This window comes from Kogia breviceps, chromosome 17, assembly GCF_026419965.1.
Source record: "Kogia breviceps isolate mKogBre1 chromosome 17, mKogBre1 haplotype 1, whole genome shotgun sequence".
Taxonomy (NCBI): Eukaryota; Metazoa; Chordata; class Mammalia; order Artiodactyla; family Physeteridae; genus Kogia; species Kogia breviceps.
In genome coordinates this window covers 2,274,762-2,346,850 of record NC_081326.1, presented here as the reverse complement: position 1 = coordinate 2,346,850, position 72,089 = coordinate 2,274,762, and the positions used below count along the sequence as shown (strand labels likewise).

The 72,089-nt window shown below is 44.7% G+C and overlaps 1 protein-coding gene across 4 annotated transcripts; it reads left to right on the top strand.

The window, feature by feature from the left end:
• The first annotated feature begins 17,431 nt into the window (after positions 1–17,431).
• On the top strand, positions 17,432–46,259 carry ALKAL1 (ALK and LTK ligand 1). Of its 4 annotated transcripts, XR_010837580.1 has the most exons (7): positions 17,432–17,597; positions 25,604–25,657; positions 27,108–27,188; positions 28,289–28,368; positions 30,647–30,781; positions 32,187–32,318; positions 44,595–44,623. XR_010837580.1 is itself a non-coding variant. In XM_059043558.2 (5 exons), exons 1-4 carry the CDS (start codon positions 17,432–17,434, stop codon positions 28,351–28,353), a joined length of 366 nt encoding a protein of 121 aa, XP_058899541.1. In that variant the 3' UTR covers positions 28,354–28,368; positions 44,600–44,655. The 4 variants fall into 4 exon arrangements, 1 of the variants encoding a protein (XP_058899541.1); XR_010837578.1 differs by lacking the exons at positions 30,647–30,781; positions 32,187–32,318 and adding an exon at positions 46,177–46,259 and having other exon boundaries at positions 44,595–44,700; XR_010837579.1 differs by lacking the exon at positions 32,187–32,318 and having other exon boundaries at positions 44,595–44,674.
• Positions 46,260–72,089: the final 25,830 nt, after the last annotated feature.

Below are 72,089 nucleotides of genomic sequence, written 5' to 3'. Positions count from 1 at the left end.
CATCGAGGGGCCTCCTTGGTCGCCGGTGGGTGCCTGGTAGCGCCGGGTGGAACCTCACAAAGTGACCCTCGCCAACATCTTGCATCTCAGTCCTTGAACAAGACGTCTAGCAGCTCTCTTTGCCCTCGGCTTTGCCAAGGCTGAAACACACCACGAGGGAAGAGCTGAGTCCCAAACCCCTTTATAAAGCAGCAGAGGAAAAAGGCCCATTTAGCCAAACCAACACACTTTATAAATGTAGGCAGCTGGCTCGCTTGCAAAAAAATATCAACCTAGTTTCTTGCCCAAAATAACATCCAGATGAACTGAAGATAGAAAATGTAGATGCCATTTAAAAACCAGCCCAGTGATGGAGTTAAATACTTGTTACCACCCTGGAAGGGAGACTTTCTAATCTTACAAAGAGAAGAAATTACGAAGGAAAGAAAAAATGGTAAACTTGTCTCTGCTAATGGAAAAGTATCTTTGGTGAATGGAATAACCAAAATAAAATGGCCAGCAGCTCACAAAGAAATATTATTTCTACAGTTATGATAAAGGCTTACTATTTTATGTAACGAAAAATAAATACAAATTAATAAGAAAGTTACAGTACATGAATGGGTTCAGTTACTACAAAAGATGCCAAGAAATTTTCTAAACAAATTGGAACCTGTTTTACTTTTTACCTTTTAAAAAGAGTGTATCAAAAGAGAAAGTTGAAACTAAAAACGCTGAGTCTCCATGGCCTAAATCACAGACTATTTACCGGCAGCCTTAATAATTTAAGCCCACCTACTTCTTGGTGGGCTTTAGTTTCTCTTTCAGGAGAACTTCAACTTTTCAGACATATCAAAATTGTTCTATCAAAACGTTTAGTTTTATTTCTGTTTGTGACTGAAAAGCCTTGGATAATCATGAGTTGTTATATACGGATTCAAGCCTGCCCTTCACCTGCCATTTTCTTTCTTCCTTTTTTCCCCCTTTCTGATCAGTGTGTTTCCGCTTCGTGCTTAGCGTGCTTTTGAGCTCCCTTGTTAGCACTCTAGATGCATCGGGTATGGATGCTTGTGGGAAATCTCAGAGCTCCGAGCCGGAATTTGGAGAGCAAAAAGTATAAGTCGGTGTCAGTAAATTCAGCAGTACTGTGGCAATCTCGTCCAACTTGGGTTAATCTGTCCAGTACTAGTTGTTAGGCCACAGCCCTTGAAGACGTGCGGGAAACTGCCTTTTTGCAAGAGCGTCGAATTCCCCAAACTTAAAGCGCCGGCAATTACAGGTCTCTCTACTGAACTCCAGTGACGGAGCTTCCTGGGTGTCCGGGGCTGCATTAAGTGCACTGGGGGACGATGCCCAGGCTGTCTCCTTTGCTTTCTGTCTTTGGAAATTTAGTCCGAGGCCTCTTCTTCCACACTCGGCTCGTTTCACTGAATTCGCCGGCTGCCACCTTGCTGACGAAAGAGGCCTGGAGAGCAGAGGCAGCTTGCAGCCCAGCTCACGACGGCCACCGGCAGCGTCCCCAGAAAGGGTCTGGGAGAGTCCGTGTCACCCTCACGTTAAGCATCAGAGGCGCTGTGCTTCTTCTTCTGTGGCTGAAGCGGGCTGCGTGTGCAAGGCTGACACCGGGAGCGTCCAAGGACCGTCTGTTTTCTGCACGTCCCGTGTTGTTCATGAACAATTTTTAGATTAGCGTATACTTAAGACTAAAATTCTTAAAAATTGCCTGAAACAGCCGGCTTGGGGAAAATAAGGGATGCTAATGCATCTCACCTGGGTCTGATTAATAAACTAGAATGTTCTCAAGAGCAGGGACTATATCTGACTCACTTATGTGTCTCAGAGCTTAGAGATGGCCTAAGTGATCACAGAAGCTCAGTAACTATTGGCTGAACACATGCTAGAACAGAGTTTCTCAAACATAGACAAGGAATTGAATAAATATAAATAAGTATGGAAATAAATGGGAGAGAAAAAGAATCTTTAAAAAAGAGTGGATATATGTATATGTATAACTGATTCATTTTGCTGTGTCACAGAAACTAACACAATATTGTAAATCAACTATACTCCAATAAGAATTTTCAAACAAAAACAAAAAAGAAAACCAAAAATAAATAAATAAATGCGGGAGAAAGATTGGTTCTACCTTAAATAGACTGCCAACTAATAAATGCAGACTATTGATAAAAGTGGAAAATTACCGTTAAGCAAACACACAGGAATAATTGTTGCAATCAAGAATCAGCAATGGATGCTAAAATTAGATGTTTAAAGTATGATGAGGAACAAGATATTTGGTCAAGAAGTACCTCTCCACAAGATACCTATTCATTACAAAGGGAAAACCAGTAAATTTACAGTGAGGATGTCAGGCAAATGACCAAAGATGACAGCAGTAATGAGACATAGTCCCCAAAATAGAATTTATTCATTGTGAAGTCCCCTGCTTTCGTTTTCCTTGTTATACTTGAAAGTTGCTAAGACAGTAGTATTAAATGTTCTCCCCCCCACACACAAAAATGATAATTAGGTGATGGCAGTGTTAACTCACCCTACGGTCGTAATCATTTTATAATCTGTGTGCCTCACATCGTCACGTTTAAACTTACACAATGTTATACGCCAACTTAATAACGCTGGAAAAAATTATACACAATCTAGGCTTTTGTTTAAATAAACTGTTTAATTTAGAACAATTTTAGATTTACAGAAAAGCTGTGAACATAGTACAGAGAGTTCCCGTATACCCCACACCCAGTTGCCCATATTATAACACCTTGCATTAATATGGTACACTTGTGACAATGAATGAACCTGTATTAAACATTGTTATTCCTAAAAGTCCATCCTTCATTCAGATTTCCTTAGCTTTTAGCTGCTGTCTCTTTCCTGCCCAAGATCTCATCCAGGAAAAAACATTATGTCTGGTACTTATGTCTCCTTTGCCTCCTCTTGGCTGTGACAGTTTCTCAGACTTCCCGTGTTTCTGATGACCTTGATGGTTTTGTTCAGGAATTTTGTTGAATGTCCCTCAGTTGGGGTTTGTCCGAGTTTTCTCGCATGACTGGGTGATGGGTTTATAGGATGAGGACAGCAGAGGTAAGGTGTTAATACCGTTTGACTGCATCCCATTGGAGATGGGATATGTACTCTCCTCGTGACATGTCTCTATGTTGACCTCAGTCACCTGTCTGAGGTGGTTTAGTCAGGTTTTAGTAATTATAAATAAAGCCACTATAAGCATTTGCATGCGAATGTGTGGCCGTAATTACCAGATCAGTTGGGTAAATACTGAGGAGTGTGATTGCTAGATTGTATCTTAAGACAGTGTTCAGCTTTGTAGAAACTATCAAATTGTCTTCCAAAGTGGCTGCACCATGTTGTATTTCCATCAACAATGGATGAAAGTTCCTGTTGCTCCAGGAGTTGATACTGTCGGGCTTTTGTTTGTTTGTTTCTTGATACTCTAATAGATGTGTACCGGTATCGCATTATTGTTGCAGTTTTGCGATTCCCTAATTACAAATGATGTTCAGCACCTTTTCATGTGCTCATTCGACATCTGATTATTTTCTTTTGTGAGGGATCTGTTCAGATCTCTTGTTCATTTTAAAATTAGGTTGTTTGTTTTCTCATTGTTGGGGTTCAGTTCTTTTCATATTTTGGAAACCAGTTTTCTATCAGATACACGTTTTAAAAATGTTTTCGCCTGGTCTGTGTCTTCTCTTTTCATTCTCTTACAGTGTCCTCTGCAGAAGTTTTAAATTTTAATAAAGTCCAACTTATCCATTTTTTCTTTCATGAATCACATTTAGTGTTGTATCTAAAACTCATCAGCAAACCCATGTTCATCTGGATTTTTCTCCTGTGCATTCTTCTACGAGGCTATAGCTTTGCATTTTACATTTTAGGTCTATAATTCATTTTGAGTTAATATTTGGGAAAGGGGTAAGATCTGTGTCTGCTTTCATTTTTTTTGCATACAGATGTCCAGTTTCTTCAGCACTAGCTTTTGAAAAGACTACCTTTCTTCACTGAATGGCCTTTGCTCCTTGGTTATGGTATTGGCAAGAATTTCATAATCAAGAACAATGATCATTTGTTCAACCTTTCAGCTGACCTTTTGCTCTCTCCCAAGAGCACATACATTTCCCTCCTTCTGTCTGGAAGCTCACAGTATTTTGAAGGAGAGCACATGTCTCTCATCTGATCTTGAAAACCACCTAGCAGGGTAGGAAAGCCTTAAAGAAACCAAGTGCTGAGGGAATAAGGAACTGGGAGATCAATCCCAACTGAACAGGCAGCAGGGAGTGAGTGGGAATGTAAGGATACATACAGGACACCTGTGCTTGAAGAACAATTGAGAAGACTAGTTTAGCCAGGTAATAAAATAAGAGTAAAAATTACAAAGGCCCCAGACAGTGACCCTTTGAGAACCAGGACGATTGTTTGGACTTGGCACTGTCAGCCATGGGGAGCCCCTCCACGTTGAACAGGGGCTGATGCGATCAGACTGGCTTTTATGACCATGATTTAGTACAAATCCCAGAGGTGGCTTAAAGAGTTGAGACAGAGAAGTCTAGCTGAGGGAATTCCTACAACTCCAACTGTTCTGACCGCCATAGCTTAGGGCAGCGGCAGACAGAGCTGAGAGAGATGGGGAGGGCTTTGGAGCCGGTAGAAGGCACACTGCAGGGATGGAAAATGAAATCGGGCGCTTTGGGCAATTTACTGCCTTTCTGGTATAATCATCTGTCCAGAAATTATGTCACCACTGCCATCTATTGGTGAATAAGCTGCCTGTTCTAACACTGTCCTGCACACAGATATACCGACAAGAATCTTGTTGATGTCCCTCACCCACTCCAATCAACCCACCCCAAAACATCTATTGAGCTCTGTTCACAGTACCGAGGGGAGTGAAAGATAAATGCACTGTGTTCAGGCTGGGAGAGTTTAAGGTATGGTTTAAGAGATAATATATGCAAAACAGCTACCTGCTCTTCTGTTTAAGTGCAAGGTGAGGCCCCAGGGGGAGAATCGGACGGGACTAATTTAGCTTGCCGCTGGCTGAAACGGCGGTGGGAGGTGGCCCATCCATAAAGGACCCATGCAGACGGAAGCTTTACATGTGGTCTGAAAGGGGAGTCACCAGGGAGTCACCCCTGCACCCTAGAGCAGGGGTCCTCAACCCTGGGGCCGCAGACCGGTAGCGGTCCGAGGCCTGTTGGGAACCGGTCCACACAGCAGGAGGTGAGCGGCGGGCGGGCGAGCAAAGGTTCATCTGCCTCTCCCTGCCGCCCCCCACTGCCCCCCACCGCCCCCCATCTCTCCCCACCTCCCCCCACCGCCCCCCACCGTTCCCCCATCTCTCCCCACCTCCCCCCATCTCTCCCCGCCGCCCCCCACCGCTCGCATTACTGTCTGAACCATTGCCCCCATCCCCCCCCACCCCCAGAGAAAAACCATCTTCCACGAAACGTCCCTGGTGCCGAGAACGTTGGGGAACACTGCCCTAGAGAACCGTCAGCCTCAGGCTCCAGCGGCTTTTCTAACAAGCAGGTTTGAGAGTTAATTGTCCCAAGCTTGGAGCCAGGTGTCCTTTTCCAGGATGTATGAGATGTTACGAGGAGAAGAACATCTCCTTTCTTTAAAGAAGACACCATTTCCAGGCAAGAGCCTGCTGTGGCCACCTCCTCGAAAGGAAAAGACCCAGATGCATCCAAAGAAATGAAAACATTGTTCATATCACTTAGCAAAGGACTGAAGATTGTTCGTGCTAAACTAGAGATAAAATGGCAGCTGGTCTCTGGCTGTCCCGAGATTTGTATTTATTTTAAAGGAGACAAAAATTAAGTCTAGCCTAGATGTGGCCATCACCAAAAGTGAGTGGGAGACAGAGGCTCGGAGAGAGTTAGGTACCCCTAAGGTCACACAGCTATGAAGTGCAGAGCTGGGATTTGCATCCAAGTAGGCTGATTTGGGACCCCTTTTTCTGGAAATATCACGTTAGACTGTTTCCTCGGCTTTTACTTGAGTTAACTGCAGCTACTTGATACAGCATTAGTAAATTGCTGGTACCATGAACTATGACTAATTTTTATTATTTTAAGCACAGTCTAACTAACATACACTATCTTGTTTTTCCATTAAGATCAGAGTAGTGTCTTATCATTTTTCTCCATATAATATTTTACATGTAAAACTTTATTACTTTCAAATTCCAGTCTTACTTTTTTGAATTATTCCCAATCACTTGGATGGTTTATGTCTACTTAGCTATGACATAAATGTTTTAAAAGTTTGTAATGATTCAGATATTTACCTAAGAACATTTCAATTTGTTTCTTTATCTTTCTGAGTATCTCAACTCAAAAATATGAATGGAATGCACTATGGTGCCCTTGCTAGAGAATTATGTCTACTATCTTTTTCCTCCTACTGCATTTAAGTATGGTAGTTAGTTGATTCAGAATCATAAAAATGACATAAAGTTAGCTCAGACTAAACATGTATGAGAGAAAGTACACAAATTAAGCTTTTTATAATTCTTGACATAATTTAGTACTATCTTTAAAGACCCCCATGTGTTCAGAGTGACCACGTTGACAGCACTGTCACCTGTGTTTGCATGGACCCAGAGCCTCTTTCCTGTGTTGCCTTTGGAAGAGACCATCAGTGTGGAATCAGGAAGCATACGTCACCAAAGAAATGTGTAGTACAAATATACTGTATAATTCTCTTCTGGGCTCGCCTTGATTAAAAGGGACATATGGGCAAGGAATCTTGCACAGAGAGAAAGCAATTTTCCAATCTCCCCAGACCTAAATGCCGTTTCTGTATTTAGATGCTGCGCTATACTGTGAATCGTTCTCTTTTTCCTAAGATGATAAGAAATACGGAATACTCGCCACTCAGCACACTGACCAAAAAGCCTCGCGTTACCTGTCTGCTCAGTCTAACTCCATGGTTGTAAATGAGATCGGCTGTCACATTTATCATAGGCTATGGATTCTCTGTTTTATTTTCCTGATAGTTAGCATAGAGATAAGAACTTTGTGTTGTCCATGGCTTTACTATAGAATCTTTAACTGTCTGTAATGTAACTCATTAACTCCAAAGCTTGTTAATTGTAAACATTGCTGAAACACGTTTGTGAAAATTGCATGTTATCATAAAACCAGTTTGTTATTGGAAATGTTAGTCATAAATATGCCTATTATTTATTGATTTGTTATAAGTGACAGTATCAATTTTCTCCCTTCTTTTTCTTTCCATTGTCATACTATAGAATTGTACGAATCACATATATACACACAGTGAAAACTCTGAAGAGCTGGTAGATAAAAAAGCCAAAATTAAACACACATTTGAAATATAAGTTTAAGGTAGGCCTTTATTAAAGTTAGAGTGGAAACAACAACTTGAACTTGTGGCCTTTGAAATTTAGGTCTTTGATACCCAGCTGATGTGTCATCCCACTCACAAACCTCACCACATTTTGTCATGTGGAGCAATATGATTCATCTCCACCAAAGCCTCCTGGAAAGTAAGTGATTCCAGCTCTCTCCCTGACAGAGAGGTATCAGGGAACTCGAGAAGTGTCGGGCACCTTTGTTGGTGCTGGAGAGCAAGGATGCTTGGTGCTGTCACAGATGTTGGTGGAGTGTCAAGGGGAAAGGAGACAGCTTACAGACTTCCAGCTGACCAAGCTGTGTTGTTCAAGCATCAGAATAAATAAGTAATTTTGTCAAAATTATCATGAGTTCTTAATGTTGCTAAAAGATGTGGGCAAAACATACACGATTTTTCCATCGTATTTACAGAACATGTTGTCTGTTACTCAATTCAAACTACATGTGTATTGAATGAAGTTTAGGTCAAATCAGACAGTAAAATATTATGTAACAATCTTGCAGCCTGGAGTGAGTGTGTGTGTGTGTGTGTGTGCAAAATTCCATTAATATAGGCAGAAAAAAAGCTGTGAGAGAAATTATTTTAAGAGTTGTGTGAGAGATTATAGTTAAAAAGAGAAAAAGGTAAGATGATAAGATGTATTACATTTCACCAAGTAATCATCTTGGTGAAATGTAATACACCAAGTTCTAGAGAGAAATGAGCTTGAAAGATTTTATTACTATCAGGAAGGGCTTGATTCCATGAACTCCATGACACACTTTGTCTTGGAAGTTCCCCCAGGTTTTTGTGTTACAGTCCTAACCTGTTCCCTGAATTCAAAACTGAATTGGAGTCCTGAATTTCTAACAGACAACCTTGAATCGATAATCGCAGCTGACATGAAATAGGACTTGTATTCACTTTGCTCAGGAAAAATAATCTTGTTATGCAAGAAGGTACAAAATACATATGGAGGGCACCTTCAAGATGCCCAGAAATACATCTACATGTGGAACAACTCCTACAGAACACCGACTGAACGCTGGCAGAAGACCTCAGACCTCCCAAAAGGCAAGAAACTCCTTGCATACCTGGGAAGGGCAAAAAGAGAAAAGAAAAACCAGAGACAAAAGAATAGGGATGGGACCCGCCCCTCTGGGAGGAAGCTGTGAAGGAGGAAAAGTTTCCACACACTAGGAAGCCCCTTCACTGGCAGAGATCGTGGGTAGCTGGGGGGAAGCTTTGGAGCTGCGGAGGAGAGCGCAGCAACAGGGGTGCGGAGGGCAAAGCGGAAAGATTTCCACACAGAGGATCGGTGCCGACCAGCACTCACCAGCCTGAGAGGCTTGTCTGCTCACCCGCTGGGGCGGGCAGGGGCTGGGAGCTGAGGCTCGGGCTTCGGAGATCAGATCCCAGGGAGAGGACTGGGGTTGGTGGCGTGAACACAGCCTGAAAGGGGCTAGTGCGCCACAGCTAGCCAGGAGGGAGTCTGGTAAAAAGTCTGGAACTGCCGAAGAGGCAAGAGACCATTGTTTTGGGGTGCGCAAGGAGAGGGGATTCAGAGCACCGTGTAAATGAGCTCCAGAGATGGGCGTGAGCCGTGGCTATCAGCGTGGACCCCAGAGACTGGCATGAAATGCTAAGGCTTCTGCTGCAGCCACCAAGAAGCCTATGTGCGAGCACAGGTCATTCTCCACACCTCCCCTCCTGGGAGCCTGTGCAGCCCACCACGGCCAGGGTCCCACGATCCAGGGACAACTTGCCCAGGAGAACACACAGTGCGCCTCAGGCTGTTGCAATGTCATGCTGAACTCTGCATCCGTACCCCTCCCTCCCCTCAGCCTGAGTGAGCCAGAGCCCCCAGATCAGCTCCTCCTTTAACCCCCTTCTGTCTGGGTGAAGAACAGATGCCCTCAGGTGACCTGCATGTAGAGGAGGGGCCAAATCCAAAGCTGAACCCCAAGAGCTGTGTGAGCAAAGAAAAAGAAGGGAAATCTCTCCCAGCAGCCTCAGGAGCAGTGGATTAAATCTCCACAGTCAACTTGATGTACCCTGCATTTCTGGAATATCTGAATAGACAATGAATCGTCCCAAAATTGAGGCGGTGGACTTTGGTAGCAACTGTAGACTTAGGGTTTACTTTCTTCATCTAATTTGTTTCCGGTTTTATGTTTGTCTTAGTTTAGTATTTAGAGCTTATTATCATTGGTAGACTTGTTTATTGATTTGGTTGCTCTCTTCCTTTTTTTTAAAAAAAATATATATATGTTTCTTTTTTCCTTTTTCTCTTTTTGTTACTGTGTATGTGTATGCTTCTTTGTGTGATTTTGTCTGTATAGCTTTGCTTTTGCCATTTGTCCTAGTGTTCTGACTGTCTGGGGTTTTTTTGGTTTTGGTTTGGTTTTTTTTAGTATAGTTTTTAGTGCTTGTTATAATTGGTGGATTTGTGTTTTGGTTTGGTTGCTCTTTCTTTCTCTTTTTTTTAAATTAATTTTTTATTTTTTTATTTTTCAATTTTTTTTTCTATTTTATAACTTTATTTTATTTATTTATTTATTCTTTCTTTTTATTCTCCCTTTCTTCTGAGCCATGTGGCTGACAGGGTCTTGGTGCTCTGGCTAGATGTCAGGCCTGAGCCTCTGAGGTGGGAGAGCTGAGTTCAGGACATTGGACCACCAGAGACCTCCCAGCTCCATGTAATATCAAATGGCGAAAGCTCTCCCAGAGATCTCCATCTCAATGCTAAGACCCAGCTCCACTCACTGACCAGCAAGCTACAGTGCTGGAAACCCCATGGCAAACAACTAGCAAGACAGGAACACAACCCCACCCATTAGCAGAGAGGGTGCCTAAAATCCTAATAAGGTCACAGAAACCCCCAAACAAACCACCGGACATGGTCCTGCCCACCCCAAAGACAAGATCCAGCCTCATCCGGCAGAACACAGTCACCAGTCCCCTCCCCCAGGAAGCCTACATAACCCACTGAACCAACCTTACCCACTGGGAGCAGACACCAAAAACAACGGGAACTACGAACCTGCAGCCTGTGAAAAGGAGACCCCAAACACAGTAAGTTAAATAAAATGAGAAAACAGAGAAATACGCAGCAGATGAAGGAACAAGGTAAAACCCCACCAGGCCAAACAAATGAAAAGGAAATAGGCAGTCTACCTGAAAAATAGTTGAGAGGAATGATAGTAAAGATGATCCAAAATCTTGGAAATAGAATGTAGAAAATACAACAAGGACCTAGAAAAACTAAGGAGCAAACAAACAATGACGAACAATACAATAGATGAAATTTAAAATTCTCTAGAAGGAATCAATAGCAGAATAACTGAGGCAGAGGAACGGATAAGTGACCTGGAAGATAAACTACTGGGAATAACTACTGCAGAGCAGAATAAAGAAAAAAGAATGAAAAGGATTGAGGACAATCTCAGAGACCTCTGGGACAACATTAAATGCACCAACATTCGAATTATATGGGTCCCAGAAGAAGAGGAGAAAGAAAAAGGGACTGGGAAAATATTTGAACAGTTTATAATTGAAAAATTCCCTAATATGGGTAAGGAAATAGTCAATGAAGTCCAGGAAGCACAGAGAGTCCCATACAGGATAAATCCAAGGAGAAACATGCCAAGACACATATTAATCAAACTATCAAAGATTAAATACAAAGCAAAAATATTAAAAGCAGCAAGGGAAAAGCAACAATTAACATACAAGGGAATCCCCATAAAGTTAAGAGCTGATCTTTTCAGCAGAAACGCTGCAAGCCAGAAGGGAGTGGCAGGACATATTTAAAGTGGTGAAAGGGAAAAACCTACAACCAAGATTACTCTACCCAGGAAGGATCCAATTCAGATTCGATGGAGAAATTAAAACCTTTACAGACAATCAAAAGCTAAGAGAATTCAGCACCACCAAACCAGCTCTACAACAAATGCTAAAGGAACTTCACTAGGCAGGAAACACAAAAGAAGGAAAAGACTTACAATAAAAAAACTCAAAACAATTAAGAAAATGGTAATAGGAACATACATATTGATAACTGCCTTAAATGTAAATGGATTAAATGCTCCAACCAAAAGACACAGACTAGACACACACAAGACCCGTATGTATGCTGTCTACAAGAGACCCACTTCAGACCTAGGGACATATACAGACTGAAAGTGAGGGAATGGAAAAAGATATTCCGTGCAAATGGAAGTCAAAAGAAAGCTGGAGTAGTAATTCTAATATCAGACAAAACAGACTTTAAAATAAAGACTATCACAAGAGACAAAGAAGGGCACTACATAATGATCAAGGGGTCAATCCAGAAAGAAGATATAACAATTGTATATATTTATGCACCCAACAGAGGAGCACCTCAATACATAAGACAAATGCTAACAACCATAAAAGGGGAAACTGACAGTAACACAATCATAGTAGGGGACTTTAACACCCCACTTTCACCAATGGACAGATCATCCAAAATGAAAATAAATAAGGAAACACAAGCTTTAAATGACACATTAAACAAGATGAACTTAATTGATATTTATAAGACATTCCATCCAAAAACAGCAGATTACACTTTCTTCTCAAGTGCTCATGGAACATTCTCCAGGATAGATCATATCTTGGGTCACAAACCAAGCCTTGGTAAATTTAAGAAAATTGAAATCGTATCAAGTATCTTTTTGACCACAATGCTATGAGACTAGATATAAATTACAGGAAAAAAATATGTTAAAAATACAAACACATGGAGGCTAAACAATACACTACTAAATAACCAAGAGATCACTGAAGAAATCAAAGAGGAAATAAAAAAATACCTAGAAACAAATGACAATGAAAACACAACGACCCAAAACCTATGGGATGCAGCAAAAGCAGTTCTAAGAGGGAAGCTTCTAGCAATACAATCCTACCTCAAGAAACAAGAAACATCTCAAATAAACAACTTAACCTTACACCTAAAGCAATTAGAGAAAGTAGAATAAAAAACCCCCAAAGTTAGCAGAAGGAAAGAAATCATAAAGATCAGATCAGAAATAAATGAAAAAGAAATGAAGGAAACAGTACCAAAGATCAATAAAACTAAAATCTGGTTCTCTGAGAAGATAAACAAAAGTGATAAACCATTAGCCAGACTCATCAAGAAAAAAAGGGAGAAGACTCAAATCAATAGAATTAGAAATGAAAAAGGAGACATAACTGACACTGCAGAAATACAAATAATCATGAGAGATTACTACAAGCAACTATATGCCAATAAAATGGACAACCTGGAAAAATGGACAAATTCTTAGAAAAGCACAACCTCCCGAGACTGAACCAGGAAGAAATAGAAAATATAAGCAGACCAATCACAAGTAATGGAATTGAAACTTTGATTAAAAATCTTCCAACAAACAAAAGCCCAGGACCAGATGGCTTCACAGGCAAATTCTATCAAACATTTAGAGAAGAGCTAACACCTATCCTTCTCAAACTCTTCCAAAATATAGCAGAGGGAGGAACACTCCCCAACTCATTCTACGAGGCCACCATCGCCCTGATACCAAAACCAGACAAAGATGCCACGAAAAAAGAAACCTACAGGCCAATATCACTGATGAACATAGATGCAAAAATCCTCAAAAAATACTAGCAAACAGAATCCAACAGCACATTAAAAGGATCATACACCATGATCAAGTGGCGTTTCTTCCAGGAATGCAAGGATTCTTCAATATACGCAAATCAATCAACGTGATACACCATATTAACAAATTGAAGGAGAAAAACCATATGATCATCTCAATAGATACAGAGAAAGCTTTCAACAAAATTCAACACCGATTTATGATAAAAACCCTCCAGAAAGTAGGCATAGAGGGAACTTTGGGAACTTTCCTCAACATAATAAAGGCCATATATGACAAACCCACAGCCAACATCGTGCTCAATGGTGAAAAACTGAAACCATTTCCACTAAGATCAGGAACAAGACAAGGTTGCCCACTCTCACCGCAATTATTCAACATAGATTTGGAAATTTTAGCCACAGCAATCAGAGAAGAAAAAGAAATAAAAGGAATACAAATCAGAAAAGAAGTAAAGCTGTCACTATTTGCAGATGACGTGATACTATATATAGATGCTACCAGAAAACTACTAGAGCTAATCAATGAATTTGGTAAAGTAGCAGGATACAAAATTAATGCACAGAAATCTCTTGCATTCCTATACACTAATGATGAAAAATCTGAAAGAGAAATTAAAGAAACACTCCCATTTACCATTGCAACAAAAAGAATAAAATACCTAGGAATAATCCTACCTAAGGAGACAAAGGACCTGTATGAAGAAAACTGTAAGACACCGATGAAATAATTAAAGATGATACAATCAGATGGAGAGATATACCATGTTCTTGGTTGGAAGAATCAACATTGTGAAAATGACTATACTACCCAAAGCAGTCTACAGATTCAATGCAATGCCTACCAACCTACCAATGGCATTTTTCACAGAACTAGAGCAAAAAAATTTCACAATTTGTATGGAAACACAAAAGACCATGAATAGCCGAAGCAATCTTGAGAAAGAAAAACGGAGCTGGAGGAATCAGGCTCCTTGACTTCAGACTCTACTACAAAGCTACAGTAATCAAGACAGTATGGTACTGGCACAAAAACAGAAATATAGATCAATGGAAGAGGATAGAAAGCCCAGAGATAAACCCACGCACATATGGTCACCTTATACAATGAATATACAATGGAGGAGGCAAGAATATACAATGGAGAAAAGACAGTCTCTTCAATAAGTGGTGCTGGGAAAACTGGACAGCTACATGTAAAAGAATGAAATTAGAACACTCCCTAACACCATACACAAAAAGTAAACTCAAAATGGATTAAAGACCTAAATATAAGGCCAGACACTATAAAACTCTTAGAGGAAAACATAGGCAGACCACTCTGTGACATAAATCACAGCAAGATCCTTTTTGACCCACCTCCTAGAGAAATAGAAATAAAAACAAACATAAACAAATGGGACCTAATGAAACTTAAAAGCCTTTGCTCAGCAAAAGAAACCATAAACAAGACGAAAAGACAACCCTCAGAATGGGAGAAAATATTTGCAAGTGAAGCAACTGACAAAGGATTAATCTCCAAAATTTATAAGCATCTCATGCAGCTCAATATCAAAAAAACAAATGACCCAATCCAAAAATGGGCAGAAGACCTAAATAGACATTTCTCCAAAGAACATATACAGATTGCCAACAAACACATGAAAGGATGCTCAACATCGCTAATCATTAGAGAAATGCAAATCACAATTACAATGAAGTATCACCTCACACGAGTCAGAATGGCCATCCTCAAAAAATCTACAAACAATAAATGCTGGAGAGGGTGTGGAGAAAAGGGAACCCTCTTGCACTGCTGGTGGGAATGTAAATTGATACAGCCACCATGGAGAACAGTATGGAGGTTCCTTAAAAAACTAAAAATAGAACTACCATACGACCCAGCAATCCCACTACTGGGCATACACCCTGAGGAAACCATAATTCAAAAAGAGTCATGCACCACAATGTTCATTGCAGCACTATTTACAATAGCCAGGACATGGAAACAACCTAAGTGTCCATCAACAGATGAATGGATAAAGAAGATGTGGCACATATACACAATGGAATATTACTGAGCCATAAAAAGAAATGGAGTTATTTGTAGTGAGGTGGATGGACCTAGAATCTGTCATACAGAGTGAGGTAAGTCAGAAAGAGAAAAACAGGGGCTTCCCTGGTGGCGCAGTGGTTGAGAGCCTGCCTGCTGATGCGGGGGACACGGGTTCGTGCCCCGGTCCGGGAAGATCCCACGTGCGGCGGAGCGGCTGGGCTCGTGAGCCATGGCTGCTGGGCCTGCGTGTCCAGAGACTGTGCTCCGCAGAGGGAGAGGCCACAGCAGTGAGAGGCCCATGTACCGCAAAAGTAAAAAAAAAAAAAGGAAAGAGAAAAACAAATACCGTATGCTAACACATATATATGGAATGTAAAAAAAAAAAAAAAAAAAAAAAGATTCTGATGAACCTAGAGGCAAGACAGGAATAAAGACGCAGATGTAGAGAATGGACTTGAGGACACGGGGAGGGGGAAGGGTAAGCTGGGACGAAGTGAGAGAGTGGCAGGGACATATATACGCTACCAAACGTAAAATAGATAGCTAGTGAGAAGCAGCCGCGTAGCACAGGGAGATCAGCTCGGTGCTTTGTGACCACCTAGAGGGGTGGAATAGGGAGGGGGGAAGGGATGCTGAAGAGGGAGGGGATATGGGGACATGTGTATGCATATGGCTGATTCACTTTGTTATACAGCAGAAACTAACAATATTGTAAAGCAATTATGCTCCAATAAAGATGTAAAAATGAAAAAAAGAAAGGAAAGAAAGAAAGAAAAAGAAAAAAAGAAAAAAGCTCTGCACAGCAAAGGAAACCATCCAAAAAACTGAAAAGGCAAGACACTAAATGGGAGAAAATATTTGCAAACTATATATCTGGTAAGGGATTAATATCCAAAATATATTAAAAACACACACAATTCAAAACCAAAAAACCCCCTAAACAACCTGATTTAAAAATGGGCAGGGGAGGGCTTCCCTGGTGGCGCAGTAGTTGAGAGTCCGCCTGCCGATGCAGAGGACACGGGTTTGTGCCCCAGTCCGGGAAGATCCCACATGCCGCGGAGCGGCTGGGCCCGTGAGCCATGGCCACTGAGGCTATGCGTCCGGAGCCTGTGCTCCGCAACGGGAGAGGCCACAGCAGTGAGAGGCCCGCATACCACAAAAAAAAAAAAAGAAAAGAAAAAAAGGGCAGGGGAACTGAATAGACATTTTCCCAAAGGAGGCACACAAATGGCCAACAGATACATGAAAAGATGCTCAATGTCACTAACCATCTGGGAAATGCAAATCAAAACGGCAGTGAGATATCATCTCACACCTGTTCGTACGGCTGTGACCCAAAAGACAAGGAATAGTTAAGCGTTGGTGAGCATGCAGAGAAAGAGGAATCCTTGTGCACTGTCAGTTCCCAGTTGGTTCAAAATTAGTGCAGCCACCGTGGAAAACAGAACTACCTTATGATCCCGCAGCCTCGCTTCTGGGTTTATGGCCAAAGGAACTGAAGCCGCGTCTCAAAGAGATTTGTGCACTCCCGTATTCGTGACAGCATTATTTACAATAGCCAAGGTCCGGAACCTCCTGTCGGTCCACAACCGATGAATGGATAAAGAAGACGTCTCATACACACACTGGAATATACTACTCAGCCATGAGAAAGGAGGAGACGCTGCGGCCTCTGCGACAGCTTGGATGAACGCGGAGGCAGGTTGGGCTAAACGCGAAATAGCCGCGGGCAGGACAGCTACCGCCTGCGGTATCGCTTGCATATGGAATATGCTTTGAAAGTCAAACTGATAGAAACAGTAGAAAAGCGGTCGACTGGGCTGGGGAGACAGAGCGCGGCTGGTAGAAGGACAGACTTTCAGCCTTAAGACGATGTGGTCTGAGGGAGTTCTTCCCTGACGGGTCGTTGGCGGGGAGTCCCTGCCGCGCGGGCCTTTCCGTATCCTCCTTCCGCCGGCAGCTCCGAGCTGGGGGCGGGGCGCGGGGCGGGGCGCGGGGCTCGAGCTCGGGGGACCCGCACCTTCCCTCCCAGCAGCTGCGTCTCCGCCGCCGCGCGCCGCTCCCGCGCTGCTCGCCTCGGTCCCGGCCGCCAAGTTGCTTCTCTCGATCCCCGTGGGCTGGACGGGGCGGCGGGCAGAGCCGGCCGTGCGCGGGGAGCCCGGACACCCGCAGAGCCGGGGCGGGCCCGTCGGGGAGGCCGCGCGGACCTCGCCCAGGTCCCCGGGGCCGCCGCGCGTCCCCGCCCGTGTCCTCGCCCTGCGTCCCTCCCCGAGGCGCGCGGGTGTCGCCCGCCGTCCGTCTTCGGGGCGCGGACCCGCCGCCTCCGCCCGGGACCCGCCTGAGCTCCCTCCGGCCGCTCCCGCGCGCCCATGCGACCGGCGAGGCCAAGCGCCCGGCTGCCCGCGCTGCTCTTGCTGGCGCTGGTCCTGTCGCCGCGCGGGGCCCAGGGGAGGCCCGGGGGCCGCAGGGGCGCGCGCGTCGCGGGCGACGAGCCGAAGCCCTGGCTGTCCCTCCCCGCGGCCTCCCGCAGCTCAGGTAAGCGGCCCCGTGCGCCGAGCCCGGGGCGGGAGGACGCGTGCGGCCCGGAGAGGCGCGCGCTCGGGGCGGCCTGGCTCGCGCACCGCGGGAACAGGCCGGCAGCCCTCGCCGCCGACGGCGGGCCCCGGGGAAAGAGGCAACGAGCTGCTGAGGCGTAAGTATCCAGAAGCCCATGTCGCGGAGGAACCGGCTCGATGCGCCCCTTCCCCGCGCGAGAGGCCGGGCCTCGGAAGCCCGGAGCCCGAGGACACGCGGTTCAGTCCCAGCGGCCGAGGCGGGGCCGACAGGTTAGCACCTGGCGGCGCCTCTTTCCGGGCCAGTCCGGGCTTGGGGATTGGGCCAGGGCCGTGGCGTCGCGCCGGGCCGCCCCTCTGCGCCCCCCGGGAGCTGGCGCAGGGCCTGGGAAGCTGAGCAGGCTCCACCCGCCGCCGCGGCTCCCGGGTCAGCTCTGCGCGCCCAGGTTCCTGGCTGCTTGGCTGCTCCGCGAGTGGTGGGGATGAGAAGAGGGAGGAAGAGTAGCCGAACGAGGGGTCCTGAGGCACCCCAAGGCGGCGAGGACGGCGGCCGAACGAGGAGTAAACGTGGGAAGCCTGGGCGAAGCGGCCGGCCCGACGGGGCGCTTAGGGCAGGAAGGCCGGGGCGGCGCAGGAGGAGGGAGGCCGCGCACCTGCGGAGCGAGGACGCGCTGGCCGCCCAGCCCGGCGGCAGTAGGCGCCCCTCCCCGGGGGCCACCCCCGCCCCGGCACCCCGCTGGCTGAGAGGTCGCAGCCCACGGCAGCCTCGCTGCCATCTCCCCGCCTCTTACTTCACTTTGAACAAAGCAGAGAGGGGTTTCTTAGGACCGTTTTCCGTTCATGATAGTTATGATATAAATATATACATAGTCACTGCACCAATTTTCACCCAGTACTTGCCGCGTGCCGGTCACCATGCAGAGGCCAAGGCCACCCAGGGGAGCAGGCAGTGAGGTGTCTGCGCTCTGAGGGCACGGTCTGGGTGGGGAGGCGGGGAGGCTGGCGCACAGGTGGACCCAAAGAGGAGGCCGGAGACGGGCTGAAGGGGAGGCAGGGGATGGAGAAGGTCCAGGAAGCTGAGACGGGGCTCTGAGCTCCAGGACCTCGTCCAGGGCTGGGCAGGGCTTTCCAGGGTGGCGGGGACGCGCAGGGCTTTCCCGGAGGGGAGCTGGGCAGGGACGGTGCCCGCCGAAGAGATGCAGTGATGCAGTGATGGCACCACACCCTTCGCATCCTCGGACTTGCAGCTGTTCTTGGCCCCAATGTTTAGCTCAGAATGGAATGTCACTTTGGAAAGTAAAAGAGTGGGAGAAAGTTCAACTACAGGAACATTTGCGGTAGCGTTAATTCAGACCTGTGTCATTGAAGTTTAACAGATCTTTTCTCTGTAAAAGGCTGAAGCCTTACCGAAGTGAGTTTCTAGGGAGAAAGAATATTTTATTAAAAGTTAAAACGTAAGTGGCAACAATCCAAAGTCTAAAAAAACAACACAGCCCGGCAGGGAGTGATCTGTGCTCCACATCGGTTGTTTCTCCAGCTGTTTGTGCTGTAGTCTTTGGATGACACGAGGAGGAAGGGTGACTCTTTACATCTGTATCTGAGTCCGTGAACGTGAAGGGGACCCTCGGACATGGGTCAGGGACCAACGAGGACGTGAGTTGGCCCTATCCAGGTGGTCCTCACAGGCACACTCGGGTGTGGCGGGGGTCCCAGCTCCTGCAGGAGGAATCATCTCCCAGGCTCTGGAGGCTAAGGACTGTCGTCCGTGCCAGGTACCTCTGGAATTCTGACCCCGTGCTTCTGCGACATAGTAAACAGCATCACCCGGGCGTCCGCATGCACTCTGGGCTCTGAGACCCTTGCTGCACCCGCGGCTGTGGTGCCTCCCTTTTCTGTAGGTCAGCGGCTTCCCGAAACACTCCCGTGAGGCTCGAGGCGCAGGGATCGGTCCACGTAGGGGAAGCAGTAAGTGGGGAAGCCTCAGGTGAGAGGGTGACCGGGGAGGATGCCGTCAGAATTGGAGGGGGGCACACTGGGAAGGAGGAGATGTAAGAGGTAGGTACCCATCACCCTCAGGGCTCACCATCCCCGGCCCCCCTTCCTACTCGCCCCATGCCTTGTTCACGCATCACCCATCCATCAGTTCATGTAGCCGCTCAGCACACACGTGACGTGCCCTGATGGGCGGGGAATACGAAGTTAACCAACATTATTGACTCGCGCTGAGGGAGCCCAGGTTAATGACCAAACCCCACTCCCGATGTCTGTACAAAATCTGCTCCTTCCTCTTCATTGTCCTGCCCCTCGCCCTGGTTCAAGCCTCAGGACGATGTCACACTGTCTCCCCACCTCGGGGTGGTGCCCCTGCCGGGCTGCCTCACGGGGCTAAGCGCGGGAAGTGTGTGTGCGCTCATCACCTGTATCCCTTCCCCCCACTGTGGTCTGACCATCAGACCAGCAGAATGGAGCAAAGACTCGTCCCCAGAACGCTGCAAAAAAAAAAGGTGCCCTGGGGTGCTCGTCACTGGAATGAAGACAGAGGCAGATGTCTGAGAAATGGCCGTGGTGGGGCTAGAGAGGGGGGTTGGAGGAGTTTGGGACAGAGACGGAATTGGTGTGAAATTCGGGAGATGGAAGTATAAGGGAGACTTTTAGAAAGTTTTGATGAGAAAAAGCTTTGCCTTTTCAAGAGATGTCACTGAACATTTACAGTCGGCTGCAGGCTCCATGGAATCAGATTTGTGTTGCTGGGTTTTTTTAGGTTTGTTTGTTTGTTTTTCATGTCAAACCTTGCTCGCATGAGGCTTAAGGCAGGAATGGGAAGACCATTTTGGAGAGGTTTTTACAAACAATTGCAAATGAATATTCTTTTTTTTGAGATTAATACATCATTTTAATTGTAATTAAAAAAATAAAATACATAGTACTTAGGTTGATTTTATCCTAAGTGCTGAAAATTAGGTGCTTTAAGTGTCTTTTAAGAATTTTTTTAAAATTTTATATTGGACTATAGTTGATTTACAATGTTGTGTTAATTTCAGTACAGATGAGTATTCTTAGTAGTGCCGGGCTGTTTCCTCCCCAGTCACGGATCTGCAGTGGCTTCTCTGGATTTCCCAAGAAAGCCCTAACTTCTCTTGAAGGCAGGACATTTAAGTGCCCTGTGACCGGCCCCATCTTCCCTTCCGTGCTTCTCACAGGGTGCGGGTCGCACGGGCGGGGCCTGCTCCTCACAGATGCCGTAGCAGGAGCCGCTGTCTGCCACAGCTCCTGGAACGTACTTCTGTCATCGCTGCCTGTCAGAATTCACCTCTCCTTCCAGGCTCTCTTCCTTCATGATGTCTTTGCAGCTATTTCCGTGTGAAAAAAGAAATCTAAATCCAAAATTCTTTGTAATATTATCAGTGAAGTATTACAGATACTGCACATTCCAAAAATATATTTTAGCAAGTATTGTGGTACAATTTTTTTTTTTTTTTTTTTTTTTTTTTGCAGTGCGCGGGCCTCTCACTGCTGTGGCCTCTCCCGTTGCGGAGCACAGGCTCCGGACGCGCAGGCTCAGCGGCCACGGCTCACGGGCCCAGCCGCTCTGCGGCACGTGGGATCTTCCCGGACCGGGGCACGATCCCGCGTCCCCTGCATCGGCAGGCGGACTCTCAACCACTGCGCCACCAGGGAAGCCCGTGGTACAATTTTAAATAATTCAAACACTAGGTATATTAAAAAGCAGGGTGCCCATACATACCACACATATGTTTCTTTGCTCCGTCAACTGCATGGGCCTGGAAACAACCACACCCCAGTAGCAACAAGCACACGTGATACCCAAACTTTGGTTTCCTTTTTTTGCCCTTGACGCAGCTTGTGGGATCTTAGTTCCCCGACCAGGGATTGAACCCAGGCCCTCGGCAGTAAAAGGGCCGAGTCCTAACCACTGGACTGCCAGGGAATTCCCAGACTTTGGTTTCTAATACCATCTATAAGAGGAACCAGGGCTCCTTGGAGAGATGACTGATGCTAACACCGAGACAGGACATTATTCAGGATGAGCCTGGAGCATCCTGTAGTGCCCGAAAGTAAAGAAGTGATAAAAATTCCAAACACCACCAACAAAACCCCCCATGGTGACATAATTTTACTGGAAAGAATTCTGTGTCTTGTCTTCTAATAATCACAGACTACAAATACATTAGTAATAATGTTATAACTTACTGAGTATGAAGTAATTCACTGTTGAATGTTCAAGAAGTTTTGTATCTTGTTTGGAACATTTAGATTACTGCTTTCAAACATGAATGTGCAAATAAATCTCCTAGGAGTTCTTGTGAAAGTGACTCTTTAGGTCTGGGCCTGAAATTCTATATTTCTTACAAGCTCCCAGAAGACCGATGGAACAGAGTTATTAATAAACATGAATTTTTTTCAAATACTTATATTTTCCCTCAGTGATTCTCTCAGCACTGATGCAATAAATCTAGTTCTTATTTTTGAAAGTAGAATTGTTTTTATATATTTAGAAAGAGAATAATCATGCCAGCTCCTTAACTAAAGGAAATGATAACTCAGGGAACTATATAACAAATATTTCAATTCAAGTTCATGAAAAGGGCTTCCCTGGTGGCGCAGTGGTTGAGAGTCCGCCTGCCGATGCGGGGGACGCGGGTTCGTGCCCCGGTCTGGGAAGATCCCACGTGCCGCGGAGCGGCTGGGCCCGTGAGCCATGGCCGCTGGGCCTGTGCATTCAGAGCCTGTGTTCTGCAACGGGAGAGGCCACAGCAGTGAGAGGCCCGTGTACCGAAAAAATAAAATAAAGAAAAAAAAAAAAAGAGAAAAAAAAAAAAAAAGTACATGAAAAATGCTAGATTAAAGCATAAAGTAATGCCCTTCAGTACTTCCAGAGGTACTAAGGATCCACTAACATGGCTTTGTAAAGAATCGATCATGGCAGAGCAAACTAACTTTATGGTAAGGTATTAAGTTATATGCAAGCAAAAGCAAACACTAAACATTTTGTTATTTTCTAGTTGTTCTGTATTATGATTTTTTATTATTTCACATGATCTCTGCTCATTTTTAACAAGAAGTAGGTACAAGAGATAAGCTTGCCAACATTATATACATAATATGCAAGTCTGTTCCTTTAAAAATATATTATTGTAAACTTAAAATTGTTGAAGGTGGCAGATGGTAACTGTTTTGGTTAAATGAAAACTAGAAATTTTCATAAATTGGATGAATGAGATGATAGGTTATTCAAGTTGTTCCAGGATAATCATCAAGCATTACCTAGGGATCCTTTTATTTATTTATTTTAACTATTTATTTATTTATTTATGGCTGAGTTGGGTCTTCGTTGCTGCGCGCGGGCTTTCTCTAGTTGCCTCGAGCGGGGGGCTACTCTTCGTTACGGTGTGTGGGCTTCTCACTGCGGTGGCTTCTCTTGTTGCGGAGCACGGGCTCTAGACGTGCAGGCTTCAGTAGTTGCAGCACGCGGTCTCAGTAGTTGTGGCTCACGGGCTCTAGAGCGCAGGCTCAGTAGTTGTGGTGCACGGACTTATTTGCTCCGCGGCACGTGGGATCTTCCCGGACCAGGGCTCGAACCCATGTCCCTGCATAGGCAGGCGGATTCTTAACCATTGCACCACCAGGGATGTCCTGGGATCCTTTTATTTTTAATCCATCTGTACATGTAATCTCCTATACCGTTGTCCTTAGATACCAGAGGGGTGAACCCTGCATTCTATTCTTGTGCCATCCAGCATGGTAGCCACTGGGTACCTATGAGTACTGAACACTTGCAGTGCGGCTGGTCCAAACTGAGGTGTGCTGTGAGTGTAAAATACACCTTGGATTTTGAAAACTTAGTATAAGAAATGCACACTATCTTACTAGTAATTTAAAAACATTGATTACATATTGGAAGGATAATATTTTGGATATAATGGGTTAATTAAAATATTAATTTAATTTAAATTTAATTTAAATTAATTTTAATTTTTCAACTTTTTTTTACTTTTTAAAATGTGGCTACTAAAAATTTTAAATTACATATGTGGCTCCCATTTCTATAATGGAAGCCGATTGTTAAGACTGTTTTCCATCAGAGCTCAGTTGTCTAATTTTGTTGTTGGGGGTAGTTCTCTCATATTCACTCCTTCATTTAATATTTTGTTGATCAAATGTTAGCACCAGGGCATCTAATCCCTAAATACAGATTCATTTTCAATTAACTAGCTGCTTATTGAAAAATGAAAACAGATTTACATTGGAAAAAGTTAAAGTTGGACTTCCCTGGTGGCGCAGTGGTTAAGAATCTGCCTGCCAATGCAGGGGACATGGGTTTGAGCCCTGGTCCGGGAAGATCCCACATGCCTCAGAGCAACAAAGCCCGTGCGCCATAACTACTGAGCCCGCGAGCCACAATTACTGAGCCCCCATGCCACAACTACTGAACCTGTGCTTTAGAGCCCATGCTCTGCAACAAGAGAAGCCACTGCAATGAGAAGCCCGTGCACCACAACGAAGAGTAACCCCTGCTCGCCACAGCTAGAGAAAGCCTGCGTGCAGCAACAAAGACCAACGCAGCCAAAAATAAATAAATAATAAATAAAATAATTAACTTTTAAAAATGTTAACGTTAATGAAAAGAGTATGCATTGAAAAATCTCTCTTCCCTCCCACCCCCAGAATCCTTGTCCCTGCTGCCTCTCTGCAGAGAGTCACCATTTTATTTGAATACAAATAGGGTGCTCTATTTCAAACATTTTCAAAATATTTGGGGCTCGGTGGGCCCTACAATCTCTGCAACAATGTGTTGCCGCTGCATCGTAGCACGAAAGCAGGCGTAGGCCACACGTAAATAATGAGCATGGCTGTGGTCCAATACAACTTTATTTACAGAAACAGGCGTGGGGGCAGGAAGACTCCGGAGGGCAATTTGCTAACCCCTCCACAGGCCAGCACTGTTCGATAGAGGCACAGTAACTTCTCTGTAAACCTTTAATCTCGTCTCTGCGTCTATTCTCGCCCCTCTGTACCCGGCCTGATGATCTTTAAAAATGAAGCCTGATTGTATCACTCCCTTGCCTAAGAATCCTTGCCTTCTCCTCACCCTTAGACAAAATTTATAAAGGGTGGTGAGCATCCTTACCTCACCTCTCCCCGTCACCCTGGTCAGGGCTGGACATACAGACTTGGAATCAGCTACACGAACAACCACAAGCTCATGTGTTTAGTGCTTGCCATTATAGTCTATTTGTAAGGATATTAAAACTTTTCTCTTGAGGCAAAATTGGCATGCAACATTACGTTGGTTTCAGGTGTACAGCACAGTGATTTGAGATTTGTATACATTGTAAAATGATCACCACGAGAAGTCTGGTTACCGTCCATCACCGTACGTAGTTAACTTGCAGGATTTACTCTTGGCAACTTTCTTATGTGCTCTACGATATTACTGACTATATCCTCATGCTGTCCATCGCACCCCCATGACTTATTTATTTTATAACCGGAGGTTGGTGCCTCTTGACCTCCTTCATCACCTATTCTGCTTCCTCCCCAATGCCCCTCCCCTCTGGCAACAACTCTTCTGTTCTCTGATTCTGTGAACTTAGTTTTGTTTGTTCGTTTTGTTTTGTTTTTTTAGATTCCACGTGTGTAAGTGAAATCATCTAGTATTTGTCTTTCCTGTCTGATTTATTTCACTTAACGTAATTCCCTCTAGGTCCATCCATATTGTCACGAATGGCAGGGTATCATTCTTCCTTATGGCTGAGTCCTAGTCTGTTGTATACATATAGACCACGTTCATTCATCCGTCAGTGAATAATGAACAAGCACTTAGGTTGCTTCCGTATCTTGCCTATTGTAGATAATGCTGCAGTGAACACGGGACTGCAGATATCCTTCTGAATTAGTGTTTATAAGGATATTTTTTCATGATGGAAATGCATTCAAGAAATTCTAAAGTTTTTTTTTTCTTTTCAGAAGTATTCCCAAGAGATTTGAACTTAAAAGGCAAATTCATAAAGCATTTCACAGGTAGGCATGAACTTTATCAGTGATTCAATTAAATAGAAAGATGGTAGCGTATTACTCCATGAGGCACCGAGGATATGAAAATACATGTCTGTTAGAGCCTCAGAGTCCTGTCAGGGGGGTAGGCAAATGCTATCAGCTTGTTTTAACGGTGCTGTGAACCAGATCTGGGTGAATGATAGACGTGTAAAGAGAACTTTAGGGAGACGCAGGAAGTGGACGGTTTGGCCGAGAACTACCGGAAAAGGCTGTCGTGGACACAGTATATAAGCTGGGCTCTAAGGATGAGCAGGGCTTTCCCGGCTGAGAGAGGCATCCTGCTCAATCCTTCGGACACGCGGTGTGGTTGGGGGCGGGACCGGGCGGCCCGTTGAGGCGAGGGCGTGTGTGTGGCCACTGGGCCGAGCGTGGCTGGAAGGCGGGTGGAGGTACCGCGACGAGTCCTCCGTGGTGCGCTAGGGATTTAGCTGTGCTCCCGGCCGGCGGCCCCCGGGAAGTGTTTCGCACAGGGCGGAGCAGATCCCCTTCCCGATGCCACATGGTGAGCACTGCTGGCTTTCTCTCCCACGACACTCCTCGGTTCTTCATACCAACTTGGTGAATCATTACAATCATCCCGTGCCCCATGGTCTAGCGAATCACATAATTTGAAGCGTGCGCCCTGACCTTTACTCGGTTCCTGGTTAGCCCCCCGCCTTTCCCTGTTTTGCATCTCAGGCCTATAACCTGGGAAAGATGTGGCTTCCCCCTTGACCAAGGCCCAGGGCCACCTTGTTAGTTAACTTTGGAACGAGGGGGTGAAGACCCTCCCGAGGCACCGGGAAGTGTAAGAAGTTTCCGGATGCTTCTAGAACCCTGGTAGGGGCACTCTGGGCTCCCCTACTTCTACCACTTCCATACAAAGCAGGCTCCAGATTTAGGGATGAAGTTTGGTGAGGACTCTCTTGGGTTTGTGGGGAGAGTAAGGGAAGCCTCAAGACCCGGTCCACCTTACAGTGGTCCTTGACCCAAATCACTCTAAGTAGAAAATGGAATAAATGTCTGTGCATATAAACATTCACTCCTATTAAATAAAAAACTGAAGAACAGAAAGTGGAAACCGTGGATATTTATTCTTTATTCTTTCACACCCACTTGATTTGCTCTCTGCAGATTTTATTTTTTCTGTCTAGAGCTTTTCCATTTTACTTATTCTGAGGAGTTCTCCTGAAATTGATTATGTTCCATTCTGTTGAGATGTTGAGAATGTGGAGTGAATTTCGATTGTTTTCCACAGATTACACCTCACCGCCTGCCCCAGAGTCTGGGGGAGGAGACGTGCCCACAGGCAAGGTCTTTTAAGGGCATGGAAAGATGTAAACCAGTTATATTAGCTCTATCCATAAAATGCTGGCTGATTTGATTGGAAAAACCCACCTACGCGTATGGTAAGCGTTCTTTTCCTGTCCCATAGGGCCGGTCACGTTTTCAGCCGAGTGTAGCAAGCATTTCCACAGGCTCTACCACAACACCAGGGATTGTTCAACACCAGCTTGTAAGTAACTTGGGTCATTTTTGTCCTTTTAAAAAAATCTTTATCCAACAGTCAGTGCATGTGATTTTAAACTTCAGCTGTCTGTGAGTGGGAAATAATAGACTAAACATTGTATGACGTGATGTTTATAATATTGACGGTGCTTAAATTTAAGGTGTGTGCGTTCTGTTGACACTGAGGAACGAAGCCACATTCTAATTGGGACTATTTCAGACAGATCTGAAAGTAACCAGATTTCCTTAAGGACCACAATGTCTGTCAGGATTTATCATTTGATAAATGATAAACCTTTTATCATTTATCAAATTCCTTGGCAAAAATAAGGCACTCTCTTATATAAATGGAAAAAAAAAATGACCATGAAGTATAAGTCAAAATTTCCCCCTAAGTTTTTACAAGTCGTTTCATATCGCATCATTTATACGCTGAGTGATAGACGTTTCTGAATAAGGGTAGTGTGCATTTTAAAGGTTGCCTAATGAATCCTTTTGGATTCTTAAGTTACTGAACTAAATGCAATTCCAAGCATTATATTTAAATGTTCCTCTTCAAACTGCCCAAATCACCGTTAAGTGTGGTAACTCAGTTGGCTATTTCTAAATTCCTTTCTAAATCTAAACTTTCTTTTTAAAGAAAATGAACTTTAAACGTTTTGTATTTTTTTAAACTAAATTGGTCATCTTGAGGGATATTTCATTTTACTTGGGATGCTGAGTCAGAGTTGTTATGATTTTTTCAAAAGCTACTTGTGTTTGATGACTAGAGAAAATGAATCTGGTTGGTATCGAGGCAGAATGATTAAGTGGTGGCACAGCATATGGTGGAGAAACTTTGGGCTTTGGAATGAAACTGCTTCCTAGCTATGAGATTCTTAACATTTTGAGGCTGTTTTCTCATCTCTAAAGTGAAGATGACAATAACATCTAGCTGCTTACATCATCAGGAGAATTAATGAGAAAATCCAGGTTAAGGACTTGCTATATGAGATGTTTATTAAATTATAGCTATCATTATTAAGAATTAGTGACAATAATTTAACATGATTTTCCCCACATTTGTAGTAACCATATACACAATTTACTTTTAAACGTTTTTCCTAGATTACAAAAGATGTGCTAGATTGCTCAAAAGATTAGCAGTGAGTCCTCTGTGCTCACAGGCATAGAAGACCTACATACATGTGAGTATGTATTTATTAATTTTTCTTCTTCTGTTTAACAGCCTCTCCTAAGAAATTTTGAACAATTTAAAAAGCTCAGGAAGCTGATTTTACCACCACCAGATGAACTTAACCTGTGGATTTTCCACTTAGTGTTAAAGCTTGATCTAAATGGTTTATTGAATTAATAAAAAATATCCTCAACAGTGATTGAATTAATAGAAACAGCTTTTTGGCAGCCTTACGAGTCCTCAGTGATTTTGTAAAATATTTCAACATGTGATCTTATGTCATTATTGTGCAGAAACCGTATGCATATACACATTAGGTGAACAAAACTATTTAAAGGTCTACCTTTTTTTTTAACTGGTCAAAGTATAATAAAAGTAGGGCCCTAAAATTTTGATTTATGCAGTAGAGGTTAAAATAAGAGAGGAAGTATTAGAAGAATACTTAGAAGAAGAATAATTAGAAGAATAGAAGAAACAGCAAACAATCAAACATATAATGAACATGTAAGCATTTTGCCAGAGTGAAATTAAGTCAGAATTTTCATTCTGGCTAAATTACCCTTGGAGCCCTAGGGCAATAAAGTATTTGTATGACCTAGATAAATCAAAAGCAAATTCTAACATTTATTTACAAAAGTAGAGTCTATACAAAAGACTGAAAGGTGTTCATTTCTTTGCAAATATCTTTCTAATCAGTAGTTCTTTCTGGTGTAGTACAGAGTCAATGTTGGGGGGGTGGGAACGGGGAAGGGGAGTGTCGTCAGCGTTCCAGTACCCGGACAAGTCCCTTTTAAAGTTCCTCAGCGGGCTTCCCTGGTGGCGCAGTGGTTGAGAGTCCGCCTGCCGATTCAGGGGATGCGGGTTCGTGCCCCGGTCCGGGAAGATCCCACGTGCTGCGGAGCGGCTGAGCCCGTGAGCCGTGGCCGCTGCGCCTGCGCGTCCGGAGCCTGTGCTCCGCAGCGGGAGAGGCCACGACAGTGAGAGGCCCGCGTACCGCAAAAAAATAAAAAATAAAAAATAAAGTTCCTCAGCTTTCGAGGGTGGAAATCAAAGTCCTGGAGAACCTGTGGTCTGGAAGTATCTGCGACTATCTCCATCTGGCCAATGAAACTTAGTTTATAACTGCTTGGGGATTAACTTACCCATCTGATAGGTTTGCTGTGACAATTACTGAGACAATTCTGACCGGTTGTTGATGTTGCTCTTATTCTTATTGAAAAAGCAATTGTAAATTAATAATAATAATTGGCACTCAATTCTGCATAAATTTGCTGAACTAAAAAGTTTCCCTTTTTTTAGATTAAGAAAATAAGTTAGATCATTTCAGTGTTCAGTGACAAGATATTCAAATCAGTTACTCTCACGCCATCTCAAAGCTTTTGAATAATGCAAAACATGAATAAATTAAGAAAACTCATTAGGCTCTTGAAGTGACCTAAGTCAAGCCATGTTAAAAATAAAAACCAATCTGGGCTTCCCTGGTGGTGCAGTGGTTGGGAGTCCGCCTGCCGATGCGGGGGACGCGGGTTTGTGCCCCGGTCCGGGAAGATCCCACGTGCCGCGGAGCGGCTGGGCCCGTGAGCCGTGGCCGCTGCGCCTGCGCGTCCGGAGCCTGTGCTCCGCAACGGGAGAGGCCACGACAGTGAGAGGCCCGCATACCGAAAAAAAAAAAAAAAAGTCAATCAAGCCACGTTTATCTTGTTCTTTGTTTTGATATATTTTATCCGAATGAGTAAATGTACATAAAGTCCAAAAAGCAACCTAATAACTGGAAAACTTCTCAAAAAAACAAGTACTGTATTATAATTTATAATTTAAAATATCTTATGCAAACTTGCATTCTCCTGGGATAAGATTCATAGAGGACAGACCTGATCAACAGGCCCCTTTAAAATTGCAGACTTTGGAGAGTTAGTGAGGTTTTTTTCTGGAGGAGTCATCGCTGATAGTATCTGTTTCCAAGTATTTAACAAGGAATTGGAGTATTACAGATAAATAAATTTTAGGAATATTTCTGAGTTATTTAGGTGATGTCAAGTTCATTTTCTGGCTTACGCAGATATCTTAAAACTTTAACGGTGGAAGTCATCATTTAAACTTTCTAAAAGTACCGATCAATCCCCTCCACATACACATTAATCTACATTCTCAGAATTTGACTGTAAATTAAAAGTCCACAGATTCTTTAAACAAAATAAAATAAAATATAACTATATTAAAACTATGCATATGTTTAAATATGTTAAAAACTAGGTCATAAATGACATTTTTCTTCTTCCCTTCCACAGGTATTTCTTAAGAACATAAATCTAATTCGAAGGAAAAATAGTACCTGGAATCGTACTAACTGTAAAAAAGAGATAAACTTCTAATTTTATGGTGTATTAAGATGAGTACAATAAGGGACTTCTCAGAAATAACTGGTGAGCTGTGTCCTAGCATAGGATGCGATCTTCCTTGGTTTATTTTGGTGTATATAGTAATTTGAAAATTTTTACTACAAAGTTTAATTCACATATTGCAAACAGAATATTAAAATTTATGCTATTCTACTTTATTTTTGCTATATATATTATTTTCTTGTATGGTTAAATTCCATAGATATACGAATTATATATTTAATTATGTCTGAGCATGCCAAAGAGAAATGATATTTTCAATATGATTTTTTGTAACATGTTGAATAATCATGTACAAGGTCCCCTTTTATAATTCTAATTTAATAATATTTAATACATTTATTCAGAATTTGTTACTTTTTTTTTTTTTTTTTTTTTTTTCGGCACGCGGGCCTCTCACCGCTGTGGCCTCTCCTGTTGCGGAGCGCAGGCTCCGGACGCGCAGGCGCAGCGGCCACCGCTCACGGGCCCAGCCGCTCCGCGGCACGTGGGATCTTCCCAGACCGGGGCACGAACCCGCATCCCCTGCATCGGCAGGCGGGCTCTCAACCACTGCGCCACCAGGGAAGCCCCAGAATTTGTTACTTTTATTTGCATTCATTTGAAACGTGAATTTTGTTAAAACTGAAATATGAAAAATATGTTTTTTTGAATTAAAGACATTTGTAGCAGAGCTCATACTATTGAAATAAGATTACCATAGATGTATACATGTGTAAATATTCATTTTCTGAACTGATAGCTGGGATCCTGAGACCATTTATGTCTTTTTGAACGTGTAGCATATGGTATTGCTGCCTTCAGTAAGAAGAAGTGCACATGAACTTGGTGGGGAGAGCATTGTGTGGCATCGCGAGCTCTGTCGAGAAAAAACAACACGCCCGACGCGTGTGATCAGCTCCATTTAAAAACGATGTAAAAATGAGAAACCTAAACAAAATAATAGGAAACCCCACCCTTTTAGAGGAGGGAAAGCATGCTCTGCTTAGCGATGCATCGCAGTACACGAGCTGCTATTTTACCCCTTTTCCACTGTTTGTGCTGGTGTCGCGGAGACGTGGGTCTGGACCCGCCATCACTTCCATTTTTAGCTCCTCTGTCCCTCCCATAACCGAGCATGTGTCTGTCTGTGTCTGTAAACACACACACTTCTTTGTCCATCAGAAAAACAAGCTCAAAAACCTCCTTTGGCCTCAGGGATATTGTGAAGCTACATTTTCAATGTTCAGTTTTATTGGTTTTGGTCTCTGGGCAAAGTCGTACAAATACTTACTTAAAAAAACTTGGGTGTGTGTGTGAAATTCTGCTGTAATACCATGTCAGAAAGAATGACAAGAATAATAGAGTTTTGGTTCCCTGCCTTTACATAGTAATTATAGTATTGACAACATTTGGAAAAAGGAAGTAATCTTTACTCATAACTATTTAGGGAGATGGAGTGCTCTTTATTATAAAAGTGAAGAGGTTATTGAATGGTGACAAATGAGAACTGAGTGAGACGCATTTGGCTGAAACACAAAATACCCTAGAGGAGCTGTGTGATGAGTATGGTTTCACTCAGGTAAGTTATTTCAGATGGAACACTATGAAATTAGATTTTAAACATTCTCATAGATGACTAATGCGCCTCAGAAAGGTGTTCTATGCTCTAAGTATACTTAAAACCTACAAAGATTGACTAAAGATATCGCCAGTTGAAATGATGTTTATTTTACTACAGTTGACCCCTGAACCACACGGGCCTGAACTGTGTGGGCCCACTTACAGTGGGTTTTTTTCCAGTAGCTACATACTGCAGGCCTACGTGGGCCACCTCTGGTTGGCTGAACCCGTGGAAGTGGAGAACCTTGGAGACAGAGGGCTGACTGTGAATTACACTCAGATCTTTGACTGGGCGGTTGGCACCCCCGGCCACACATTGTTCAGGGATCAACTGTACCTGATACTTATTTTCTCATCGTATTAACTTTCACAGACAGATGTTGGGAGGGTAATGAATAAAGAGACTTTTTAAAAACATCTTTATTGGAGTAGAATTGCTTTACAGGGGTGTGTTAGTTTCTACTGTATAACAAAGTGAATCAGCTATAGGTATACATATACATCTATCCCCATATCTCCTCCCTCTTGCGTCTCCCTCCCACCCCTCTAGGTGGTCACAGAGCACCGAGCTGATCTCCCTGTGCTATGCGGCTGCTTCCCACTAGCTATCTGTTTTACATTCGGTAGTGTGTATATGTCCCTGCCACTCTCTCACTTCGTCCCAGTTTACCCTTCCCCCTCCCCGTGTCCTCAAGTCCATTCTCTACGTCTGCGTCTTTATTCCCGTCCTGCCCCTACGTTCTTCAGAACCATTTTTTTTTTAGATTCCATATATATGTGTTAGCATACGGTTATTTGTTTTTCTCTTTCTGACTTACTTCACTCTGTATGACAGATTCTAGGTCCATCCACCTCACTACAAATAACTCAGTTTTGTTCCTTTTTATGGCTGAGTAATACTCCATTGTATATATGTGCCACATCTTCTTTATCCATTCATCTGTCGATGGACACTTAGGTTGCCTCCATATCCTGGCTATTGTAAATAGAGCTGCAGTGAACATTGTGGTACATGACTCTTTTTGAATTATGGTTTTCTCAGGGTATATGCCCAGTAGTGGGATTGCGGGGTCATATGATAGTTCTATTTTTAGTTTTTTAAGGAACCTCCATGCTGTTCTCCATAGTGGCTGTACCAATTTACATTCCCACCAAGAGTGCAAGAGGGTTCCCGTTTCTCCACACCCTCTCCAGCATTTGTTGTTTGTAGACTTTCTGGTGATGCCCATTCTAACTGGTGTGAGGTGATACCTCATTGTAGTTTTGATTTGCATTTCTCTAATGATTAGTGATGTTGAGCATCTTTTCACGTGTTTGTTGGCAATCTGTATATCTTCTTTGGAGAAATGTCTATTTAGGTCTTCTGCCCATTCTTGGATTGGGTTGTTTGTTTTGTTATTTGGCTGCATGAGCTTCTTGTGTATTTTGGAGATTAATCCTTTGTCAGTTGCTTCGTTTGCAAAACCTCAAATAAACAACCTAACCTTACACCTACAGCAATTAGAGAAAGAAGAACCAAAAAACCCCCAAAGTTAGCAGAAGGAAAGAAATCATAAAGATCAGATCAGAAATAAATGAAAAAGAAATGAAGGAAACAATAGCAAAGATCAGTAAAACTAAAAGCTGGTTCTCTGAGAAGATAAACAAAATTGATAACCCATTAGCCAGACTCATCAAGAAAAAAAAGGGAGAAGACTCAAATCAACAGAATTAGAAGTAAAAAAGGAGACGTAACAACTGACACTGCAGAAATAAAAGGATCGTGAGAGATTACTACCAGCAACTGTATGCCAATAAAATGGACAACCTGGAAGAAATGGACAAATTCTTAGAAAAGCACAACCTTCCGAGACCGAACCAGGAAGAAATAGAAAATATAAACAGACTAATCACAAGCACTGAAATTGAAACCGTGATTAAAAATCTTCCAACAGGGCTTCCCTGGTGGCGCAGGGGTAGAGAGTCCGCCTGCCGATGCGGGGGACGCGGGTTCGTGCCCCCGTCCGGGAAGATCCCACGTGCCGCGGAGCGGCTGGGCCCGTGAGCCGTGGCCGCTGCGCCTGCGCGTCCGGAGCCTGCGCTCCGCAACGGGAGAGGCCACAACAGTGAGAGGCCCGCGTACCGCAAAAAAAAAAAAAAAAAAAAAAAAAGAAAGAGAAAGAAAGTCCTGTACGGCCTGTCTGCACCGGGTCGTGGCAGCTCCGGAGCTTGGTATAACAGGTAGCTTTGAGCGAGTAGTCAGCTGGTAGGTGCGGACGCCAGCATCCTTGAACCTTCTTTCTCAGTTTGGTGGGTTGTGTGTCGAGGAGCTGCGGCTGTGACGGCCGGTAAGCGCTCCGGGGAATCACTGTTGTTTGGGGCACCCTGGGTTGGGGGACCTGGGAGGTGAGCCAGTCCCCCCAAAGGACAGGGTGCTGTCCATGCGGGTTCCTTCAGTTCCGCTGCAAAACAAAAAGGGAAACAAAGAAATAATAACATCTATTTTTTATTTATTACTACTTATTTATATTTTGGCCGGGCCATGCGGCTCGCGGGATCTTAGTTCCGCGACCCGGGATCGAACCCGGGCCCTCGTCAGTGAGGGTGAGTGGGGTGCTAACCACTGGGCCGCCAGGGACTCCCCAGAAATAATAATTTAAAAACCCACAGGACTTCTTGGTTGTACCCAACATTGTTAATCAAACTGCACCCCGGTGTAAAATTTAAAAGAAAACAAAACCCAAAAACCCTTCTTGGGCCTCCGAGTCGTTGTGAGTGGGTACACGTCACCAGAAACCAGGTGCCCAGGAGGCCAGAGCATCCCTGACGGCCCAGGGCAAGTTCTGTCCGGAGACGCAGACCCGCTTCTGCAACGGGACCTCCGCACACCTGTGACCCCGCGGGGGCTTCAGCTCAGGCTCCGACCCCGAAGAAAATCTCCTGGATGTTGTTGTGTTACTTGGTGTCATCAGAAGCACAGGAACACAGACGGAAGGAGAAAGGCCTGCAGGAGGGAGGGAGTTTGCACGAGGACCGGAGGACGGGGAGGTGCCCGAGGTCCCTGGGGTGCAGGCCAGGTGCGCTCAGTCTGTGTGCCGCCAGCGGGCCCGCGATCCCCCGAAGGTGTGCACGCGTAGGATTGGCCTACATCGTATTTTGTATTAGCCGTGCCTCGTTGTTCTCAGGAAAGGACCCAGGGCTTTCCTGAAACTCGTGGAAGCGCCCATGACCCCGTGCAGGCTGAGAACTGCCGACCTAACAGACTTGAGCCCGGAGACCTAGGGATAGTGTGAGATGCAGAAGAGGCCTCGGACAGGCCCGAGCAGCAGCCTTTGGGGTATGGAGACGCCGGTGATGCTGCGGCCGTGGTGGGTTTGGGGAAAAGGTCCAGGGCGGTGACTGGGGGTGGACGGGGACGAGGCGTTCAGGCCAGGAGCCCGATGCCCGCGGGCGAAGCTCGGGCGCCCGGCGGAGGGGAGGCCAGGGCCGGGGAGACCTTTGTAAGACACCAGATGCTTTGGGGGCTGTTTAAATATCGGTGAGAGAAGCACAGATCCGGAGCACCGGCTTCAGAGGCGGTGGGAAGGGACGGAATGCGCAACAAAAGAGCAACTACTGAGGCTCATAGCAGACATTTGAATAAACGAAGTTAACGTCTTTGCCGTATGCATTTTGGGGGACCACGTGTTGAATAGGTGAATTGTTCATGGCTGCGTGACCCCGGGCCCCGGGGCTCCATCGTCTCGTCTGTGTGGGGTGGAGAGAAACAGATCGCTGACGGTCAAGTGCTTGGAGAGCTGCCTTCAGCCCGGGAGTCCGCTTGTCTTTACAGACCGAGACCCCCGAGCCGGCCGGCTGCACCGTCACCTGCCGCTAAGGTCCCCGGGAGAGGAAAGGGCACCCCCCGGTAGAACTGTGGTGGAGTCTTGCTAAGGGAACTTTGGAGTTCCTTAATTATCTGTCCCCAACCCAACCTAAAGCCGGCCTCTCTCCCGACTTCTAACACTGCAGGTTCGCTTTGTCTCTTTCTGAACTTTCTCTGCACAGAATCTTACAGGGCCTCCCGTTCTGCCCCGGCCTCCGTTTGCTCACCACTGTGTTTCTGAGGTCTCTCCCTAGCGCTGCACACCAGGGTCATTATCACTTACAAAGTGCTGCGCTTTGGCTGCCTTGGATGGGACGTTTCCCCGCTGGCTTCTCAGTTGTCTTTCATCTTTCGTCAGTTGTCTTTATGGAGGTTATAGGCCAACGTAGCAGATATTTTTCAGGGAAAAGATTGGTACATGAACATCTGCGGTAGCTGTAAGGAAGCAGCGTGGAGTGGTGGTTTAAAAACGTGGCTCGTTGGGCTTCCCTGGTGGCGCAGTGGTTGGGAGTCCGCCTGCCGATGCGGGGGACGCGGGTTCGTGCCCCGGTCCGGGAGGATCCCACATGCCGCGGAGCGGCTGGGCCCGTGAGCCGTGGCCGCTGAGCCTGCGCGTCCGGAGCCTGTGCTCCGCAACGGGAGAGGCCACAACGGTGAGAGGCCCGCGTACCGCAAAAAAAAAAAAAAAAAAAAAAAAAAAAACGTGGCTCGCGATGTTGCGTCTGAATTCTGCCACGGCAGCAGGTAGTCCTGAGTAGCTATTTATCCTCTTCGGACCCTGGGTCTCCAGTCTGCAAATGGAATGATAACCCTTAAGTCACGACGTCTGCAACCCCCGTAGCCCGCTGTCGGGGACACACGAGCACACGCAGATGGGGGCTCCGATTGTACAGCCTCAGACTCCATTTTAAAAAATCAGTTTATTTCTCTGCTAGAAAATGTAATCATGGCTATTCTGTTTAATTGGAGTGGAACTAGCTGTCTGTTGAAAACTAAGCATACATTAGTTGTGTGGTCTGCGTTTCATGTGTTGGAGAAAATTCAGCTGAAAATTTTTCTGCCCACTCGTGGATTTTCATGCCCAAACAGAAAGAAACCGTCTCGAATTTTTGCAGCAAAATATTTCAAACAAATAAGTGCTAGTTTCTTTCATTTTATCAACATATTTGTGTGTGTGTTCAAAATTACCTAGTTTCCCAATAACAGAAACAACAAATTTTATTTTTTATTTTTTAAAATGTTTCTTTTATATTGGAGTATAGATGAATTATAATTTTGTGTTAGTTTCAGGTGTGCGGCCAAGTGATTCAGTTATACATATACACATATTCATTCTTTTCCAGATTCTTTTCCCGTATAGGTTGTTACAGAGTACTGAGTAGAGTTCCCTGTGCGCTACAGTAGGTCCTTGTAGAGACAACAAGTTTTAGATTAAACAAAAAAATAGGCCATTTACGGCAGGATACTGGGGTAACTCATGGGTTCAAACTTTGACCTTGAGAAGGACTGGCGTCCAAGGGTCCTGGGACCTTAACAGTAAGAACTTATGATTAAAAAAAATTATACTCCAATAAAGATATTTTTAAAAAGGATTTCTGGAACTGCCCTCTAGAAGACTGCCACTGATGAGATTTAGCTTTTTAAAATGCTCAGTTTCCGGGCTTCCCTGGTGGCGCAGCGGTTGGGAGTCCGCTTGCCGATGCAGGGGACGCGGGTTCGTGCCCCGGTCCGGGAAGATCCCACGTGCCGCGGAGCGGCTGGGCCCGTGAGCCGTGGCCGCTGCGCCTGCGCGTCCGGAGCTTGTGCCCCGCAACAGGAGAGGCCACTACAGTGAGAGGCCCACATATCACAAAAATAAATAAATAAATAAAATGCTCAGTTTCCATGTTTTTCCATTCAAAAGTTAAAGTTTTTGATAAGGAGGAGCTGACTAGCCCAGACTGGATCCTGTGCTGATATCAAAGAGGGAGCTCTTTCTGGGGCAAGAAAAATCTGCTATTCACTGGCTCTGTTGCCTCCTAGTGGTTCCATATTTTCAACAGTCTGTCAAAGCTTCTCACTTCTGTGAAATATTGAACATCTCTTTAATCCATTTGCTTGACTTAAAAGCCAAGAAGAGAAGCTATAATAGGGGTGAGAAGGAAGGAGCTGAGTTCTGTTTATTCTGCTAATTCCGCTGCCCCGCTGATTTATCGCCAGTGTGCAGAAGGGCCTTCAGTTATTCATGGAAAGTACTTGCTTTGCTGTAAAGAATTAGACTCTACCTCCATCACTGTTTGGGGTTCTGTCATTTTATTAAAATAGCAGCCTCCAAAATTAGAATTTTAGTTCATCAGCTCCCAAGCACTTGTGGAATGACTTGAACTATGAAAATATCCATAAATTAAAGATGTTCTGAACCGGGTTCTAATGGAAACTATTTCATGTGTATGAGGGTGAAACACAGACAGTAACTATTTATTTTTGAATGTGGGCTGTGTGCAAAAGATTAGACTGAGCTGTTTCTCACGCTTATTTAATTCTTATAAAGTTAAATTATGAGGTAGGGATCATCAGTATTCAGCCTTATTTTAGAGGCAGAGGAGAGGACAGAAGCTTCAAGGTTTTTAATAACTTCCTCAAGTGTGTGTGGAGAACACGTAGCAAAGTGAAGACTTGGTCCCGGGTTCTCTGACTCTAAGTCTGATATGCTTTAGATGGCACCGCATGACTCGTATGGTCTGAGTGCTTCCCGTCGTGTCACACGAGCCCACTGGGTGTGTTGCTGGCCATGGAAGGGAGCTGGGGTCCTGGTGTCTGCAGGGCAGACCTGACAGGAAGGGGAGCTCAAGAATCAGCTTGGACAGAGAGGATGAGTTACATCAAAAGCCAAAGTCATGGGCTTCCCTGGTGGCGCAGTGGCTAAGAATCCGCCTGCCAATGCAGGGGACACGGGTTCGAGCCCTGGTCCGGGAAGATCCCACATGCCGCGGAGCAACTGAGCCCGTGTGCCACAACTACTGAGCCTGCAGTCTAGAGCCCGCGAGCCACAACTGCTGAAGCCCATGCACTTGGAGCCCGTGCTTTGCGACAAGAGAAGCCACCGCAGTGAGAAACCCGCGCACCGCAGCAAAGAGTAGCCCCAGCGCGCCACAACTAGAGAAAGCCAGCACGCAGCAACAAAGACCCAACACGGCCAAAAATAAATAAATAAATAAAATTTTCTTAAAAAGTCAAAGTCATCACCAGAAAAGGCAAAAGTATGCACCCTTAGATGTGAGCCTAGGATATAGCAGAGACAGAAGCTTGGTGTCCAGGAAGTGCAGAGAGCAGAGATTTATGGGGCCTTTCGTTCAGACGTTTAAGAGACGGTCTGTGAACAGGACTAGAGCAGATGTATTGGGTGCACAGGAGAGCACTGGGTGGGATCTATTGCTCAGAGGAGCTCTGTGGAGCTGGTGTTTCCTTTCTTCCTGTGTCTTGTAACTTGCCAAACTATACAGAACCAGGGTTTCTCTGGGGCTTTTTGGTGGGAATCCGTATTGTGTCTGGAAGCTTCCAGGAAATGAGATCCTAGATATATGTTTCCAGCCACAGTTGTTTTGTTGAATCACGTACTGGACAGTATTGCCTGTGGTGCTTGGGAGCTAGGATCTCTTGGTCCTTGGACCAAGGACCCACGTGGTTCCAAGTATGTTGACTAAAGCAAGAGGTGGTGAAATGGGTTTGGTGTGGATGGAATGGGAAGCTATACGCTGTTGGCGGATGGGTGTGCAATGTCAGGTGCGTAGGCTGTCCCCAAAAGTGATGTTCCCAATGGTCAAAAGCTGCTTCCCGTGGACTGAACCCAGACACTTCTGGCTTAAGCCCATGTAACACGCAGACCCATTCATAGACCAGGTAATTCTTAGCAGCTTTTCTCTGATGGTCAAGCTCTACCCCTGGCCCCTACCATTCCAGAATCCCATCATTCCCACTGGATCAGGTACACTAACCCCACTGTAGTGTCCGCCGCCACAGTCTCTGCCCACAGAGCTGGAAAGCTCCTCTTGTTGCCTTGGTGAATGGCGTTTCTTCACAGCCCTCATAAGCGGTGGCTAGCAGATTGCCCCCAGTGGAATCATGTAAAATTCCCATTTCTCAGAACCTTCAGGATTCTCTTCAGCCTTCTCCGGATATCCTGGCATTCTGACCTCTTTAACAGCAGTCCATGGCTAAGTTCAAGCTTCAGTTAGCCAGCGGAACAGACTCGCATACCATTTACAGGGGCTCAGACCAACCCAGCGAATCCCACACCCCAGATGAGACTGACTCATGTCAGTGAATTCGGAGCGGCCGAGTCTCCTATTCCAGCCTCCTTGGTCTCACTTCCGTAGAATCCACGTCCACCGATGCTCACAGGCTCTGTCAGCAAGTTCAGCCAAGTCTTTGAACCCTTTAGTGTATAGACGATCTCCTTGTAGAGCAGGTGTTATTCCCCCCACCCCCGGGATATTTGGGGATCTAACTCATCAGGGCCTAGAGGCAATGGGAGGTAGTGGGTGTGTGTCCTGAGACGAACTGGCATTCGTTTGGAAACCAACTTTTATGACTGTATCACTGAAAGACTTGTATGCTGAGGAGGACTGATTTTCTCAGAATGGGGTGAAGAGAGAGGATGGGGTTTCAGTGAACTTAGAAGCTCAGTTTTTAACTTGGTCTGTGTCTGACTTAACCTTCCCATTCTGCGATTCAGACTCCCACTTCACTGATTTCAGTGCAACACACCTGAAGGGGTCAAGCATTTCCTTGGTGCTGTAACTCCGCTCATCCTGCAGTCAGACTCTGGCTTAGCCATATGTCAGTTCTACCCACTCTGTGACTAGGGGTTGGGGGCCCCACTCAGAGCTGTGTGGAAGGTTTTCTGGTTCTCTCAATATTCTCAACGTGTTCTCATACTCGTGTTAATGTTCACGTTTGAATTCATGCTTTCGTTTTCACTTCCCCGTTTCCCCCGGTACCCGTGCTCTCTAGGGCCATCGGGAGAAGCAGCATACGGTCCCATCGGCTTCACCACCACTACTGTGTCCACAGCGCCACGGACACCTGCTGTCCTAGTAACTTGCCCTCCATCCACACACCGTGTTTTGCTACCTATAATGCCGGTTTGAGTGATCCCGACACGTGGAAGCTGGCTAGGCAGTAGGCCCGAGTTACTCAATCCAATATTAATCTAAGTTTTGCTGGGAAGTTGTTTTCTAACTATGTTAAGGATCTCGAGATGCGGAGATTATCCTGGGTTACGTGTAATTGCAAAAGTCCTTAAGCAGGGAGGCAAGAGGGTCAGAGTAAGTAGTAGGAGATGCGACCTTGGAGTGACCCAAAGAAAGGGCCATGAGCCAAGGAATGCAGGGGCCTCTAGAAGCTGAAAAGGCTTATATCTGCCTTTCACAATGTAGCCTGAATTCCCACCTTCTGGGCCACTTGTCTCTAACCAGCCAGCTGATCGGTCAATTAGATTTTCTTTTAAAAAAAGACCCAAACACCTATTTTTCCTGTAGTCATTGCATTGCATTTTTAACTCCTCACTAATTCATCATTGTGGTATTGTGTAAAACGCACTGAAGTGCCAAATGCAAAGTAAATACCGGAAAGAAAAAAAGCAGACGTAGAGAGTTTAAAAAACATAGTCTCACGTTAACTCGTAGCAGAAATTTGTTCTAAGAATATGAAGTCTTTCTCTTAATACGAGGAAATGAAGCAAGACAAAATGCAAACAGCAAAAGAATTGTAAATAAAGACTGGAAGTCTTACGACTGCCCGATGACTGGTGAGAGGTGCCGTGGCGGTCAGTTCAGAACTGACGCAGGATCGACGTCTGCCTTCAGGCGTGCGCGTTTGTTCTTTCAGCCGTCTAGAAAAGGAAACCCTTTCTACAAAAATAAAGGTTCTTAGGAGTAAGACTGCACGCTAAGTGGTGCAGGGCTACTCACGCTGCAGCCGCGAGCTGGTCTGCAGCATTTACTGCCCGCGAGGAGGACAGAGGTGGGAGGTAGGTGTAGGACATTTACAGCGATTGGAATCTAAAAACAACCTACTTTGGATGCTTTGTGCATTTTGTATATGTTAAAAAACAAGGCAGCAAAGCCCCATATGAAGTTACTCTACTGCGCCCCATGTCACCAAACTGAGACCTAATTTCATTACAGTCTGCTCTCCCAGAAATGGAATCTTTTTTCTTTTTTTAAAAAATTGAAGTATAGTGGATGTACCAATATCGTATGCTACAGGTGTACAATATAGTGATTCACAATTTTTAAAGATTATACTCCATTTACAGTTATTTAAAATACTGGCTATATTCCCTGTGCTGTACAATAGGTCCTTGTAGCTTATTTTATACCTAATAGTTTATACCTCTTACTCCCCCTAGCCCTCTAGTGCCCCTCCCCCCTTCCCTCCTCTCCCCACTGGTCACCCCAGCTTGTTCTCTGTATCTGTGAGTCTGCTTCTTTTTTGTTATAGTCACTAGTCCCTTGTGTTTTTTAGATTCCACATATACATGAGATCGTATACAGCATTTGTCTTTCTCTGTCTGACTTACGTCACTTAGCTTAGTGCCCTCCAAGTCCACCCATGTTGCTGCAAACGGCAAAGTTTCATTCTTTTTATTTTAAAAATCAGAAATAGAATCTGAAAGCAGTCAATCAGGAACGGCCATCCAGCACCAGCGAGGTCATGCGCCTGGTGGACCCCGGGCGTGCCCTGCAGGGAGTGACGTTGACGCAACGAGCCTGCTGTTTGCTGGCGTAACCTCCCCGCTCCCGCCCCGTCTCCCCGTAAAGTCTCACTGTGTGCAGCCCCTCGGAGCGCCTCTCCGTCTGCTGGATAGGGTGCCCCCCCCATCCATGGATCCTTGAATAAAGCCAGTAAGATCTCAAAATGTACTCAGCTGAGTTTTAGTTTTTAACCTATGTTCTCTCCACTTGATTTCTCTGAGACGCCATTGTCTTTTACCAAAGTATTGTTAGTCCGTGACAGATCGGAGCACAGCTAAAGCAAAACCCCAAAACAAACCCCTCGAAACCGTGTCCGCCACCAGTGCTACTTTCATGCAGTGCCCAGCCGTGTCCACCAGGTGTCGCCGTAGCGCCAGAGCTGCTCCTGAGGCTCGGGCATCCCGGGCGCGGGGGCCGAGGAAGAGAAGGCCAGCCCTCAACAGCACCGTAGACCGCTCCCCGGTGTGATTATCCTCAGCAGGCAAACAGAGGCATGATTCCAGGGACGAGAGCAACATTTCCGGGTGTCCCCGGGTCACGGCTCTCATGCAGGGGGCGGTCGCGGCCGACGATGGCGCAGGGCTGCCCGTGACGTCGGGGGCTGGCGGCTTGCTGGCCTCCAGACAGAGGTCTGAGCGTACGCCGTGGCCCTGCTTCTCCAACCCGGGGGCCTCGGAATCACCCACAGGGCTTGTGGGCGCCATGGAGGCTCGGACTCGGCGGGTCCGACCCACTCTGGGGGCCACGTCCCCACAAGTGCCCCTGTCCTGTGACAAAGCGCTCTGGCCTTGGAGTTCGACCCCGGCTCCCAGCCAAGCCCTGCCTCTCAGATGACCGGGTGACCCGGGCCATTGCAAGTCTCTGTCTCCTTACATTTACGTGGAGTTGCTGGTGATGGTCAGAACCGCTTGGGACAGTCCGTGTGCCAGTGGAACCAAGAACCCGGTCTCCAGGGAGAATCTGGATTTCTGTGGAGCTTGAAGCTTGTGCAGTTTTGAGAACGAATACCAAAGTATACACAGAAGTGACTGCCCACTTCATAAATGCATCCCACGAGTCCCCCAATACACGTGTACCAACCTCACCTGCCACTTAGCTGTATCCCCAAACTGTTGTCATAACAAATTACACTTAAAATATGCCATTTCACACATTGTATGAAAACATGAGCGTGGGAGTCCATGGCTAGGACCCTTCTCGGGGCTTCCTTAGGAGGGGGCCCAGGTACAGGAAGGGTCTTGAGTATTAAACTTCCTGAGCTTTATGGCTCAGCGGCCTCTGCCTGGAACGTTCTAAGCCAATGATTACTCATGATTGTCTGCTGGGCTCCTAATTTCAGCATGTGGCATTCATCTTCAATAAGTTTAAATGAGCTGAAAAAAGTGCAAGGAATCATTAACTTTTGTTACTATTTGGAGGCGGTCAGTAGTATACTAAATATATATATGTATAATTTTTTTTTTTTTAATGAAGAAGTCACTTCTATTTGAAGCCAGAATTGAATTACAAAACGCAGGGACTTTGGTCTAGACCGAGTATTTTTTTTAAAACTGTATTCAGCTTCTAAAGACTTAGGACAAACCAGGAACATTAAGTCAAGCAACAGATGATGAAGAAATTTGAAACCTGTAATTTACTGATTTATTTATTTCAGCACAGAACTCCATTTTACTTAACCCGGTGGATCTTTTTCAAGTTTCAAGGCAAAGACCAGATGACTAAACACCTCCTGTTAACATGGGAAGCCAACCACAATCTAGGTGAGTCACCAAAATTCAGGGGGGAGAGGAGGGCCAGGGTGATGCCGCGAAGGTCTCCCAGCCTGTCACTTTGCCAACTCTTCGGAGTGTCCCCCTAGCTTCTGTAAACCTTGACTGTTCTCCAGAGCTCTGAGAAGCTTGGTCCTGACAGTTTTTGCCAGGTTTCTCAGTGTTACTTGGGAGGGATGGCCTCTGGGTGTCCCTCCTCTGACATAACTCTAAAGATACATTAAATTATACTTCTAGTACCCATTTTCTGACCTACAGTCAATGCTAGCATGCACTGAACGGGCAAGCATAGCGCCCAGCTTTACATTTTACATGGGGGCTCCACTGACAAAAATCTGACTGAGGCTCTACCCAGATGTATTCCATTGTCAATCCAGCTAGGGCATTAATGTGCATCTCGTTACAAGACTTCTGTCCTTTATTCCTAGGCAAATCGACATTTATTACCGATTTACAGAAACGGGCATGTCTTCATTAGCTGTTTGATTTATTTAATCCTCATGTGGTCCCGTGCAATGGACATGAACTCACTGACAAAAATACATAGAGAAAGGAACTGTGTGGAAAGGCAGGTGGGAACAGGCAATTTCAGCCTTTTTGGAGCCATGCGGCAGAGTCTTTCTTGCCTTTGAAGCTCTGGGAGAGAAGATGGTAGTTGTGTTTAATCCCGTGGCATGTTCCTCGTTCAAGGCACACTCAGGGCCACCAACATTGCTATGGGAAAGGTGAATCCCTGGGATGTGAGGCTTGTGAAAAGCAAAACATCTTCGCAGAAAAATTTCCATGTTAATCTGAGTAGCTTTTTTTATCGTCACACTATAACACAAGGATAGAATGGAGGCTTTCGGAGCAAGAAGCCGGGACGTTTGGGGTCTAGACCGTTACTAACAAGCTCAGCAGCTCGCGCCCCTCGCAGGGGTGGGAGACTTGAAGGTTTCCTGCTGGCCCATCACCTCTTCGAGGAGACGCATCACATCTTCTGCTCTCCTGCCAGATAACTACATCAGTGTTTCATACTAATAGCTGCTCAATACGTTTTCTAACAATAATAATATAAAATGACATTGTATATGTTGTATAATAATATAACCACAATACATGAGTAACAGCTGCTCAATACATTTTCTAACAATGATAATATAAAATGATACATATGTTATACAGTAACAACCATAATACATGATTAATAGCTGCTCGGTACATTTTCTAACAATAATAATATAAAATGTTATTGTATATGTTATATAATAATATAACAATAATAATAAACAATAGCTGCTCGATACATTTTCTAAATGCATGAATATGCCTGAATGTCCTCATTTATAAAGAATAGAGTTTAGATTTAATGATCTTGGAGGTCTTTTCTGGTTCTGATATCCTAACACAAATCATTTAAAGCCCGTTAATCTAATTCATTTCTTACATATTCAATAAACACTACAAATTCTTTTTCTTTTATTTAAGAAACAATATTAAACGTATGGAGAGGACACTGCACAGCTCCTGAGTTGGGCCTGACCTTGAACCCTGACTCCACCTTTACCGCTGGAAGGCTGTGGCCGAAGGTTGGGACCGTACCGATGTTAAGGTATCACCGTGCTGAGTAAACAACAGCAGTAATAGTAGTAAAAACAACAGTTAGGGGGCTGTGAGCCTTTGCTATAGGCCAGGAAGCAGCCACACAGTGTACGTTACAGATGTCCACAGTCGGTCCTCCGTATCCACAGGTCCAGCGTTCGACCAACTGCAGCATCAAAAATAGTCGGAAAAAAAAATTCCAGGAAGTTCCAAAAAGCAAAGCCTAACTTTGCCACACTGACAGCCACTTCCATAGCCCTTGCGTTGTGTTAGGTATTTTTCTAAATGATTTAGAGACGATCGAAGGAGCCTGGGAGGATGAGCGCAGAGCACACGTAAACACTAGGCCATGTTCCGTACGGGACTTGAGCATCCAGGCGTTTGGTGTCTGCTGGGGGGGCGTCCCCGGAGCCAGTTCCCCGAGGACGCTGCGGGACGACTGTAGTGCGTGTCACGCGTGCTGTATGTAGGTAACGCATCTGTGTCCTGTGCTGCACTCGCACCCCGTGAGCAGGGGTCACCGAGGCGTTGGTAGTCGAGGCAGCCAGGCCTGCGCAGGCGGCGTGGGGCACGGCCGCTTCCACGCCCGGCAGGTTAAAATGAGCCTCTGCAAGCAGTGGGCGTCCACGGTGAGAGGTCTCTCCTGGCAGCACAGCAGCGCTGCCCCAGCCAGCAGGCGGCCAGCCGGCCCCTGAGGAGAGACCAACACCTCCACCTAAGCACCTACCTATGTGATGTGCGCAAGGAATGGTCAAGCGCAGCTGGGGCATCTGGGCCTGGAGGAGCTTTCCCAGGACGTGGCCTCCAGCGGCGCCCGGGAGGCCCTGACAGGGGGACAGGAAGGGGACGCATTCGGTCGCGTTTGCCACCTGCTGAAAATCTGAAAGTCAGGAGCTGCTGACCCCTCCGCCTCCCCCTTCGCTCCACACAGGCCACTTGGCTTCGCGGAGTCGTTTTCCAAAACGTGGACGATGTCCTACAACTGCCCGTCCCGGCTGCTCTGCAGCCCCGGAGGCGCGGCGCCTTCGCAGGGCCCGGGGGCAAGGCACACGCCGGGAGAGGCTGGCGGTGCAGCTGAGCGCTCTCTCCTGCCGCCCCGGGCCGCATTCCCGTCCATCCGTCCGCGCAGGGCTGAAGGCCACCTCTCCTTCTGGGGAGGCCAAGCCTTTGGCTAATTCTCACATAAAGAAAAAGAAATAATATGCACCGTCTTCCCATTACTATCAGTGGACCCCGGCACGACGGTCCTAACAGACACCCAGGGACGTGTCACGACACACACGCACGCTGCAGCTCCAAATAAATCTTCCATAGGTACAGCTTGCTAAAACTCTGTATGTGAGAGCTTCTTTCTGAACATTTTATTTTTTTAAAATAAATGCCAAGCTAAAATTCATGATAAAAATCATTCTCACTTAAGAGGTGGAGAATCAGTTCATTCACAACGCGAAGCATCAAGGTCGTGTTGAGTGAAAATAACTTGGGCTGCAGGTGAGCTTTGGGATTCTGTAGAAGCATTGACAGGTGTACATTTGATCACTAGAGTTTAAGAACTATCAGCAAAGAGAAACGGAGTGTTTTTGAAATAGAAATAGTTAACTGAAGTTTTAAGAAAATCACAGCTTTATAAGCTGCTGTTAAAAATATTATTCTTTTGAAGATATTTGTCATGTTTAATTGCCTGCAGATATGCATACTTTTTTGCCTTTAACAGTAATACAACTCTTATAAAAATTATCCTAGATTACCATCCTTGCTTCTTTGATTTAGTAAATTCTTTTCTTGAATGTTTTAATATTTGCATCGGATGTCTATGGAGTGTGTGTTGTGTTTGCCAGCTGAAGTAGAAAAATTTAACACAGCTACAAAAGGTCTCAGTCAGCAGCTAGCAAGAGCTGTCTTTTATTTTACAGTTGTAGCAAGAACTCCTCCTAGTGGACTTTCTCTGAATTATTTACTGCATTTTCAGAAAAAGACACAAAGAAAAGAAACAGCATGAAATCAATAAATCATAACAGCTGATATCTTTCACCAGTGGTGCAGAAAAATTTCTTTCTGTCTTTATGGAATAAATTGAACGAACTTACAAAGTACATAAAACAAGTATGAGTAATCAAAAAAAACCCTAGATTCAATTTCTGGTTATTATCTACCTTACACCATGCTATTTATTTGGGAAACATAATTCTAATTACAGAATTATTCAGATGCATAGATGAATATGTTTGCATTTACTAGGTGTACTCTGGATATTTGTGAAATTGCTTGAAAAGGTGTTTTTAACAGCTATAGAACAAGCTAAATGTTAAATGCCTGATTTTTAAAGGAGAGTATGTGCATGGTGACTGCTAATTTTTACCTAGTCAAAAATGTACACGCTGAACATTTCCTAACTGCTAGGCAACACAAAGCAAACACTTTTCAAAAATAATGTGTCAAATTATAGCATTTTAATACACAAGCAATAAACTAAAGTCTATGAGTAAAAAAGATATCATATATGGGATAACTTCTAGTATGTTTACTCTGAAAGCAAGAAAAGAATTTAGCAGAAGATAACATAACTGCAGTTACACAATTGTAGACACAAGATGCTTTTTAATTCTGCTGGTCAGATCCTGTTTAGCTTCTTCTCAGAACGCTGCTGGCTATTTTCTCCAAAATCCTATTTACTAAATATACACGTGAGGAAAAATCCCAGACAGGATTGTGGGTCCTTGACAATAGGATTTACCTTTACTGTATTTACTACAACATTGCTGCATTAACTTCTTTCTTTCTTTAATACAAGTAGAGCTGATTTACAATGTTGTGTTAATTTCTGCTGTACAGCAAAGTGACTCAGTTGTACAAATATACACATTCTTTTTCACGTTCTTTTCCATTATGGTTTATCACAGGATAGTGAATACAATTCCCTGTGCTCTACTGTAGGACCTTGTTGTGTATCCATTCTCTAGATAATAGGTTACATCTGCTCACCCCAGACTCTCAGTCCATCCCTCCCTCCACTCCCCTTCCCCCTCGGCTTGTAGCTTCTTTCCTTTAGTATCTGCAAAATGATTCTTGAGTAAGGAGACACTTAGCCTTAAACATTATTACGAGCTGAATAAACACAGGTCTTATCAAAGAGTTTACTTAATAAATAATAAAATGAGACACTTTTTTAAAAAGCTAGATCCGTCCAGTTCACTAAAATGAAAAAGACCTTTCACTGGGTCACCTTGCTTCCTTGTTACCCCTCTGACACACGGATCAATTATAGTCCCTGACACAACCCCAGATGTTCGGGTACCGGAAGCTGTAAGCCGCGCCTCTGACTCCATGATTTCTTATTGGTTGTTCAAATGGTGCAAATGGTTTTCTGAAATGAAGCTTTTTGTGATTAATGCACCTCAATTCTGCAATTCAATGAACTCATTTTCATATTTTTTATTACTAACTGTAGCTCCTCTTTCATCATGAGACACGTTCTGTACGTGGAACATATTGGAGGCACATATTAAGCATTACTGCTTTGAAACCTGTTGGCTTATTACCGCTTTCAAGGAGCGCACCCTTTTACCCAGGATCTAAACAAATTTATCATTTAATTGGTGCAGGTGGAGTGCTAAATGTGAACTAAACGAACGTAACACCGTCTTACGTGGTCTTTATATCCCAGTCGTGATTTATTCAGATGGTTCTGTTTTAAGGAAGAAACAACTGTTGCGTCCAGGCTGGGTTTTCCCTGGGGCAGGAGAACCTCGGGTACGTCGGTGGCCGGAGGTGACGCGTGAATACGGCTTTACAGGTACCTGCCATGCAAATGGGAGGGCCCAGCATGGCAAGGCGATGGCGGGCTTGCTTTGTTTGTGACAGATCTTACTTTCCAGACGTTACCTGCGGTCCCCTCGAGGCATCGCGTGTGGTCTGGTTCCCGGGTCAGAGGTCCTGAGTGCCCCCAGACCCCGTGGCTCGCCATCTAGAGCTGCGAGGCCTCGTCAAAGCAGAGGGTGCTGGGCCCAGCCCGGAGGGCAGGGTGGGACCTGGGCAGACGCATTCCTAACAGATTCCCAGGAGAGGCAGGTGCCGCTGGATGGGGGCGTTCTGAGCAGTACTTGTGCTCTCTGAATACTCCCTTCATCAGGCCCAAGATAAGCCCCACGTCGCCCACGTGCATCTCACTTTCCTACCTTTTTACCCGGGTACAGCACTGGTGTGTACTCTGGGCTTACAGTGTGTCGGGGCCTGAGACGCGTGTTCCCCGGAGGGTCACGTCCGTTCTCACAAAGGCTTCGGATGCGGCGGGAAAGCGGGGCGCCCCGCAGAGCGGCGGGCGCTGCGGGCGGAGAGGTGCTGGCGCCGCCGAGCGCACGGTCAGGAGGAGCTGCCCCCGTGCCCCAGGGTGTGGGGTCCCGGAGGGCAGTCCCCGAGCGCTCCTGTCTCTAGAACATGCGCATTTCAGGAGCCAGTGGAGAGCCCCCTCCGGACTCGCACCGACCGGGGCTGGCGCCCGTCTCTCAAGCAGCGTCGCGTTCGCCAAATTACTGGATCGCTCTGAGCCTGCGCTTCCTATAACTTCTGAAGTGAGGAGGGTACGACGAACTCAGGGCTGTGCTGTTGAAAATGTAAAGAAAGATGTCAGGACCCTCCCCGTGATTCGACACAAATCCCCAGCAGCTGAGCACACCACGGAAACGGCAAAGTGATGCAGACCTTCCGTCTCCAAATCCCCCGCGGTGACAGTGGAAGGTCAGGCTTCGGATAACTTGTCCCGTCCGCCTTAGAGGGAAGCAAACGCCCTTCATGAGCTGCACGGAGTAGCTTTGCTGTGCGCTACGATCTTGTCAATGTTAGAACAAAAGTCACGCCGCCGGCCTTGCTAATCCCCTGTTGTAACAGTTTCAGACGTTTTGCATGTAGTGTGATCGAGAGAACATTCATTGAACAAATGTTTGCTGAACACCCACGATGTGCCGGGCAGTTTTTCAGCCTCTCCGGCTACAGCCAAGACACATGATACGGCTGTTCAGACCAGTGTAACTTCCTGTAAGCAGCATCCTTCACGTGCAGGAAGGTTTTGGTGATTTGCTTGTGGAGGACTTGAATTCCTCAGATAGTTATATATATTTTAAATACTTATCCACAACCGGTTTTAACACAAAGGCAGTTAGGGTCTCACAGTGCTTTAATAGTACTTACTGGACGATGAGAAACAGAGCGGGCTTAATACGATTTATTGGGGGCTCCTTTATTTCTAAGGCTAGAGCTTCGCAGGCAGTGGCAGGCCTGGGAGGGCCGGGGGTGGCCAGGGATCATGGAGCCGAGCCAGGCGAGGAGGCAGGCCGGCCGGCCCTTAGGGCCAGTGGATCTGCACTGAACATTGACCTTTGGTCATCGGCTACATGCGAGCTGCCTGTCCTTTGACCTGACCCATCAGCAAGCTATAGGTGACATTTATTCTGCCTTAGGAATTGTTTTTTTTTACTTTCCATGCCCTTTATTTGTGTAGTATCTTCATCCTGTACCTTTTCTTAGACTGTTTTGCAGATAAAATTGGGCTCCATGAAGAGGGGCTGTTTGGAGGCTTCTCTGGAAACTCTCAGAACAAAGTTGCATTGCACTGTATCATTTAGCTACCACCCCTCCGCCGCCTCGCTAAGATGGACGGTTGTGTGTGAGGACGTGGCTGGTGTCTGATAACATGCTGGTGAGAAACGTGGTTTCAGCCACGCCCCGAACCCCCAGGCATCCCGGTATATATGTGTATATTTTGAAATGATTGGCACGATACATTTAGTAAATATCCATCACCTTATAAATATAATTTTTTTCTTGTGACAACTTTTAAGATCTTAGCAAGTTGCAAATACACAGTAAAGTGTTGTTAACCGTAGTCCCATCCTCTAACTTCCATCCCCAGGACTTATTTTTCTCATAACTGGAGACTTGTACCTTTTGACCACCTTCACCCATGTCACCCACCCTCCACCCCCACCTCTGCTGACCACCAATCTGTTCTTTGTGTCTATAAATTCAGTTTTCTTAGATCCCTCACATAAGGAAGAGCATATACAGTATGTCTTTCTCTGTCTGACTGACTTCACTTACCATAATGCCCTCCAGGTCCATCCTTGTTGTCACAAATGGTGGGATTTCCATCTTTTTCATGGGTGAGTAATAGTCCATTGTATGTACACATCAGTCTTCACCCATTTATCCAAGGGGGAGGAGCGGCCAAAGTGGAATGTCGTCCGGCGCCCTCCCTGCCCTGTGGGGCAATCTGGCAGCGACATCAACCTGTCCACGTTCTCAGATCAGGTCAGCGATGTGGGATGATTATTATTAACAGCACTGCCGGCTTGGAGCTTGCTGCGGGTACTAGTCTCCTATCATACATATTAGAGCATTAAAAGCACTGAGAAGTCCTGCAGTAGATACATTTGCTTAACTTCACTTAAGCCAGCATTTCCCCAGACGTGTTTGACCACAGCCCACTTAATCAGGCCCACAGATCTGAGGACCACGGCTCTACGGGGGAGGTCGGGGTCCCTCACCTTTCAGGCGTCCTGTAACCTAAGCAGGCACCGACCGGCTGGAGTTGCCCAGCTGTCAGAACTGTGCGTTCATTTGTCCGTGCAGCAGTTTGTACCGAGGGCCCATCCCGCCCAAGGACCGTTGCAGGCCCTCAAACGCCCTCAAAGTGTCCACTGCAGGAGGAAGCGGGAGGTGAGGGTGCAGGTGTCTGACTGCAGGCAGAGAAAGATGGGTGCTCTTGCTACCCGGGGCTGAAGGGAGGCCTCTGGACGGTTGATGGGTGAGCAGCGAAAGGAGCCCCCAGGAGGCCTGGGAAGAGGCTTCCGGGTAGAGGGTGTGAGAGCAGCGCCGGCCTCACCTGCCCTCGGAATGGGGGAGGGTGGTGACCCGACCGCAGGAAGGAGGGCAGTGGTCTGAGAGGGGCCAGGGGCGAGACGGACAGGCCCCCAGGCCACTGCAAAGGCCTGGGACTGCACCGCAGGGGTCGTGGATCCACGGGAGGGCCCTGAGCAGGATGGCACGTGGCGTCTTTGCAGGGATCCCGTGGCAGGTGTGTGCAGGGCAGGGTTCAAGGCTTCCACTCTAATCCAGGCAAAGAGGCTGTGGCCTGGGCCAGGCTGGTGGCAGTGGCCACAAGGAAAAGGAGCTGAAATCTGCAGCTACTTCTCAGGTTGAGCTGAGGGTTGGCTGATGCGTTAGGCGTGGAATCCGTTTAAGATCGCAGCGTTACGGCCCACAGTAAGTTCGAAGTGCAGGCAGACGGCACATACCCGCTGGTTTCCCAGCGCCGCTCTGGGTCGCTCAGGCTCTACCGCTAACCAGCTGAGTGTTTGCAGCTTCACCTTGGGGTGCCACTGCCTGGGCTGAGACTGGACCAGACGGGTCCAGGGCCTAGGACCCTGGCTCCACGCCCATGGTTTCCGGCATCCATAGGAGGCTATTTGGACATGGAAAGGCAGCTCTGTACGTTATTAACCACAATTAAGAACGTGTATATCAATTAAATACATATCATTAAAGAATTGGATATTGGGAAAGGGGAAAAGCTTGATCTTTCAATAGAAGTTTATTCTGATATGTGAACAGGGGACCCCAGACGCTCAGGGGATAGAGGGGACATGGGCGGGAGGCGTCTGCCTGGACCCACACCCAGGGAACTGGGTGGAGTTCTGAGCAAATGCGCAGCCCCAGGTGGGCAGAATTCAACTTTTGTTCGGTTGCCTGGAGGCGGTGCAGGAGTCACGGGTTTAGAATCCTCTGCCGCGTGTCCTGCGAAAGCTGGGTGCCCAGGTGTCCTCAGTCTGAAGTAATTAAACACCCCTCACTCCAGTGGCAGCAACTCCTTCCTTGAAAAACAATGCCAAGCTCTTGGAAAAGAAACGCTAAGAGAGGAGGAGAGAAAATAAGCGACCTCAGTGAGGTAGGTTTTCTTGAATCGAGGTGGGACGCGCCGTGGTCCGGTGACCTCTGTCTCGGGATGAGACGCCCTTGGGGAGTTCTTCCCGGGAGGGGCCGGGAGGGGGTGGAGCAGGCGTCTGGGGGCGGGGCGCACCCCCCACGGTGACCGTTCGCGCTGCAGACCTGGTGGCCTTTGCCTGGCTGGCAATCTTGGTGGACGATGCAGTTTACGAGCCCGGCACGCTCTTCAGATGTGGACTTTACCAGATCAATAAAGCCATCTGTCTGGTCAAAGTTCCGTCTTGTACTGAAGTGGCTTCTTAGGAAAACGGCTAAGTATTCAGCTGTTTCAGGAGAAACAAGAAACACCGGCTTGCTTTTCCTTTTTTTAATCTTTAAGGAAAATAATCCCTTTAAAAAGAGTGAAGAAAAATCTCCAGAATTCAAGTCAGCAGAGTGTACCTTTATTTTAAAGACAAATGCTGGGGTGGTTTGAGGATATTTTAAAAATTGGTCTAGTTTTTAAAGTGTGGTACAACCATGGAACTAAGAAAAACTATTTTTAATCACATACTTACAGAAAGCCATGTTATATAAAATTTATCTATTATAAACTTTACAAACTGATATAACCACAGTTAAACATTAAATATTAATTTGCCATACTCTGCATTGCAAATTAAAAATGTCTCTCCCTGGACTAATGCATTTAAAAATTCTTTAAGTCATTGTGTGAAGTGGCTGAGAGGTTGTTCTCACACTTTTTATTTTTATAATTACTTAGTCATCCCCATTGAGGGAACGTGTCATTGTAGATTGAGTGAGGCCATAAATCAAATATAGGAAGCTGTGGTAAGCTGCTCAAATGAAAACCAAGACAGTTTTCATTTTCGACTTGAAATTAGTTGATGCTAAAGTTTGATTCAAAATCAAAAAGAACTATTTTTATAAACTCAGGAAAATTCAAGATTCAAAGTTATTACAAAAACCTAATTTCTTTTGGAAATTAGAGTATCCTGATAATATAAAGCTAGAAATAAAATGGCAAAAAATATCATTAACAAAAGCACTTTTGAACAGATCCAGATTCAGTTAGTTGGATTAAGATTTTAGGTATCTAACTTCTTGATCAAATAAAAGTGACAAACAGGCAATTTGGTAACTTGCCTAAATTATTTAAATTTTGTCAGCTTCCAAAGAGAAATGATATTCAATTAAAAAGAACATCTATTGAGGAAAGTATTTTTTGATGAGTCTTTAAATCCACATAGACATCTTCATTCTAAAGTTGATAATTTTATATGCTGGATTTGATACATAGTTGTTCAGACAGAATGCTGTCTATTTTATTGATATATATACAATTATGAGCTTTTATAAATCACGCTTTGCATCTTTCTTGAGTCCAGTGCTTTATGAAGTGATGGGAAAGCTGAAAGAAGGAAACATCACACTGAGTTGGATAAATTGGCTTCATGCCTTGGGGAACCCACATGACCTTGACTGGCACACGGTCACCAAATGGCGAGAAAAACGGGTAGGAGATATTGTAGCATCGTAGCTTTGAGTGTTATTCAGAAGGGGCACACAGACACAAATAGAAAAGTGAAGCATTAGAAGGCCGATCTGGGATCCATCCATTACGAGCTTTTAAAGTGGATCATTCACAAATGGCGACACTCTATTAGTAACAAATTATTTGATGCTACTTGGCTTTGTGTGCTACAATGGGCTGTGACATATCAGCGTGTCTGGACTTGGCTTTGTGTGCTGCAATGGGCTGTGACATATCAGCGTGTCTGGACTTGGCTTTGTGTGCTACAATGGGCTGTGACATATCAGCGTGTCTGGATTTCATGGGTGAGAACCACTGACTTAGACAAGCCACTCAATCTTTATTTGCTTCAGTTTTCCTTCTCTGAGTGCTGAGTCTCTCTGGGGACTTTTTCAGTGTGTGAAGTTGTCGATTTCACTTTTGAGTATTGGAGGACTCACTATTTTTTTAAAAATTTATTTGATTGAAGTGTAGTTGATTTGCAATGCTGTGGTTAACATCTGCCATTCAGCAGAGTGATTCAGTTATACATGTATATCCATTCCTTTTCATATTCTTTTCCATTATGGTTTATCACAGGATATTTTATATAGTCCCCTGTTCTATACAGTAGGACCTTGTTGTTTATCCATTCTTTTTTATTTTTTATTTTTTATTTTTTTTTAACAAGATGTTGGGGGTAGGAGTTTATTAATTAATTAATTTATTTATTTTGGCTGCATTGGGTCTTCGTTTCTGTGCGAGGGCTTTTCTCTAGTTGTGGCAAGCGGGGGTCACTCTTCATCGCGGTGCGCGGGCCTCTCACTATTGTGGCCTCTCTTGTTGCGGAGCACAGGCTCCAGACACGCAGGCTCAGTAGCTGTGGCTCATGGGCCTGGTTGCTCCACGGCATGCGGCATCCTCCCAGACCAGGGCTCGAACCCGTGTCCCCTGCATTAGCAGGCAGATTCTCAATCACTGCACCACCAGGGAAGCCCCCTATCCATTCTTTTTTTAAAATCTAATTTAATTAATTCATTTTTAAATACAGCAGTTTCTTATTAATTATCTATTTTACACATATTAGTGTATGTATGTCAATCCCAATCTCCGAATTCATCCCACCCCACCCCCCTGCTTTCCCGCCTTGGTGTCCATACGTTTGTTCTCTACATCTGTGTCTCTATTTCTGCCCTGCAAACCGGTCCACCTATACCATTTTTCTAGGTTCCACATATATGCGTTAATATATGGTATTTGTTTTTCTCTTTCTGACTTACTTCACTCTGTATGACAGTCTCTAGGTCCATCCACGTCTCTACAAATGACCCAGTTTCGTTCCTTTGTATGGTCTCCATTCTTTATATAGTAGTTTGCACCTGCTAGTCGCAAACACCCACTCCATCCCTCCCCCCGACCCCCGGCAACCACAAGTGTGTTCTCTGTGGGAGGCCTCACTATTGAATGTTGATTACTGACCATTCTTCCTTTTGACCAACTGAATTTTGGGTGCAAGTTAAACCCATTTTTTCCCTTGTCCTTTGCTCTGAAAATATCCATGTAGGAGAGATAAAGAGTGGACTTTATGGGTCAAAATATCCAAAAGATTCTTAAAGATCATCTATCTGGTCTATCCCTCTCTCTCCAGTCTACATTCTATAAACTATTTAGAAATAGTCTGCATTATGCTTTAGTAACTTTCACTTTATTAGCTGCATTATTTGAAAGCAGAAACAAATGTTTTGTATAGGTATTAAGCAATTTTCTCTCTCTTGTAAGGCATTTCCAGCTATGAGTAGTTTCGATACACAGCCAGGTGGAAAGTGCTGGGTCAGTGGGCTGTGAGTGCTTCCTGCCCTCAGCCGGGCGGGTGGTGAGCAACAGAGATGTCTAGGACGGTAAACTGGATTGGGTTATGGAATGGATTTATCGCAACTTGTAAAGGTGTGGATCTTATTCTCCAGGTGGGTGAAACGTCTGCTTCGTTGCTAGCTCTGGGAGCGGGAGGGTGAAAGGTGAAGAGGTCACAGGTCGATTAGCAGGTTCTTGCAAAGTCTGGCAGGATATTACGAGGACTCAAATCACGGCAGCTGAGATGAGAACCAACAGAGAAATTTCTTTCATTGATGAATCTGTGGGATTTTATGGCAAATTCGGTGCTGAATATGAAGGAGAAAGAGAGATGGAAACCTCTGAGGAGTTTAGCATGGGTTCTCGATGATGTCATTCACCCCAGTGGGAGTTGATGTGGACTCATATGGGAGAACTGGGACGAGGATGACATAGTGTGAAAACTACCCCAGAAGCACCATGGCCTCTATGCCACGTCACGGAGGAGTTTTCAACGCTACGAGCCACGGGCTGTGAGGTCGAACAGCCCTGTCCAAGGTGTGGCCAACACTAAGCCACCTCCTCCCTTGCATTTCACTTCTTCATCTCAAGTGGAGACTCTATCTACCTCCTGGATAGAGATTCACGTCAGGCCTTGCAAGAGGAATGAACCTAAACGGCAGCTTTTACTGACAAAATGCCCATGGCGGGGTACACTGAGTTAGAATCCCTGCCTCGAAGTATTTATACCGTTTGAGTCACGCCAAGATTGTCGCTCTGAACGTTGTTTCTGGGTTTAGCAGACGGAGGCTTTGGAAACCAAAGAGTCTGTGTTGTCCTCTGACAGAATCACTCATCTCACAAACTCAAGTCAAGCACCTCCTGCAGGACTTCTCTGCAGTGGGAGAAAGTTTGCAATATTTATTATCTACAGCACTTTAACAATTCGGAGAGAGCATAACATAGGTTATATCTTGCTATCTGTGTGAATTAGCGGCAATTGTACCAAATGTTAAAAAAATTTCTGCATTGTGTTAAAAGATCAGGTACATTGCTTTGTGTTTAAATTTATTTAGGTGTCATTACATTAATTTCCATACTTCCTTAAAGGTTGGACCATTTCAGAATGTCACTCTCAAGGTGTCCAATGTCTAGAATTACCATGAGCTGAATAAAAAAAAAAATGACGAAGGTTCATTTTGACGATCGGATTTAATATTTATTTTCCTGCTTATGATGAAATTCCTGTTCCTCACCGTGTAGCTGAAGGGGTGACTTTGTGCGTGTAAACCAATGCAAAGCTGCTCATGCAAATGTTTTTGGAATGGCTAGAGTATTACTCTGGCTGATTTGACTGCTATTTTGGATTTTTTTTCCTGTTCTGTTTTATTGACGCACTTGCGTTCCAAGTAAATTTCCAAAAGTCAAATACATTTCAGGTTTAACACACCTGTTTTTCCTTGATTCTAAAATAACATATTATCCAATCTATTCTGATCGTTTCAAAGGTATTTCAAGCAGCATCCAGAATTTCAAGCCACATTTCAGAATTTATGAAGTCTGTGAACCAATTTGAATCTTTGCCAACAAGTGCTATAAAAGTTGACCTTTGAAGTTTTACAAATGTTCAGTTACTTTCCTGCTCTTTCTGACCGTTGCTTGAAGCAGAAGACATTTTCAAGAAAGAGTCTAACCAAGACGTTTTGAAAGAGATCGCTATGATTCTTGCTTATGTTATTTCTATAGCAACTAGTGTGCCAGGGTATTTGCTTTTCAAATATATTTGGTTACAGGTATTAATACGCCCCAGAGGTGGTACAAACTGTTTAATCCTAAAACTAACCATAAACACCTGTCCTAAACTTTACCGGTAATAACTTTACGTTGTTATTTTCCAGACTTCAGAAGCAGGACAATAAGAAATTGCCATTGAATAGAGGAAAAAATGAGTTGCTGTATTTTTGGTAAACAAATCTTGCTTCCGAATGCAAGTTGTATGACCCCCGGGCTGATACTGGTGGTAGATATTTTTCTATTGCCATTTTCCTAGCAATTACATATTTTAAATTTGTTCAACATTGAACAAACTTAAAATTGAACAAACAAACGGCTGTTTTTAATACCATGGAATCTAATTAGAAGACCCCAGACTGAATTCTTTGGTTTGGCTTTTAAGGACCTTCCAGTTCATTTGCTTGTCATTGTTGTTGTATTTAAATCATACTCTCTACTATTTTTGAAACGTAAATTTAACATCGTTTCCATAATCTTTCTGCAAAAGTGGTATTAGATTTTTTTTAAATGGTCAATAAATTTCATTAGAGATGTAAGTAGATATTTGCCACTTTACTCCATTGTGTACACTTACAACTGGGGCTGGGTTTAAAAAAATAATGTGCTTTAAAAAACAAAAAGCTAAGGGAAGACTCATCTTTAACTTGTTGTTCCTTCCAAGAAACTCCTTGCATTTTTTTTTTTTTTTTTTTTGGTGGTACGCGGGCCTCTCACCGCTGTGGCCTCTCCCGTTGCGGAGCACAGGCTCCGGACGCACAGGCCCAGCGGCCACGGCTCACGGGCCCAGCCGCTCCGCGGCACGTGGGATCCCCCCGGACCGGGGCACGAACCCGCGTCCCCCGCATTTGCAGGCGGACTCTCCACCACTGCGCCACCAGGGAAGCCCCTCCTTGCATATTTTGATCAACTTGGATTGTGGTTAAAAATCTTTATTTCCAACGTCAAATTTATCAGCAGACACAAGCCTTGTGTGTGATGTGTCTCTTACACAGCAAAAGCAATTTTTTAAGACTTTAATTTTCTCTCTTGATTATTCATGTAACTTTACTACAACTCTATTGATCCTTTTTTTTCTTTCCCTAGTCTCTTTTTAAAATTTATTTTTCTTTTAAATTTATTTTAATTTTTTAAATTGAAGTATAGTTGATTTACAATGTTGTGTTAGTTTCAGGTGTACAGCAAATTGATTCAGTTTTATATATATATATAAAAGAATGTATATATATATATATATATATATATATATATATATATATATATATATACTTTTTCAGATTCTTTTCCCTTATAGGTTATTGCAAAATACCGACTATAGTTCCCTGTGCTCTACAGTAGGACCTTGTTGTTTATCTGTTTTATATCTAGTGGTGTGTATCTGTTAATCCCAAACTCCAAATTTATCCCTCCTCCCCTTCCCCTTTGGTGACCATAAGTTTGTTTTCTACATCTCTGAGTCTGTTTCTGTTTTGTAAATACGTTCATTTGTACCATTTTTTTAGATTCCACATGTAAGTGATATTACATGATATCTGTCTTCTCTGTCTGACTTCCTTCACTTAGGATGACCATCTCTAGGTCCATTTGTTGCTGCAAAGGGCATGACTTCGTTCTTTTTTGAAGATGAGAAAGGGATTTCTATATTAATCCGAGTAGGCGTGGTTGAAACTAGTTTGAAGCATATTGAACCCAGAGGCCACATCATGGCAGCTGGGCGTGGATTTAGTTTGTTTGTTTGTTGTTGTCTTTGTTTTTAGCTTTTCCGTGAACACTAGTTTCTAAAATAAAACTTATCCTAGTTCATCTGGGGCCCCAATACTATTTAAACTCAGTAATAGGTGTATGAATTTTGCTTCTTTCATAATAGGTTAAATAACTAAAGGTAATGTAAAGGCTAATGTCAAATACTTCACCGAATAGTGCTTTATCGATAAATCTTTCCGTATTCTGTATGGTTTTTTCCCCTGATGTGCTCTGCTGCTGGCCCCTCCGCTCAGAAGGCTCTGCTCAGAAGCTGCGGAAGGGGTATCGGGGGTGCTGACTGACATGCCCCCTCTTGGGTTTTCATTTATTGTCTATACCATTGACCAGTAATACCCTCTGATGAATTAAGTGACTCTAATGGTGAAGATATAAAGAGCAATTAAGGGTCTTTGCTCTTTAAAATGACGTATTAGAGCCTTTACAGTCAGAGCAAAGATGTCCAGCTTTTCCCCAAAACATGTTACTTACTTTCTGATTGTCTTACATGAAGAACTAAATGCAAACCACCTGCCCATGATAAATAAATCTGTGTACGTTAGCCTGAAAGTTTTGATATGAACAAACAGGGAAAAAGGAGAACTTACAGCAGGACTCAAGTTGGAGTCACGTGGTTTCTAAGTTTGCGGAAAGTTTTTTTTCATGTTCTCTGTGTGTGTGTCAAGGAGTCAGAGGTGAGTCCTTCAGAGTTGTCAACTATGTTTCTCTTCAGCTGGTTTGGAGCTGATTTTCCAACTGCTTTCACAAGTAAGATTTTTAAACAATTTTAAAGAAATGCTACTCTGGCTATTTTCTTCAGAATTTAAATGGAAGTGCAGTTGTGGTTTCCTTGCTAAGAATTCTCCTTTTTCTGCCTCTTATTTTCTTTCTGACACAAGTTTATTGGGACATTTTAAAGTTTTACTGCCTGGGTAAGAAATGGTCTTTCTTTGTAGTGTAAGATTATTGATGTTTGGTTTGGGATGCGTTTTTGTTTTTTTTTTTTCCTGTGTTATTTTTGACTAGTTTGTGCTGACTTTTAAAGGGAACTTAATAGTCACTACTTTGTATCGTATACACTTGGTGAGTAAAGTTCGAAGAAGATTGATAGATGTGTCCATAAAAGCATGTATTTGTGCTGCATTACCTGATCCAAGCTGGGGACGGGGATGTGAAAGTATGTCCAAAACTTTGCTACTCTTATTAAGTGAGGAAATCGATATTTTTTCCAAATCTCAGTGAGTCACTTGCCTCTCACAGAACTGCGTGCTGTGTTGCTCACCAGCACTTCAGCCACAAGGCTTCCTAAAATCCCAGGACACTTCCTAAGGCACAGACCCCAGGAGCCTTACTGGGCTGGTCCCCTTCCCCCCTCCTCCCCCAGACCTTGTGCTTCAAACTCAGAGCCCCTCACCACCTCCGGTTGTGTGTCTCTTCACACGTGGCCTTGGGTATTTCATGGATTTGTGTTTTGGCAGCTCACCTAAATTTAAGAACCTCTTGGGACAAATTTTGTGTTGTCTTCTTTAAAAGTGTTTTTCCATCGCTAGCTATCCTGAAGTGATGTCGTGTTGCGTGAAAGACAGACATCCAAAGCATTATTGCTAAAGGGAGGAAGTTAAATATCTCTTTATTTGTAAACAATTATTGTTATTTTTTTGAAACCATAAGATTCTCTTACGAGTTCTGTATTTTTTGACTCTGATGGTGAAATATCTGTCCCATAATCCATGTAAAGTTTGTGATAAAAAATATCTTCTGGGCTCCCCTGGTGGCGCAGGGGTTGAGAGCCCGCCTGCCGATGCAGGGGACGCGGGTTCGTGCCCCGGTCCGGGAGGATCCCACGTGCCGCGGAGCGGCTGGGCCCGTGAGCCGTGGCCGCTGCGCCTGCGCGTCCGGAGCCTGTGCTCCGCAGCGGGAGAGGCCATAACAGTGAGAGGCCCGCGTACCATAACAAAACAAACAAACAAAACAAAACAAAACAAATCCCAGCAGATATTTGAGGACACTGAGAAAACTGATTCTAAAATGCATAGGAACGAATAAGGGCCCACAAAAAAAGGTGAGACAAAAGTCAGTCTTTAAAGCTCATTAATCAAAGAACAGAATTAAGCATACAACTATTTAAAAGAAGTAAGAACATAAAATAATGGTTTATTTAATCAAAGTTAGGGAGGGGTGGGAGAGGAGGTGGAGGAACTGTAATATGCAAAACTACTGATTTTTCACAGTGAATCTAATGCTGGAAAGTCAAGAAATGGAGCTTAAACGTAGATTATTGCATGTTCAAACAGTGGCCACTGGAAGAACTAGAACCAGACAACAGGAGAAAGCCTAGGGAAGGGAAGGAGGTGGTGGTCGTTCAGCAGAATTTCAGAAACAGTGATTTCAGGGGCACTGCCCACTCTTCTGGTCTCTACATGGAGATAATAGGACATTTAACTTGCTCACAATCCTAGAGGGAAGGGAGATCGTTTCCTAAGGTGAGTGCCTCTGCATCTACTAATAAAACGTAACACCCCCCCTTGATGTGGGGGCTCCTGGTGTGGCAGACAGAATAGTTTCTGATAGCCAAGCAGTTCCTGCCTCCGATGTCTTGAAACGTAATCAAACCAGGAGGCAGGTGTTCGAAGATTAATGGTGTTTTCTTCTGGGACAGCAGGATGAGATAGCAGGAAGGGTCTCTAAGAAATGACAAGACAGGGCTCCCCTGGTGGCGCAGTGGTTAAGAATCCGCCTGCCGATGCAGGGGACACGGGCTCGAGCCCTGGTCTGGGAAGATCCCACATGCCGCGGAGCAACGAAGCCCGTGCGCCACAACTGCTGAGCCCACATGCCACAACTACTGAGCCCGCGCGCCTAGAGCTGGTGCTCCGCAACAAGAGAAGCCATCGCAATGAGAAGCCCACACACCGCAAGGAAGAGTAGCCCCCGCTCGCCGCAACTAGAGAGAGCCCGTGCGTAGCAATGAAGACCCAACACAGCCAAATAAATAAATAATAAAAATTAAAAAATAAAACGTGACAGGGTTTGCTGATGCCTTGGATTGAGGTTTAAGGGGAGACAAACAAGGTCGACAGGGAAGGTTTGGAATAATGGAATTGCATTTCCTGGAACAGGGAGAACTGGGGGAGCACATTGAGGGGATGGGGTGTGTGATTCAAGGGTGGGAATTGGGCTCATTCAGTTAAAAAATGCCTGTCAATTATCCAAGTAAACATATTCAGCCAAGATGCAGAATATAGATGTATCTGAAAATATGGTCTTAAATGCCTTTTCCTGTTTGATATTTCAATGCAGTTAATATATGCACCTCATTTTTTTTAACATCATTATTGGAGTGTAATTGCTTTACAACGGTGTGTTAGTTTCTGCCGTATAACAAAGTGACTCAGCTATACGTATACATATATCCCCATATCCCCTCCCTCTTGCGTCTCCCTCCCTCCCACCCTCCCTATCCCACCCCTCTGGGTGGTCACAGAGCACCGAGCTGATCTCCCTGTGCTCTGCGGCTGCTTCCCACTAGCTGTCTGTTTTACATTCGGTAGTGTATATATGTCCCTGCCACTCTCTCACTTCGTCCCAGCCTCCCCTTCCCCCCACTGTGTCCTCAAGTCCATCCTCTACGTCCGCGTCTTTATTGCACCTCATATTCATTTGCCTGGAAAGTTTTCTTCAAAGTGACTCACAGTACATACATATCCCGTGGGTGCTTATGAGACCAACGGCTGCAGAGCAGCCTCGGGCCGGGGCTGCTCACAGGGAACCGAGGACGGTGAACAAGATGACTCTGTGTCCCCCATCCGTCCCCCCAAACACCAGCAGGCACCCACACAGGGCTTTTATCCTAAAGAGACAGAGACATTCTTGGAGCGTGAAGAATGTGCTCCAAGAACAGCTTCATAGCTCTGGAAAGTGGGGGCCGCCCGCAGGGTCTAAGTCCCGTCCGCATCTTGGGAGACATAAGTTGGTTTCAGTTTTGATTGAAGGTTCCTCCTTATATTAATAGTTCATCGGTTTTGCCCTTGACACTTGTAGGAAGAGAACTGCTGTGTCAGAGGCTATAATGACTACTCTTTGCATCTATTATCTGTGAGGCAGCGAGTGAGGGGAGAACCGAGGAAAGAATAGGGACATGCGCGTTACTGTTTTAAACGGACATGCAGTAGACTTGCTGGACCCTTTCACTCTTTCTCGGAGTCCGAGGAGACTTCAGGATTTGGGAGAATCTCAGGGTCTTATGAATAACGGTGATCAGTGAGTCAGGAAAAGCCTGAAGGATGGTTTAGAGGGAGGTCGGGTAGGAAGCTGCTTGACGATAGTGAGTCCACTCCTCCGTCCTCTGAAAGCCTCTGAAACAAGCTTTGGCATAAACCAGAGAATGTTCTTTATTTTCCGGTAAAATTTTTAAAAATCACCTCCTCCACAGAATTACTTTCCCCTCAAATATTTCTTTTCTCCTTTAGGAAGAGGAATGGTCAAGGTTACGGATTAAGCTATTTAATAAACTACATTTTCAATGGGCTTTTGAATTATAACTTTAACTGCAAGTAGATGTCTTGAGTCAGTGGCTCTCACTGACCGCACACGTAGAGGGCTGTGTTGACTTTGGCCTCTCACTCTTGTGGCCTCTCCCGTTGCGGAGCACAGGCTCCGGACGCGCAGGCGCAGCGGCCACGGCTCACGGGCCCAGCCACTCCGCGGCACGTGGGATCCTCCCGGATCGGGGCACGAACCCGCGTCCCCTGCATCGGCAGGCGGACATCCAACCACCGCGCCACCAGGGAAGCCCTGTGTTGACTTTTTTACAGCGTAAGGATGAGAATCAGAGCGAGCGCTGAGCTTTGCTAGCCCTGCCTCTTTTGCTGCTTTCCCCTCAAAGCCAATATGACACCATATTTTTGCACCTGGGATTAATTTTTATTTGAAATCTAGTTCTGAAATAAACAAGAGGGGCAGTTTGCTTCCACTTTGAGAAATTTGGTGAAGGTTAAGTTAACCGCAATTCAAGCCAAGCCATGTTAGACATGGTTATTCAATTGATAGAAACGGTCTCCATTAAATTTTTTTTCTGTGGGCTGCTAATTGCTATTTTCAGCCTCCAATTTCTTGCAGATGATTTGTTTGAAACCATGATTGTGGCTTCTGCTAAATCCTTTGAAATTCAGGCCTTTAATCCGATGCTTTACAAATTGTTTTAAAAGTACTGATCTAATTAAGCAAATTGATGCAAATATCCCTTGCCAAGACCAAATTTTTCTTGTCTAATGGACACTCTTTGTTCACATCATAACTTTAATTAAACTCGTGGATTCTGACACACATAGGCGAGTGTGTCTCAGTACTGCGTAGCGTCCATGTCCATGAACCTGGAGGGGGACTAGGGTTCCTGAAACAGGGATGGCTCGGACGGTCCGGCCTCAAAGTTCGATTAACGTTGTGCTTTTTTTGTTCGTGGAGCCACTGGAGAGCTTTTGTGTTTATGAACAAGGATGGTCCAATGACTTATATTTCGGGGTTAGAATGATACACTGAGGAATTGTCACAATAGTATCCTTTATATTCACCCAATGTATTTTTCATTTCAGATGTGGTGGTTTTTGATCACCAGAAATTCTGCATGGGTCTCCTTTATATCTTCCTTTTCTCGCTAAATCATGCTCCTGTTTCCCTCTAGATTCTTGAATATAAGAAACATTTAAAATAGTTATTTCAGTGTTCCTATCTGCTAATCCCATCATCCCCGACATTTCCGAATCCGTTCTTCTTAATTAATTTATCTCTTACTAATGGATCACTTTCCCCTGTTCCTTTTATGCCTGGTACATTTTTTCCCAGCTTTACTGAAGTGTGACTGTGTATGTTTAAGGTGTACAATGTGACGTTTTGACAAATGCATACATGGTGCAATGATCACCACGCTCAAGCTAATTAATGTATCCATCGCCTCACGTAGTTACCTTGTTTCCTCTCCTGTGGTGAGAACGCTTGGGATCTCCTCTTTTAGCTGCTTTCAACTGTATAGTGTTTTATTAACTACAGTCACCAGGTCACCAGGCTGTACATTAGGTCTCCAGAATTACTCATCTTACAACTGAATGTACCCTTTGACCAACATCTCCCCGTTTCCCCCACCCCAGCCTCTGGTAACCAGCATTTACTCTCTGTTACTGTGGGTTCAAGATTTCTAGATTCCGCAAATAAATGAGATCAGAATTTTTCTTTCTGTGTCTGGCTTATTTCACTTATCATGATGTCTTCCAGGTTCATCCATTTTGTTGCAAATGGCAGGATTTCCTTCTTTTTAAGGCTGAATAAGATTCCATTGTGTATGTATATATATCACTTTTTTTTTTTAATCCATTCATCCCTTGTTGGACACTTAGGTTGTTTCCTTATCTTGAGTACTGTGGATAATGCTGCAGTGCACATGGGGGTGCACGTATCTCTTTGAGATACTGATTTCATTTCATTTCCTTCGACTATAGAACAAGAAGTGGAATCGCTGGATCATATGGTAGTTCTATTTTTTATTTGTTTGAGGAAGCTTCACACTGTTTTCCATAGCGGCTGCACCAATTTACGTTCCCACCGACAGTGCACAGGGGTTCCCTTTCTTCACATCCTGGCCAAGACTTTTATCTCTTGTTTTTTGATGATAGTAATTCTGACACGTGGGAGGCGACATCTCCTCGTGGTTTTGAGCCGCCTTTCCCGGCTGAGAAGTGTGAGCATCTTTTCACGTACCCGTTGGCCATTTGTATGTTTCCTTTGGAAAAAATGATCATTTGCCCATTTTAAAATCAGGTTATGTATTTATTTTTGCTATTGAGTGGTATGAGTTCCCTACACGTTTTGGACATTAACCCCTTATCGCATATATGATTTGCAAATATTTTCTCCCATTCTGTGTGTTGTCTACTCGCTCTCTGTTGATTGTTTCCTTTGCTGGGCAGAAACCTTTTAATCTGCTGTAGTCCCACGAGTTTATTTTTGCTTTTGTTGCCTGTACTTTTGGTTTTAAATCCCAAAAATCACTGACAAGACAGATTTCAAGGAGATTTTCCCTATTTTTTTTTCTAGGGATTTTAAAGTTTCAGATCTTACATTTAAATCTTTTATTTTGAGTTGATTTTTGTGTATAATGGTCTAATTTCATTCTTTTGCATGTGAATATCCAATTTTTCCAGCACCATTTATTGAAGAGACTCTGCTTTCCTCATTGTGTATTGACACTTTTGTCAAAGATTAGTTGACTATATATGTCAACTAATATAATATGTAGTATGTATTTGGGCTCTATACTCTGTTCCATTGTTTTGTGTCCTTTTTTATACCTATACCGTACTGTTTAGATTTCTGTTTAGATAGCCTTGTAATATATCTTGAAACCAGAAAGTGTGATACCTATAACTTTGTTCTTCTTGCCTGAGATTGCTTCAGCTATTTAGGGTCTTTGTGGTTCCATGCAAATTTTAGGATTTTTTTCTATTTTTGTGGAAAATGCCATTGGAGTTTTGATAGGGATTGCATTGAACTTGCACTTCACTTTGGGTAGCATGGACATCTTAACGATATTAATTCTTCCAGTCCATGAACATGAGTATCCATTTATGGAAATTTCTTTCACCAATGAGTTATAGCTTTCAGTGTACAAATCTTTCACCACCTTGGTTGAATCTATTCCTAAGTATTTTATTCCTTTTAATACTTTTATAAATGGGATTGTTTTCTTAATTTCTTTTTTTGGACAGTTCCTTCTTAGTCTTTAGAAATGTAACTGATTTTTATGTGTTGAATTTGTAATTTGCAGACTTATTGAATTCCTTTATTAGTTCTAACAGGTTTTTTTTTTTTGGTGGTGTCTTTAGGATTTTCTATATACAAAATCATGTCATCAGCAGAAAGAGACAATTTTACATCTTCCTTTCTGATTTCAATGCCTTTTATTTCTTTTTCTTGCCTAACTGCTGTAGCTAAGACTTCCAATACCACGCTGAATAGAAATGGTGAGAGCTGGCATTCTTGTCTTATTCCTGGTCTTAGAGGAAAAGCTTTCAGATGTTCACTGTTGAGTATGCATTAGCTGTGGGTTTGCCTTGTAAATTACGATTAGATGTTGGCCATTATTGATCATTGTGAATAGCACTGGGGACCAGACTGTGTTGTGTTTCTTTAAATAGTGTTGGAGTTTCTTCTGGAATGCAGTTCCTTGTAGCAAGTTGGATGCTTTCAAGGCTTGCTTTTATGCTTTAGGGAGGGTCTAGAACAGCCTTTTGTCTTGAGCTCGTTTAGTTCCATTTTTAAGGCAATGTTCTCCTGAGAGCTTTCCTCTCAGGCATGCACAGACCAGCAATCAGCTGAGGATTCGAGGGGAGTTTATTTCAGTCTGCAGATCTGAGGGGCTCTCTCCTTTCCCCAGTGCAGCCGACCACCCGCCTTGCCCGTCAGGACCCAGATCTGTGTCTTCTCCACAAAGCCAAACCCTCAGGTCCCGGGCTGTGGCTTGGAAAGTGCCTCCTGTTTGTGCTGCATTCAGCGTCCGGCCTGCGTACCCAGGGCCCATGCACCGAACTTGTTATTTCATGCGTTTGTGTGGTTTTCTAGCTGTTTAAGGTGGAAGGGCAAATCTGATCCCCGTTAGTCACGGCCAGAAGAGGAAGTTATATGCTTCGTATCTGATCATCTGATTTACGTATTAAGGCTGTATGGACAGCCATACTGGTGAGCATTATCCAATATACAATTTCAGCCACAACTACAAGCTACATATGTAATTTTAAAAGTTTAGTAGCTACGTTAAAAAAAGAAAAAGGTAAAAATTTTAAATACTTTATTGAACTCAGTATATCTAAAATATTAACATTTCAACGTCTAATCAATATTAACATTTCAACGTCTAATCAATATTAACATTTCAACGTCTAATCAACATAGCATTTATTAGCCAGTGATTGTACCCGCTTTCCTTATTCATGCCACATCTGTGAAATCCAGCGCGTGGTTTACATTTGCCGCACATCTGAGTTTGACGCACATCTCAGGCGCTCAGAGGCCACGTGTGCCGGGCCCACCATATTGACCTGGGCAGAGATCACAGTCAGTGGACACTCTGGTGTCCACGGACACCCTGGAATTATGGGGAGCTGGAAATTCTCTTGCACTTGCAGACTGAGATCCCAAGAAGGGTTCAATGGGAAATAAGTCCGAGGCCCCGGTGCCGCCCTGGGGACTGTTTTGGCCATGAGAGAAAAGAACCCTCTCGTTCCTATCACCCGGGTCCAGGTGAGGTGCTGAACTCCTTCCATTGTTTGTGCAGAAGCTCCTTCACGTGCAGCTCAGGCTATAGAAATGCGTTACTCACCTAGTCTGACCCCGAAGAGAGACGGAGCGGTGTATTTTGCTAGATTTCAAGTTAATCTTTATGTTGAGTATATTGCAGTCATTGAAACTGGCTACTCCAGCAGCAGAAACGGCAGGGTGTGCGTGCGTGTGCGTGCGTGTGTGTGTGTGATTCGTGCATAACACGTAAGTGAAAGATGATATTTCTAGTGACGGTTTCCGGTAGAACATCAGGAGAAGCCGTGGATCAAGCAGAGCTCCAACGTGACTAGTGACGGCTTCGCTCTACGAGCCGGCTTCATTGAATTCCCAGCGACGTTGACTTTCATCCCAGGCAGCCCGGTTTTTTTTTTTTGATTTGTTTTGCTTGTTTGTCTTTTATTGGAGTATAGTTGCTTTACAATGTTGTGTTAGTTTCTGCTGTACAACGAAGTGAAGCAGCTCTGTGTACACTTATCTCCCCTGCCTCTTGGACCTCCCTCCTACCCCACCCCCCATCTGACCCATCTAGGTCACCACAGAGCACCGAGCTGATCTCCCTGTGCTATGCAGCAGCTTCCCACTAGCTAGCTATTTGACACACGGTAGTGTATTTATGTCAATCCTAATCTCCCAATTCGTCCCACCCTCCCCTTCCCCCCATGTGTCCACACGTCCATTCTCTGCGTCTGTATCTCTATTCCTGCCCTCGCACTAGGTTCATCTGTACCAGTTTTCTAGATGCCACATACATGCGTTAATATACAATGTTTGTTTCCTTTTTCTGGCTGACTTCACTCTCTACTGGGCATGTACCGTGAGAAAGCCATACTCCGGGCAGCCTGTCATGCCTTCGAAAGAAATGTGTCTTTTAATCTGACACTTCTGTTGTGTACCTTTTCAGTCTTCCTTTCAGCAGGGAGGCACCGAGCTTCGTCATGGAGCCTCAGCGCTAGGATGGATGCAGGAAAGAACAAAATACAGTTTTTACCTTTAGTTTCCTCTCTAGAGGTGGGAAAGAAAGGATTCCAAAAGCAACCCTTGCTGAAGTTGAAGCAAATGAGATCACAAGTGGTTTTCTAGTTAACCCTGATGTAAAGAATATTTCTTTTTTTAAAAGGTGTATTTTATTTAGAAAAACAGTAAAAAGGAATTAGCATACAGTGGTTACTGGCTCCAAACGTATACCATTTCTTTCTGTCTTTCTAATTGAAGTGTAGTTGATTTACAATGTTGTGTTAGCTTCAGGTATACAGCAAAGTGATTCAGTCATACACACATATATATATATGTGCTTTTCCATTATAGATTATTACAAGATATTGAATGTCGTTCTCTGTGCTATACAGTAAATCCTTGTTGTTTATCTATTTTACATATAGTCGTGTGAATCTGCTCATCCCATACCCCTAATTTATCCCTCCCCCACTTCTCCTTTGGTGACCATAAGTTTGTTTTCTGTGTCTGTGAGTCTGTTTCTGTTTTGTGAACAAGTTCATTAGTATTATTTTTTAGATTCCACATATATGTGGTATCATGTTTGTCTCTGTCTGACTTACTTCACTTAGTATGATAATCTCTAGGCCCATCTGTGCTGCTGCAAAAGGCATGATTTAAAGCACATTTCTGATTAAAGGTCCCAAAGACCCTCAGTAAAGGGTAG

What these genes read in the sequence shown, in the direction of transcription:
- ALKAL1 (XM_059043558.2), top strand. Translation starts at nt 17,432, where the DNA reads ATGCGACCGGCGAGGCCAAGCGCCCGGCTGCCCGCGCTGCTCTTGCTG. An exon ending in CGCGGCCTCCCGCAGCTCAG is followed by an intron (nt 17,598 to 25,603) that starts GTAAGCGGCCCC and finishes TTTTCTTTTCAG; the next exon opens with AAGTATTCCCAAGAGATTTG. An exon ending in GGATTGTTCAACACCAGCTT is followed by an intron (nt 27,189 to 28,288) that starts GTAAGTAACTTG and finishes CGTTTTTCCTAG; the next exon opens with ATTACAAAAGATGTGCTAGA.